The sequence below is a fragment of the Quercus lobata genome, chromosome 6 (assembly GCF_001633185.2).
Source record: "Quercus lobata isolate SW786 chromosome 6, ValleyOak3.0 Primary Assembly, whole genome shotgun sequence".
Lineage (NCBI taxonomy): Eukaryota > Viridiplantae > Streptophyta > Magnoliopsida > Fagales > Fagaceae > Quercus > Quercus lobata.
The window spans coordinates 51,044,370-51,113,249 of record NC_044909.1 but is presented as its reverse complement, the minus strand read 5'-3'; the positions used below and the strand labels follow the sequence as shown (position 1 = coordinate 51,113,249).

The 68,880-nt window shown below is 37.3% G+C and overlaps 8 protein-coding genes across 14 annotated transcripts in view; 3 read left to right on the top strand and 5 right to left on the bottom strand.

Annotated features, from left to right (window-relative positions):
* LOC115994444 (vacuolar protein sorting-associated protein 35A-like) overlaps positions 1–7,940 on the top strand; it is a 12,925-nt gene extending 4,985 nt beyond the window's left edge. For both annotated transcript variants that reach the window (XM_031118604.1, XM_031118605.1), the window contains 13 exons: positions 1,335–1,469; positions 2,213–2,329; positions 3,546–3,785; positions 3,863–3,928; positions 4,185–4,274; positions 4,786–4,875; positions 5,239–5,328; positions 5,538–5,606; positions 6,141–6,221; positions 6,309–6,416; positions 6,518–6,621; positions 7,084–7,197; positions 7,289–7,940. In XM_031118604.1, the coding sequence (XP_030974464.1) occupies positions 1,335–1,469; positions 2,213–2,329; positions 3,546–3,785; positions 3,863–3,928; positions 4,185–4,274; positions 4,786–4,875; positions 5,239–5,328; positions 5,538–5,606; positions 6,141–6,221; positions 6,309–6,416; positions 6,518–6,621; positions 7,084–7,197; positions 7,289–7,499 (1,515 nt within the window). In that variant the 3' untranslated portion in view covers positions 7,500–7,940. The remainder of the gene's footprint in view (positions 1–1,334; positions 1,470–2,212; positions 2,330–3,545; positions 3,786–3,862; positions 3,929–4,184; positions 4,275–4,785; positions 4,876–5,238; positions 5,329–5,537; positions 5,607–6,140; positions 6,222–6,308; positions 6,417–6,517; positions 6,622–7,083; positions 7,198–7,288) is intronic.
* Positions 7,941–9,130: 1,190 nt separating this feature from the next.
* LOC115994291 (rac-like GTP-binding protein ARAC1) lies at positions 9,131–12,389 on the bottom strand. 2 transcript variants are annotated; one of them, XM_031118370.1, is made up of 8 exons: positions 12,257–12,389; positions 11,696–11,961; positions 10,908–10,995; positions 10,692–10,801; positions 10,506–10,569; positions 9,926–9,990; positions 9,742–9,807; positions 9,131–9,654 (listed from the first exon to the last, which is right to left on the bottom strand). In XM_031118370.1, exons 2-8 carry the CDS (start codon positions 11,792–11,794, stop codon positions 9,553–9,555), a joined length of 594 nt encoding a protein of 197 aa, XP_030974230.1. In that variant the 5' UTR covers positions 11,795–11,961; positions 12,257–12,389; the 3' UTR covers positions 9,131–9,552. The 2 variants fall into 2 exon arrangements, with proteins under 2 accessions (XP_030974230.1, XP_030974231.1); XM_031118371.1 differs by lacking the exon at positions 12,257–12,389 and having other exon boundaries at positions 11,696–12,227.
* A 16,636-nt stretch (positions 12,390–29,025) lies between these two features.
* On the bottom strand, positions 29,026–33,721 carry LOC115994289 (3-dehydroquinate synthase, chloroplastic). The gene is made up of 8 exons (XM_031118366.1): positions 33,203–33,721; positions 32,317–32,467; positions 32,057–32,224; positions 31,678–31,904; positions 31,207–31,330; positions 29,758–29,820; positions 29,525–29,668; positions 29,026–29,433 (listed from the first exon to the last, which is right to left on the bottom strand). Exons 1-8 carry the CDS (start codon positions 33,556–33,558, stop codon positions 29,302–29,304), a joined length of 1,365 nt encoding a protein of 454 aa, XP_030974226.1. The 5' UTR covers positions 33,559–33,721; the 3' UTR covers positions 29,026–29,301.
* Positions 33,722–38,185: 4,464 nt separating this feature from the next.
* LOC115994287 (cell cycle checkpoint protein RAD17) lies at positions 38,186–44,673 on the top strand. 3 transcript variants are annotated; one of them, XM_031118365.1, is made up of 12 exons: positions 38,186–38,725; positions 39,048–39,105; positions 39,438–39,544; positions 39,643–39,690; positions 40,484–40,540; positions 41,339–41,441; positions 41,544–41,854; positions 41,940–42,297; positions 42,643–42,768; positions 42,951–43,149; positions 43,236–43,296; positions 44,191–44,293. In XM_031118365.1, the coding sequence occupies exons 1-12, from the start codon at positions 38,525–38,527 to the stop codon at positions 44,206–44,208; spliced, it is 1,647 nt and encodes a 548-aa protein (XP_030974225.1). In that variant the 5' UTR covers positions 38,186–38,524; the 3' UTR covers positions 44,209–44,293. The 3 variants fall into 3 exon arrangements, with proteins under 3 accessions (XP_030974225.1, XP_030974224.1, XP_030974223.1); XM_031118363.1 differs by having other exon boundaries at positions 38,188–38,725; positions 44,156–44,673; XM_031118364.1 differs by lacking the exon at positions 42,643–42,768 and having other exon boundaries at positions 38,187–38,725; positions 44,156–44,673.
* Positions 44,674–47,533: 2,860 nt separating this feature from the next.
* On the top strand, positions 47,534–50,789 carry LOC115994290 (L10-interacting MYB domain-containing protein-like). Of its 3 annotated transcripts, none has more exons than XR_004093179.1 (3): positions 47,534–47,820; positions 49,333–49,688; positions 49,942–50,789. XR_004093179.1 is itself a non-coding variant. In XM_031118368.1 (3 exons), exons 2-3 carry the CDS (start codon positions 49,335–49,337, stop codon positions 50,563–50,565), a joined length of 882 nt encoding a protein of 293 aa, XP_030974228.1. In that variant the 5' UTR covers positions 47,535–47,820; positions 49,333–49,334; the 3' UTR covers positions 50,566–50,789. The 3 variants fall into 3 exon arrangements, 2 of the variants coding, with proteins under 2 accessions (XP_030974228.1, XP_030974227.1); XM_031118368.1 differs by having other exon boundaries at positions 47,535–47,820; positions 50,038–50,789; XM_031118367.1 differs by lacking the exon at positions 47,534–47,820 and having other exon boundaries at positions 47,837–49,688; positions 50,038–50,789.
* Positions 50,790–51,618: 829 nt separating this feature from the next.
* On the bottom strand, positions 51,619–56,327 carry LOC115994286 (nitrate regulatory gene2 protein). The gene is made up of 4 exons (XM_031118362.1): positions 55,075–56,327; positions 54,700–54,899; positions 54,060–54,283; positions 51,619–52,802 (listed from the first exon to the last, which is right to left on the bottom strand). The coding sequence occupies exons 1-4, from the start codon at positions 55,784–55,786 to the stop codon at positions 52,019–52,021; spliced, it is 1,920 nt and encodes a 639-aa protein (XP_030974222.1). The 5' UTR covers positions 55,787–56,327; the 3' UTR covers positions 51,619–52,018.
* Positions 56,328–63,337: 7,010 nt separating this feature from the next.
* On the bottom strand, positions 63,338–65,629 carry LOC115950455. The gene is made up of 3 exons (XM_031067648.1): positions 65,282–65,629; positions 64,872–64,975; positions 63,338–64,790 (listed from the first exon to the last, which is right to left on the bottom strand). The coding sequence occupies exons 1-3, from the start codon at positions 65,627–65,629 to the stop codon at positions 63,338–63,340; spliced, it is 1,905 nt and encodes a 634-aa protein (XP_030923508.1).
* A 45-nt stretch (positions 65,630–65,674) lies between these two features.
* Positions 65,675–66,529, bottom strand: LOC115950454. Its single transcript, XM_031067647.1, has one exon. It carries the CDS (start codon positions 66,527–66,529, stop codon positions 65,675–65,677), a length of 855 nt encoding a protein of 284 aa, XP_030923507.1.
* Between the last annotated feature and the right edge of the window lie 2,351 nt (positions 66,530–68,880).

Below are 68,880 nucleotides of genomic sequence, written 5' to 3'. Positions count from 1 at the left end.
CAAAGAGAAACTGCTAGAAAATTCAAAGAAAAATTGAAAGTGAAAAGGATTGATTATTGATAAATCTAAGCATCACACAAACCCTTAAATGAAGCTTCATAGCTTCTGAAATTTCTAGAAACCATATTCTGTATCAAATAAAAAGCGTTACATCCATATAAATAGACAAGTAATATGTGAATATGTGAGCCTTATAGGATATAGACTCCATAAACTTTGATGACTAAGTGTCTATTTGGCTAGAGTTTATAAGCTCAGCTTTTAGCTTTTATGTATAACTTTTTAAAACTTCACTTTTTATTATTTTTCTCACTTTTTCAAAGTACAAGTATATTTTAGCACACTTTCAGCAAAATGTTTAAAAAAAAAAAAGCTAAATAAGTTGTTTCTAAACGAACACTAAGTCCAAACTTGATAAGTATTAAAAACCCTTATTAAAAATCTAACAACACTAGAGACCTAAAATACATCCCAATAGACCAAAACTATTCCCATGTCCAGAAATCTAAGATTACAATAATACACATGCATATTACAATAATACACCTTATTCTAAAATAAAAATAAAGTTCAAACAAAGCCAGCTTTTTGCTGCCTGCATCATAAGCTCTTTCCCTTTTTTCGACCCATCTTATAGGTAAGGTACTTTGTTGAATTCAGAGATTTGAAATGATGGTGGCATTGGGATATCTAGATTTTAATTTGTTAGAATTATGGTTAAGTGATTAAATTTACTATATCCTAATAACTTAAACTTTTGAGACAGTTGGTAATTAAACATAGTATCAGAGTAGGAGATTCTAAGTTCAATCCTTGTCTTCTCTCTACCTCTCATTTAAAATGTTAAATTCCCACTGTTGGGCCCCTATTTATTAAGGGGAAGTTTAGGTCCACAAGTGAGGGGGAGTGTTAAAATTATGATTAAGTGATTAAATTTACCCTATCCTAATAGCTTAAACTTTTGGGACAATTGGTAATTTAACAAAATTGATATGAATTCAGAGATTTGAAATCTGCTGGGCATCAGTCAGGACCTTTGTGAACTCTTATCATCTATCAATAGAAGTGCATATTGCACTGCAATGGGTTAGATTTACTGTAATTTAATGAATGCACATAATATTGGTCTCCATTTATGATAAAGAATAAACATAACTTAATGATAATGCTGAAATTTGATGCCCTTGATCAATGAGATATAAAGTAGATTGGAAATTTCCTTGTTTGGAACCATCCCATCAACATATTTAGTCATTTTTATGATATAACCACAGTAGTATGCATCCCACTAAGTTCTCATGTTTCTCCCCTTTGTGTCATTCTGTGTTTCTCAGCCATCTGTTGACATCAAGACAGTGCTATCCCAGTTAATGGAAAGGCTTTCCAATTATGCTGCTTCAAGTACAGAAGTGTTGCCTGAGTTCTTGCAAGTAGAAGCTTTTTCCAAATTGAGCAATGCCATAGGGAAGGTAATTGTTGCATATTCCCATTTAACATTTCTAAAGAGTAAAGAATATGGCAATTAAATAATGGAACTATTCTTTTTTTATTAGGAAAAATACATTTGGTTTCTAAATTTTAGCCCATGAGTGATTTTAGTCTTTGAAGTTTAAAGTAACCACTTTTAAGTCCTTGAAGTTTGAAGTGATCGCTTTTAGTCCCTTAGATGATGTTCTAAAATCCGACATGTCATCATTCTACTGAAAGCGATCACTTTAAGTGCAGGGACTAAAGCAATCATGGGCTAAAGTTTAGGGACTAACAATGTATTTTATCTTTTTTATTTGGACAAAGTTTTGCTAGGAATCTCCTCCGTCCCATTATTTTGCGATTCATGAAACCATCATGTGTATTATATCACATGACTTATTAAATTATTTAAACAAGTCACATGACTCATTAAATAGGTCATGTGACTAGAAATACACATGGATGGTCATTCAAATTGCCATATGGGTGGATGGAATTTTTCTCCAAACTGGTTTGGAGGTAAAATCTGTCCTTTTCATTTTTAGTATGAGTAATTACTTCTACTTAGATGGACCAAGGTTGTAACATTTTTATTTCCGTCACCCCAACCCCCCCAAAAAAAGGTCTCTCTCCCATCCTCACTCTCTCTCTCTCTCTCTCTCTCTCTCTCCATATATATATTTACAATGTCATTTAATGTTTATGTGTTGTACTTATCAAAAAAAAGTTTGTGTTGATGCAGGTGATAGAAGCACAAGTTGACATGCCTACTGTTGGAGTTGTAACTCTATATTCTTCTCTTCTTACGTTCACTCTTCATGTCCACCCTGATCGACTTGATTATGCGGATCAAGTGTTGGTATGCTTCCTTTTCAAGCTGATTTAACATAAGCATGTTTCACTTTCCTTGTCCTATCTTTTCTTCCCAGAAAACAGTTAGGATAGCACCCAAGTAAATTGGTTCATTTTTGGATTTTCAAACTTCAGGGACAATCTAAGTGAGAGGTTAAAATCAACTTGTGGCTTTATATAATAGCATAGATGGCAAGGCTAATCTTCACTTGCTATTCGAGTTGTTAAAAGGTTTATCCTTGATGACAAATATAAGGCTCTTCCCTTGTAGCTTGTGCCATTGATGTATCACAACAATTGCTTATTACAAAATTTTGAATAATCCATATGAATTGCCCCAAAAGACTAAATCCTAGATTTTTTTTTAATAAAGCACAGTATTCCCTATGGAAGAAATACAATGAACTAACTTGTCAGAGCGTAGCTTAGTGGTTGGAGGCTTGGGATGAGCTGTAGTGTAGACCTAGACATCGTGAGTTCAATCCCCAATAGGAGTTCCCCTAGATTACCTGATACACGGTTTTGGCGGGTTCATGCATTTGTGGTTTACTCCCTAGGGGTGGGTCCAAAGGGCCGTTGCCTTGGTGAGGTTCCATGTCATCAAAAAAAAAAAAAATTACAATGAGCTCACACTTAGGATTTTTTTCAAGTTATTACTCCTCAGGCTGCTATTTAGCTTTCATTAATACTCTTAAATTTTGGGATTTGATTGTAATTTTTCTTCTTGTGTTCTGATCGTGAACTTGGATTGCATCCCCCATGATGCCTCGTTATATATTTTTACTTAAGAAAGAAAAAGGCATACGGCATCCACATGGGGTGTCCTACCCCATCCATTGGTGCCACTACCACCACACACGCATGCAACAGATTCACACACAATCACCTACTCATACACAAAACCATAGGAGATTGAACCTTTGCCTTTGTGAGAGGTAGCACATGGTGACAAACGGATAAATGTAGTGTAATATGCCATAATGAGTGCATTGAGATTATTAAGGTTGATAAGGTTTGAAAAAAAAATATTGTAATCTGTGTCCATGTACTGATGTCTCATTTAGTTGTTACAAACTGATTTGCTAACTCTGCTTTATGTTATTGTGGAAGTTGTTGAATGGATTGTTTCTAATTGGGACATACTAAGATATTGTACCAAGTGAAGTTATGCCTGGAAGACATCCCTTATCTCCTCTCTCTCTCTCTCCTTTTTGTTTTTCCAGGGTTCATGTGTCAAGAAGCTCTCTGGCAAAGGAAAGATTACTGATAGCAAAGCAACAAAACAGATTGTTGCACTTTTAAGTGCTCCACTTGAGAAATATAATGACATTGTCACTGCCTTGAAGCTTTCAAATTATCCCCATGTCATGGAATACCTGGACAACGAAACAAACAAAGTCATGTCAACCGTTATAATTCAAAGCATAATGAAAAATAAAACTTGTATTTCTACTTCTGATAAGGTATGTCTTTAATTTATTGTTTATGCTGTCTTTTTTAATTGTACTTTGTAATAATGTGGCTTGTTTGGTGTTTATAGGTTGAGGCATTGTTTGAATTAGTGAAGGGGCTTGTTAAGGATTTAGATGGGACTCTTCATGACGAGGTCATTTGTAATTCACTTACTAAGTCATATATATCTTAACGATATTCATTTTTTAATGCTTCTTGTGAAATATTCCACCAGTAAATGCTTTATGTTCTTATTACCTATAAAAAATTATATATGTTCTTAGTTTTAGCTATTTTTCATTTGTTCTCTTATTGATTTTAATATTTTTTTTGGAAAATGAGCATTACTGTAATGCTCCTGAAAGTTTGTGTTTATTTAAGTATTTTAAAAAAATGTATTTATTCCTTAGATTGATGAGGATGATTTCAAGGAGGAGCAGAATTCTGTTTCACGTCTTATTCAGATGCTTTACAATGAAGATCCTGTAGAAATGTTCAAGGTATTTTTCTTGTAAAATGTTCCTGCAAGCTTCTCATATTTTTATAAACAATGTACCAGATTTTTAATCTATCATCTCAAGTGCAACAGCTGGGGTTTTCCAAATGAAAGAGGCTTTAATCCATGCGAGTGTTGGAGAAATGAAAAAGTTGCTAAGTATATAGGATTTTCTCTCCCTTCAGATTATTCATTCCTGTGCTTGATTTTCTTGTAAATATCAACTTGTCATATCTCAGAAGCTGGGCTTGAAGTCTGGTGGCTATTTTCATTTCTTACTTTAAAAAGTTCACTTTTGTTTGGAATGACTGATGAGTCCCTCGAATGGAATAGTGTTTCTTCTATTGAGCTTGATTCTACTTCCACCCCTTGGAGCTCTATATACAAGTTTCTATTGCCATCATGATATAGTTGTCTTGCTCTTGTTCATTTCAATGTTTTACTTCCTTCTTTTTGAAGGGCTCCTGCATGAATTTGAGTACTTTTTTTACTGTAATTCATGTGCTGAATTGCAGGTCATTTGTACTGTGAAGAAGCATATTTTGACTGGAGGACCAAAGCGTCTACCATTTACTGTACCTCCTCTTGTTTTCTCTTGTCTTAAGGTCTGCATCTGCCTATCTAACTCATTCAACAAATGTAAAATGTTTTTCTGTTACATTTGATACTAAAATGTTGTAAGTTGTCAAAACTGCTGCTTCTCCAAAAAAAAAAAAAAAAAAAAATTGTCGAAACTGCTGTTATGATTCCTGGGATAACCATCATGTAATTATCCAAGGTCCATGGTGGTATGTGGAATGGCTTATCCTATTTTGTGGCTTGCATCACTAATAGTCGAAACATTGTAGAAATATTAGTGTATGTTGGAACAAGTAGTAAGCACCAGGAGGTGTGCATTACACTTGATTTTGTGAAAAGAAAAACCAGATTTTTGCACTTATGTGCTTTGTGTTTTCTGTAATGTGCAGTTGGTTAGGCAGTTACAAGGCCAAGAAGAAAATCCTTTTGGAGATGAGACATCAACTACACCAAAGAAAATTTTTCAACTTTTGAATCAGGTGAATTTTCACTGAAATAAGTTGAATTTTTTTTTTTTTTTTATATAAATTTTCAACTGTCGAATGTGTATCTATTTCTGTTTTCATTTTTTCTATGTTGTATGTATACAATTTTTTGGATGCACTGATCTCATGTCTCTCTGTGCAGTTTGAGTTATTTTATTAATCTATTTTTGTGTTTTTAGTAAGTTTCCACTTTTTTGTTTCAGACTATTGAGGCTCTTTCAATTGTTCCAGCACCTGAACTGTCGTTACAGTTATATCTGCAATGTGCTGAGGTACATGGAACTGTTCGGTTTATAAACATATAAAACTAGTCAGTGACTCACTTGTCTTATCAAAAAAAAAAAAAAAAAAAAAAACTAATCAGTAACTCATGCGATGCACTAAAAAGTTCAACAAAGTATGATCTCTCCCTTTTTTTCCTGAAATATAAAATTTGACAATTATGGTAGTTATTAATAGGCCTTTATTATAATTGTGTTTCTATATAGAACTAGTTATTCTACTTATTAAGAATATATATATATAGAACTATTTATTCTACAATCTAAAGAAAATATGATATTGCAATATTCTAATGGAGGGTACAAATATAGGTGGTTTTATAGGGAATCCTTATAGAATTTAAGCTTAATTTTTTTTTTTTTAAAAAGTTCAAATTTGATGTGGAAAAACGTGGGCTTTCAAAAGTTTGTGTTAGTATCATAAGAAGTCAACAAAAAATTGAAGGGTTTAGTTTTATATATTATTATAGATACCATTGGATTAAGACATTTGCTAACTTGCACTTCTCTTTTGTTTTCTGTTAGGCTGCAAATGACTGTGATTTAGAACCTGTTGCTTATGAGTTTTTCACCCAAGCATATATTCTGTATGAAGAAGAAATTTCAGTAAGTTGACTGACAACTTGGGAACTAGTCCTATTACACTTTTAATTCCTCTCAATATTTTTTCCTTGCATGTGTTTGCCATTATAGGATTCCAAAGCACAGGTGACTGCAATACATTTAATAATAGGGACTCTTCAGAGGATGCATGTTTTCGGCGTTGAGAACAGGGATACTTTAACACACAAGGCCACGGGGGTAGATTCTAGAGTTTCAATATTTTTACATAACTCATATTAGTCTCTCTTTAAAAAAAAAAAAAATCTTAAATCCTGCATTTGATGCCTTTCCTTTTGCAGTATTCTGCGAAGCTTTTAAAGAAACCTGATCAGTGTAGAGCTGTTTACGCATGCTCGCATCTCTTCTGGGTTGATGATCAGGAGAATATGAAAGATGGAGAGAGGTGTGTTACTGCCTGCCCCCCACCCCCCAAAAATACACACGCACATACTTATGGCTGTGCAGCCTTATATACACTTGTCAGTGATATTCCACTTCAAGTGTGATCATGCTGACAGATCTGCTGTATATATGCTTTTTCTTTGGGCACTATGAGTTCTGTTAGCTAAATTTAAATAATTTGTTGGATTTTAAACCTTGTATCGATGTCATGAAATTGACTGTAGATTTTTTTTATTCCTAAATTAATTTTGGCATTCTCATGGTAAATATTGTCATTTAGAAGAATTTCATAGTTTTGTACTAAAAAAGAAGGGAGGCAGTGGTGGGTGGGAGGAGGGTTGATTTCCCAAATTTTTATAAGGAAGATGTGAATTTTCTTGTTCTGAACTTACTAAATTTATTATTAATATTCTTCTTCTTATTATTAATTTGTTTTAAATGTTACAATTTTTTCTTCCCCTAGAGTTTTGCTTTGCCTAAAGCGTGCATTAAGAATTGCAAATGCTGCTCAACAAATGACCAATGCAACACGAGGTAGCACTGGATCAGTGACACTATTTGTTGAGATACTAAACAAGTAAAAGCTTTGCCCTGACTTCAAAAGACCTCAGTTCTTCAGTTTCTTCAATTATTTGTCTAAAGGTGGGACAGTGTTACCCTTATTGCAGGTACCTTTATTTCTTTGAGAAAGGGAATCCCCAGATCACTATTTCTACAATCCAGGGCCTGATTGAATTAATTACAACTGAAATGCAAAGTGACTCCACCACACCAGATCCAGCTGCAGATGCTTTCTTTGCCAGCACACTACGGTACATTCAGTTCCAGAAACAGAAAGGTGGTGCAGTGGGAGAGAAATATGAGCCCATCAAGGTGTGACTAGCTGGAGGACTAGATGCCATGTCTATCTTGTTGGAGCAGCAGACAAGTTTTAATTGGTGCGTGGTTCAGAACTGCCATTAACTTCCATATTTAACCAACAAATCAGGTGTATGTTACATGCCTGATGTTCAAGTTGCTTTGTGTTTCCTAGTCAGATGCAATGTTGAATTTAGGTTAGCATTCATTTGTACTAGGCATTCTGTATGCTAATTGTGCCACATTGAGCACTTGGACCTTATTAGTTCTATTTAAAAAATTTATGTTGGTCATGGAATTCATTCCCGAACACAAATCCTGCATATCTTTTTGTTTTCCATTTCTTTTTCTTTCTTTTTTTGTTGTTGTTTGGGGGTGGGGGGGAAGGAGAGCTTCTGTTGATGTAAAAAATAAACGCGACATATCTTTACATTAAATTTTGAGATTTTCTACAATTCTGTATGCTAAGGTGGGATGCCCTGTTCTTTTTGAAGGGAGGTACAGATGGTTGATTTTGGCATCTGATAGCTTATATATTTGTTAAAGGCTAGACAAAAAGATATAAATTACTTCATTTCTTAAGAAATAAAAAAAGAAACTAGTTTTTTTATTATTTGGTAAACAAGAAGTTGAAAGTTATACAGGGGAAAAATATCCATAACAAGGAATTTATTACTCTTTTTTCCTCCCCATATGCCAGAGTTTATTGTACTACCAAGCTCTCCCAGCACCATCCTATTCATCATATTGACTGCTCACTGGACATGAGTATTAGTAAGTATAATGCTCTCGAGCTGGTGATGTCCTGTTCAAGCTCCCAATATTTCATTTCAATTTCAATCAGATTTTTCTGTCTTCTTTGCGGCTAACTCTACTTAACTGCTCCCCCTCAATTCAAACTGGCCCTACGGAAGCCTTCTATTTTGACAGAGACAAACTCAGCTTATTTTATCAGCGAACTAACCCACCATTGGTAATGCTAGACTAGCAAAGTTATAAATTAAAGTTTGTTTTTGAACTTCATGGCTCACGTAATGAGGTAGTAGTTCATCTCATCTCATTTATCAAAAAGAAGTGTAATTATTAAACAGGGTCTGAATTAAATCAAACTTTTTGTTGGTCAGTAAAGTAAAACCAAACTTGCTTTAGTCGGTTTGCCTCGGTACTAGGGACTTCGACTAAACTTCTTTTATTAGTGGGAGCGTCTAAGCAGTCCTTTTATCATGTAGAATCAAGGCAAATAATTCACTGGATGAGACAAGATAACAAGGTAAGAAGAAAATAACGTTACGCATTCAGTAGTTCATTCTCTTAGAATCCATTTGCGGATGCTATGCTAAGTTCTCATACAGAGAAAGTTCATCTAGCACGCTGACCCTCTCTTACAGGTTCACATTGCATTGAAGAATCTAAGAACTCACTGCTAGAGGCTGCAGAGAGTCCAAGCAAAGCTTACATTTTCAATAACCATTTAGCTGATTGGCAAAGGCCTTCCTGAAGTAAAAGGAAAATCCTGTGGTGATTAACCTAACTTAACAGAAAGCCTGATTCTTAAGCCTTTTATTATAAGCTTTAATCCCATTTGGGGAGCAGTTTTATTCCAGAGCCAGGCATTTGATAAGGCTTGACAAAAATGATCACATCACAGATAATTGAATAATTTTAGGAAATCCATAATTTGCACCAGAAACTAGAATGTTGTTAAAAAAGATACACGGGCTGCATGAATCACACAAACAGAAAGCATTTAAGCAAAATACTAAGTAATAAGTATAACTGTGCTCATGCAAAGCAAGGTTGTTTTCCTAACTGGGGCAATCCAGTCTATTAATACATAAAACAAATCAAAACCGGTAATTAAGTAAAGGTGGGCAACCATGTAATGCGATTCAACAATTAGAGATCAAAACAATTCCAAGGGAGCAACACCAAGCCACCTGATAATTCTAGAGATCCAAGTATTGTTTGTTAAATATCTCAGGACCTGAAGCTTCTTCAAGAGCAAAGGGAAGAGAAACAGAGAGGGAGAAGAAAGGTAAAACAGATAGCTGTTTATCTCTTTACAACTATGCAATCACAAGATAGCGCAAGCCTTCTGTGCTTTGCTTTTCTTTTTCTTCTGCTTGGGTGGCTGAAGAACAACTCTAATGGCGGCATCAAAGACTCCCTTCACATTCTGCAGTACAAGTCCACAAATGAATAAAGGCCTTTGACATCATACAAAAGAAAATCAAATTGTTATAAAAAAAAAAAAAAAATATGCCTGCTGTGTTTTTGAACTGCACTCGATATAAGCAGGTGCACCAATCAGCTTCCTCAGCTCCTCTCCCTTGAAATAGAAAAATGATTTTAACAATTTAGAAACAAAAAAGAACAGAATTTTGTGGGAATGAACTGAAGACAACAATTGAGCAATCTGTCAGAAGATATGAAGTAATAGTCTTTACCTGAGCAGTAGTAATTGGCACAGCACCAGGATGGTCAATAAAAAACTGCTTATCATCCCGAAGATCTGGCTCATAAGAAGTTACAAAACAGTAAGGAAATATTCTCAATTGTAAAAAGCATTATTAAAAAATCAAGGCATTGTTAAATGATCAAACAAGTACAATAAGATTAGCAATTTTATACCATAGCTAAATCCCATCATAGAATAACCCATTAATCATTTATTAAAAAAATTGCATACCTAATCACTAAAACTACTAACAGTCCTACTTAGGTTTATGATAGATCAAAATAACACCAGCGATATTTAACGACAGCGGTGAGTTAAACTAAAAACTGACAAATAGGTAAACAAATATCTTAGAAGAGATTGCATGAGCAGGGTACAGCAGTTGATACAGTTATATCAATTATTTATTTATTTATTGGTAAGTTACACACACACAGTGGGTCTTGAACCCATGAACCTCACCCACCAATACCATCCTGTTATTATGGAAAAAGCAAGTGCCATTGGAGCTAGAGCTCATTGGCTTAATATGGTTATATCAATCACATTAGATGAAAGAAAAATCTTACCAAGCTTTGTTCCAACAAGAACTATAGGAACACCAGGTGCATAATGCTTCAACTCTGGAATCCACTGCAAGAAAGGGAAATATATGCACAGTTCCTCAACAAATTATAAATTATACATTGGAAGTGGCATTTCTTTCCTTGAAAAAAGAAGAGCCAGCATATCATGTAGTCCAACAAAATCCTCACCTTCTTGGAAACATTTTCATAACTGGCCTTGCTAATGAGAGAGAAGGCCAGTATGAAAACATCTGCTCCACGATAACTTAAAGGTCGTAATCTGTTATAGTCCTCTTGTCCTGAAATAATAAATTCAGACCCAGTAAAAATAAGGACAAAAGAAAACAAAAAAGATCTATGATAGAGCTACTTATAGAAAGAAAACAGGTGACTTTGATAACCTACCGGCAGTATCCCACAAACCCAGGTTAACAGTGCTCCCATTGACAACCACATTAGCGCTAAAATTGTCGAAAACAGTTGGCACATAATCCTGTTCCGCACAAAATGCAAGAAGAAACTGATTATGGGTACCACATTCTATACAATCATCTTAGAGAACTTTTAAAATGCGCAAGAAACAACATCAGCATTCATCAAAATGGGATCGCAGATGTCCTTCAGTTTGTTTGGCAGGAGAACACTAAACCAGGAAAAAATATATCAAAATTTTAAAATCTTCTTCCTTGTATCATTTGAAATGGATACATAGATTCCAAATATTCTTAATCATAAAAACCAGACAGATCATCTTGCTTCCCATTATTAATCCTCCACGATAAATTAACCATGACATCAACATAAACTCTAAACCCAGATCAAAACCATGTAAGCCGAATTTTGAAAAAAATTCATTAACCCTTCAAACTCACAAGCCATACAAAACAAAAAACAACCATCTTTGAGTAAGTTAACCTCGAAAAAAATCACACATGATTCTTGCATTTATCATCACAAAAGTCAGACAACAAGCATGCCAATCTTTTCAATGCCATCACCTAATTCAGCTGAAGATTCATAATACAAAAACCCCAAGCTCTCATTTTGAACCAAATTTTCAAAAATATAAACCAATCAAAACTTTTCTGTGATCACATTTTCCAGAATGGTAAACAAAACCCAGAAAAGAAAACAATATCAATCACAAAATGAAACACAAAAAAGGCAGAAATTTTTGAAAGAAAAGGACTAACCGTAGGGAAAGTGTTGCTGGTATAGGAAATCAACAAGCAAGTTTTACCCACAGCTCCATCACCCACCGTCACGCATTTAATAAACCTCGAAGCGCTCATATTTTTTTTTGTTCTCTAATAATTCTTTATTGTTGTTACAAATTATTGCTGCAATTGTAAATAAATTCGAGCCCCAGATCTTTCACCTGAGGTCCTAATCACACAAACCCACCTTCAAACTTCAACCTCTAGCTCCTCCTCCTCCTCCTCCTTGTTCAGTTACATATCTGTGTGGAAAAATAAAGAAAACCCAGAAATTTTTTTTTTCAAAAAAAAAGAAAATTCTATTTTAGAAATGTAAAAAAGAAATAGAATTTGTGAAAAAAACTACAATAAAGGTTGTGCAATCTAAGACCTAACCCTAGAGAAAGGTAATGTAGGAATTTTTTTTTTTTTTTTTTTTTTTTCTGTTCTCTTTTTGGGTTGAAGAAGCTAGAGAGAGATCAAAGACACAGACACAGAGGACAGAAACAGAAACAGAGAGAGAGAGAGAGGAAAACAAAACCAAAAAAACAAACACACCCTTAATGGCCGGAATTAATGCCGTTGAAGCGTTCGTTGAGCGAACCAATCTTTTCGCCAACAACGCCTTCTCCGTTTTTGTTTTCACTTTTCTCTCTTTTTTTTTTTTTCTTTTTTTCTTCTTTTTTATTTTCCCGTTTTAATTTAACGCGTTTGGCTTGTTTGGGGGGAGCTGTGAGTTTGGTACCAAATTACAAAAAGCAAACTTTTTCTTTTAATTATCTTTGTATTTTTTAAAAATAATTTAATGGTAATTTATTTTATTAAAAAAAAAAGTTCATTTTTATCTTTTTATTTTGCATTATCCATATAAGTTACGGAAAAATAAGCAACTTTTAAACCGAAAACAGACGCGCATGTATCCATCCAATACATTTAAATTTTACCATCTTTTCTATCTCAAAAAAAAAAAAAAAAAATACCATCTTTTTCTCTACTTGGGGTTTCTAATTTCAAGTTTGTATCCAACCCAAATAGAGATTGGGTTCAATCCAGGACATAGACCCCATGAATTTATTTGAACATTACAATGTTACATCAACTTATCAAGTACTGCTCCTTTTTTATTCTTAAAAAAAAAAAAAGATTACTTCTTTTAAGTTTTTTATAACCTAAACTTACATGTGATCCTATAAAAACTTAGAAATATATATATATATATATATATACTATTTTTGTGATAATTATAATTAAGGAATATGATTCTTTAGTTTAGTTCTTTTGTGTTTTTTTAGCACGACATTTGTACTACTTTTAGTATATGTGTATCTTGAACATTGGTTGTTATAACGATTAGAGTTTTTTTTTTTTTTTTTGTGTTGATTTCGTTATGATGATTAAAATTGTGATAAGAGATTTTTAAAATTTTAAGATGATTACGATTGTGATAAGAGATTTTTTTTAATTTTAAAATAAAATTAGGAAAAGATAACATGATTATAAAAGTGATAGTCTCTTACATAAAAGATTAAATATAATAAAATAAAAGTGATGGTCTGCAAGAGATAAATAGTTGGGAGTTTTTTTTTTTGATCAAAGTTGGGAGTTAATCTATTTCTAGATAGACTATAGATTTCGAGTGAAAATAACTTATGAAATGATATTCTAACAACTTTGATAATATTTATCTTTTCTTGGTATCATTACTCATTATTATTAGTATTATTTTGGCCATATCCAAGAGAAATGTGGATTTCCTGTTCCTGATTCTGTTATTTCATTTTAAAAAATGGAATTGTTGAATTTAAGGACTGATTGGTAATATTTAAATATAAATTTTTGTTTTGCAATCCATAAATGGTGGATTCCACACTTGAATTTATTATTTGGCTAATTTTTTCTAAATATAGTTTTTAAAAAACTGTATCCTATTTTCCTTATTCAAAATAGGATTTTGAAAACGGCTTGGGAGACATTTTCAAAATACAGAAAATGTTTTTAATGGCATAATTGTAAATAAATTTAAAACACTCAAAATGGTGAACCCCACAAATTTGTTCAAACTCTTCTATCTCTTAAATTAAGGAGTTTATCTTTATCACAAAAAAATTTTCATCCTTCAAATTTGAAACTTATCATTATAATAATAATTAAAAAAAAAAGATACATGAGCTTTATTACCTTATCATTATCAAAAAAAAAAAAAAAAAAAAGAAGTAATCTACAGATTACTTTTTTAAAAAAGTTTTTAAAGAAATCTCAAAAATAGAAATGGTTTTCCAATTTTTTTTTCTAGTATTTTGACAATTGTTCTTAAAAATGAGAGCCAAACACAGATATTGTAAAAATTATTATATGAAAACTAATTTCAATTTCAATTTTTTGAAAATTATTTTCACACTGTTTTGAAAACAAAAACAAAAATCTTCCTACCAAATAGGCCCTAGAATTTCATTTTGTAGTAAGAAAGAGAAAGAGCATGAATTTTAACACTTGGAGAGAAAATTCACCCACCATTTTCGAGTTCTAGTTCGTGACTGGGTCAGTATTTAATTCCAACCAGTATTCTTTTGCCCCTAAAGTGTATGTGAGTTTGCTCATACGTGTGAATGTTTGTGAGACAGATTGAAAATGATTAACAAATACTCTCAGATTAACGGTGATGTGGTGTTCTTTCATCTCACAACACAATAAATTTAATTTGTGAGATTTACGTTGAATATGAGAGTAAGGAGCACCACATCATTGTACTTCAAAAATATCAAATAATTTCTCGAGACAGATTACAGATAGTAAGAATAACCATTATAAGGAGAACATTTTTTTTTTTTTTTTTATTTTTAAGTAGCAAGGGAACAACATCAAGGATTCAAGGCAACAAATAAGTGGACTTACTCTGAGCAAGAACTCTTTTACAAATGCTTTTACAATATTAACCAATCGTAAATCATGCAATGTACAAATAAATTTGTTTGAGAATATATTAATATATATATATATATATATATATATATAGGGTTTGACTTTTCTTTGATGCTTTAGAGCATATAAGGGGACATGATAGTAATATGTGTCTTAAAATTAACATATGTCAATCTTGTGTTTTGTCTTGTGCTTTTGTTTACAGGAGTAATGTAATATATTAAATAATTTTAAGGCATGTCAATAATTTCATATCTTAAAATGGACACATGGTAATAATTTTCTATTAAATTAATGTGTTTTTTCGGCAAATTTATTATTAAATTATATTATTTCTTTCAGACAATGGCCTTTAATTTGACAGCAAATCTTTCAGAAGATACTGCTGTGATCTTGGAATCACAAATAAGTATTCCACTCCAGCTTATTCTCAAGGAAATGGACAGGTTGAGACTGTTAACAACGTCATAGTGAACGGACTCAAGAAAAAGCTGGATGACACAAAGGGAAGATGGGTAGAAGAGATGTCCCATGTCCTCTGGATGTATAGAACTACACCTTGTAGGTCAACAGGAGAGACCACCTTTTCAATGACTTATGGAGCCGAGGCTATCATTCCTTTAAAAACTGGCTTCCCAACATTAAGGACCACCTCGTTCAATCCAAGTAGTAACAATGAGTTATTGGAAAAGAGCCTAGACTTTATTGAAGAAAGAAGAGAAAGTGCAAATGTTCAATTGGTATAGTACCAACACAAACTCAAGCAAGGTTATGATACCAACATAAAGCTGAGACCATTAAGGCCAGGTGACCTGGTGTTGAGAAAAGTTCTAGGTACGGTAAAGAATCCAGCATGGGGAAAGCTTAGGCCTAATTGGGAAGGACCATATTGTATCACCTTTGTGGCTAGTTGTAAAAATGTGCTCTCCCCTAGATCGAGGGTTTTACATGGAGTCGCCACTTATTTAATTTAGAAGGAAAAACAAGAAAACCTTTAATGAAAAATACTTATGTTGTATTAATGTATTTGTATTAATGTATATGACAATTTACAGCAAATTTTGTAACAAAAAATTTACAATGCTTTTTATCCTAGATACAATCTAAGAAAAGTAAATTACATTGCTTTATTTCCTAGTTACATTCTAAAAAAAGTAAAATTGTAAATACAAGAGCATTGTCTAGAACCCTTGATCTTGGTTCGGAGGCTAATTTACGAGATGGGAAGGGATTAAGCACCCATCTCGCCCGGTAAAACCGGTCTCCTAGGTTAAGGTGGCCAATGTCATGTCATGTCAAACAAATACAAAGAATATGTCATATAAACATGTGATTTGCAGGAAGTGTAAATAAACATATGTTAGGGGAATTTGACATAAAGAGAAAAAATAAAAAATAAAATAAAACTTGTTAGATAACAAAAATGAAGGTAATGGCATGTTCATCCAAGAGATCAATATAAATAAAGAATTCCTAGCCTAGACATGTTCATCTAAGCATGTGAGGGAAAACAAAATTGTCATGTGATTTGACATCAACATAATTGCAAAGAGAAGCAAATAAAAATAAAACCTTTAAGCATATTTGATCATCCAAGCAATTATGAAGAGAAGTAAAAGAAAAACCCTAGACATGTTTATCTAGGCAAAATCAGAATACTTTGATATGTTTGTTCAAGCATTTAAAAATGTAAAACAATTACCTAGACATGTTCATCTAAGTATTAAAGAGAAAGTTGTGTTTTAGCCTAGAAGTGCTCATCTAAGCATTCAAAAGAAAATTGTGTATTGGCCTAGAAATGTTCATCTAAGCATGTAAGAGAAAACCAGTAAGACATAGGTATGTTCATCCAAACATAGTATAAAAGAAGTGAATAATGATTTGTAAGCATTTATTCTAGCATGTATAAAGAATTAAAAAAAAGTTAACTACTTACCAGCATAAATTAAAAGGGGAAATGATCACCTAAAGGGCTAGGGAGAAAGCAAGGAAGTACTCAACTACAACCAAAGTAAGAACAATGGTTGCTCAATAGCTTTTTTTCTGCTTTCTCACTAGCTCTCTAGTGGGAATTTGGGGTCCAGAGAATGGAAGAGATCTTCTCTATTTATAGGGGAAGGGATGGCTTAGCTTTAAAGCTAAGTTCTTAGCTTTCTTCTGAAGCTAAGGGAAGAGATAACCTGTTTAAATGAGCTGGGGACGGATTTGGAGCTGATCCTCATTCAAATTTTGAAATGATGCTGCACCTGCTTCGTATTTTGGCTCCAATTTTCCGCTCAAAATTCCAATTGATTCAAGATGGGTGTTTTTTGAAAGAAAATTCAATTATCTACAACTTTTTCAGAAATAGAGAAAGCCAAATTTCAACGTTATCCATGCCAAAAATGTGTTTCAAATTGCTGCTGAAAATAGTAACGTATTTTGAGCGTTTTTGAATTTTTTCATTGGCTGTATCTGTTTCTTTACCCAATTTATTTTTTAAAAATATTTCTTCTGAAGTAAAGGGAAAGGATAAGTCTATCAGATAGGCTTGAACAGATTTGACGTTGAACTCATTTGGAATTTTGAGAGAAAATTGAAGATAATGCTGAATTTATGTTGTCTTCTGCACCTGTTTCGTATTTTGGTCATAACTTGCTGATCAAAATTCCAATTGATTCGGGATTGCTGTTTTTTGAAAGGAAATTTAATTCTCTACAACTTTTATAGAAATAGAGAAATCCAAATTTCAACGTTTTTCTGACCAAAAATGTGATTCAAGTTACAGCTGAAGATAATGACATTTTTTTTTGAGAATTTTTTCTTTTCTTTTTTTTTTTTTTGAATTTTTCATAGATCATATCTCTGGAATTTTTTTCAAAAGAGCAGATAAGATGCCATAAAGAAAAACATTTTTTTATTATTTCCTTTAAAAAAAATGAAATAAAAATGAAATCCAATCAAAAATCACACTTGATTAATTTTAAATTAATTCTTGTGAGAACCAATCAAAATTAAGTGTTTAGAATAGGACGCGATCAGGCCCATCGGCCCATCGTGTAGGCAGGCCATGATCATTGAAAATTGCTTGTATGATAACTTTTGATCAGGTGGTCCGATCAAAACCCATGACATACCATTATGATCGTTAGAACATCAAGATTTGTTTTGTATCACAAATCTAAAGATCTACCGGTTGGTTAAATGCAAGTTATAAAATTGAGTGTCTACACTAGTATAGGAGCATATTTTCTAGAAAACTTAGATAAGCATGTAATACCACGCCCTTGGAATGTAAAGAACCTGAAAATGTATTATTATTAATGAAAGTTTCATTTGTCAATATGTTCATTTATTGTATAAAAGCATTGTACTTCCCTCTATTCATTCTTTTCTAAGTGTTAAACAGAACCTAAGTTATGTCAGGCTCCTCGGACCATATGTTTTGGTAAAATTAACACTCAATGATATCTATTCATCCTTTTTTAAGTGTTAAACAGAACCTAAATTATGTCAGGCTCCTTGGACCACATACTTTGGAGAAATTAACATTCTGTAACATCCATTTGTTTTTCACCAAGTGTCAAAACAGATCCAGGGTTATGTTCAAATCCTCGAATTGAAAACTTTAAGTAAGCTGAAGTTTCTATTTATTTACATAAGTGATGAGCAAGATGCAGGTTGTCTACCTCTTTTATTTTCCCTTACAAAGTATAAGTTTATCAATTTCAACCCTCATTACAAAAGGTTCAATTCACAATACAAAAGTGTGATACACGACTTTGCTTCTGGCACTTAATCAAATTACTTAGATTATTAGCAGCATATTATTATTGGCTTTTATTGAAGGCACAATAACAACAGTTCAATGCTATGTATGATAATGATAAGCTTCAAAGTACATAAAGCAAAAGAACGGGAGATAAAGAGAAAAACGTTTTCATTAAACAAGAAAGGGAATACATTATATTCCGTGGCAAATACAAAAAAAAAAAAAAAAAAAAAAAAAAAAAACTACTACTACTACAAGAAAATCTTAAGTGCTAAGCCTTGGATTTGGGAGCAGGAGGATCTTCCTTCTGGCTTGGCTGAAAAGTAGGAGCGTCCTTGGCCTTAGGATCACCTTCTTTGGTCTTGGCCTCCATTTCCTTTGCCTTTGTTGTAGCTTCCTTACCCTTACCTTTGTCTTTATCTCCTTCGGCCCCCTGGCTTTGATCACCAGCCTAGCTGGATCCCTTTGAAGCCTTAGGGGGAGGGAGAGCAACTTGGATAGCAAAGGGTTGCTTAGAAGTGTTTGGGCGATGGCAGTGGAAGAGGGGATAGCACCGGGGGCTACACAGATGTCTGGATGGTAGTACATGCTACCTGGCTGCCTCAGAGTAGAGTCTGCAGAGACTCCTGCAGCGCTAAGGGCCTTATCCCATGTCATGTCACAGTAATCCCTGCATACCTCAGAGAGCTCCTCGGCAAGCCTAATCTCCGTCTCTTCCACACTAAGTTGAGAGGAGGCCTTTTTCTCAGCCTCAACTGCCTTCTTGGCCAGTTAAGCCGCTTCCCTGGTCTTCTGCAACTTGGCCTTGAGATCCATAACCAGCTGTTTTTCGATAGCTAGATCAATTTTGGTCAGATGCAGCTTTTGGCATTGATCCTCAGCCTACCTTTCAATGGTCTTTAGACCCGCCTCAGCACTCTGGCTGGTCTGATCCGCCTTTTTGAGCTTCTCGAACAGCTCTGCCTGTTCTTGTTTGAAAGCCCTCAAGGACTTCTCAACATTAGCACAAGTTAGATTCACAGCGTTAGCCTTGTTACGTGTGTCGTGCACCCACTCCTTGGCAACAAAAATTTGTTGAGCAACCTGCACAAAAACAACAAAAGAATCATCTGAGTAAAAAAAGTAGGGAAAGAACAAAAGCGAAGCTTACCATTGAAATTCAAAGATGTCATAAACAGCTTACCATAGCGAGGTTCCTCTTCAGAGATAAGAAGAGGTCATTTTGCTTGAAGCGCCTGTACGCCTCCATGTCTCTCGGGAGGAGAAAAGGCTGCTTCAGGGCTCCAGCAAGGTAACCCACACGCCCCCGTTGGAAGTCCCTGACTGAGGCATTCTAAGGGATGGTAGCTCCATCCACCTCTAGCCGAGGAGACCAAGTGCACTGCGGGAGGCGCTCGTCGGCCCTATTTTGCTCGTCCTAGCTATCATCAGAAGAAGACCTTTTGTCTCAGGCATTTTTGGCCACCTTCTGTTGTTTCGTTCCCTTCTTAGGACCCACCTCACCTTCCTCAAGCACCTTGATTGGCCTTTTCTTCTTCAAATCAGGAATTGGCTTCAATCCGAGGTAGGTGAGGATCTGAGGAGGAGAAGGGGGAAGATTAGTGGGAACTTAGGACTTGGTGGCTTCTTTCAAAGTTGACACATTGCCCCTCGAAGCCATGAGCTCTCTTAAACTCTTGTTGCCATTGTTCAATGCCATCTCGTTTTCCTCTTCTTCGGAAGAGCTGTTTAGGTGGGCAATCACCAAAATGAGGGTGTGTATACCAGAGTGCCTATCAGTTTCGCCCTTGGCGTCCGAGATGGTGACTAAAGGAACCCTTGGATTCTCTTCTTCTTCAAAGTGGAATTTGTCTATCTCCTCCTCTAGTGATAGACGTGATGAGGCAATCTCCTCCTCGAGTGCTATTGTTACTTCAGGTAGAATTTGTTGAAGTTGCAATGCAACTGGTAGAAGATCGTCTTAGGCTAAGAAATTTGGCCGCGAAACGTCAATCTGAGCCAACCTTGGGTCACCCACTCTTATAGCGTTGTCGATATCTTGATATATCTATGAGATTGGCTGGAAGTCCAAAATTAGGTGGACGGCTCGTAGCTACCTGTCTTCACTTACGAAAATTTCGAATCTCAACAAGTAATTGAGAGCGACAACGTTGGTAAAGCTGAGTCTAGGCACCACGTGCCTTTTATTTGCAAAGGTAGCTGAGAAACAAAACTTGGTTAGAAAGCTAAAATTCATCATCAAGAGAAAGCAGGATGAAAGAGAAATAATGACATGGTTGGGGTCAAAGAATCTAGATCTCTTGCTATAGAACTTAACTCTAAAGTATCCCACCTGGCTCTCCCTCTCGGACGTGGTAGGGAAGGCCATCATGCCACGCTCTCGAAACTATCAGATAGTCGTCTTTCATACCCTTGTTAGATTTAGGTAAACATGATACTAATCTCACAATGTCCAATCGGGGACTTTAGACAATATCCCGCGTTTTTTAGAGTGACATTCGTACATGTGGACCACATCATGCCAAGTAAGCCCCAAGCGCAGATGCTTGTTGAGAGCATCAACACTACCTAGAACCCTAAAAAGGTTAGGCGCACATTGATAGGGGCATATCCTATGGTTGAGGAGGTAATCCCGTGTTATCCTACCCATGGGGAGAGTCATCCTCCCTTCTATGAAAGCTATCATAGGGATGATGACTTCCCCCCTTTCTCTCTGTGTCACTATTTGTTCTGAGTAACAATATCGCAGAACGACTCCTTGGGGTATGTGATATTTATCCTTAAAGGCCTCTATTTTGGTAGGGGAATTTACTAAATGCTTGAATCTACCCATCTGGACAAGTTAAAGGGGAATGACTAAAAATGATAAAGGGCGAACTAAGAATTGGAAGGCCAAGAAGACAGGCCGAGGAGAATAAGAAAAATTCAAAGAAATAGAAACTTACAAGATCTAAGATGTGTGTAAATCCTTGAAACTTTTAGAAAATTTTCAAGGATTTCTCGAAGAAAAGGTATGGGAAGTCTAGTCACTTAGGAAGCTTTGTGAGTTTGAATGCTTGGGATCTCTAGAGAGTTTGAAGACTTGTGAAATAAGGGAAATGATTTCCCTGGATGCTCTATTTAAAGGACGAAATTGGGTGGGAGTTATCTCGCTTAAAATCCAATAAGAAATACCAGCTATTGGATTAGCGCCTCACCTTTAGATGGGGGGAAAAAACATGTCGCCTGGTGCAATTAATGACACCTTACGGGCTTCGAGGCATCAGTAGCAATCATGGGACGTGTAAATGGCACTCTTACGTGTGCAAATCGAGGAACAGAATAATATTAATGCCAAAAAAAATCAAAACCCCATTTTTCTCCTTAGACGAGAGGAAAAAAGCCGGAGTTTTGAGGAGTTATTGTAAGGTTAAGGGCCCAAATCATGTATTGGGCCTTGGGCCTTGACCGAGGACGTGAGCAATCTGAGAACGAGTGAATGGTAATGAATGGTTCAAACCCAGGATTCAATGAGCGAAATACAGATAGAAGGATAATCCGAGAAGGAATATCTCCTTGGATATGATAAATTCATCTCAAATACGTATTCCAACAATCACGATGACCTTCCAGGAAGCTCCAATGATAAAGACGTATCTCATGAACATACGAGAAAGAAGAAAATCTAAAAATATCTAAAAGAAAGCTGCTATCACCACATTAAATGCACTACAGCTACTTTTCTGGCTGCATTTATGTGGAGAAAACCTCTGAACAGTACTACCTTAGCCATCACAACTCACAGAAAGTCAAAGAGATGGGACAGGTACTCAAATAAGGGCTCAGATGATCAACAAGTGTAGGATCAAGATGATTCAAAGGAAGTTATATAATGTGAGAGACCCTCCATGAGAAAAGGATTGAAAAATTCATTAGAGAAAGTACTGTAGCAATCTAAATTGTATTTGTACCCAATTGTGATAAACTTATAAAAGGGAGACCTCCTTGGACTATAAGCCCATTGATATCAAGGTCTCTTATTGGTGTTTGATTGTTATTTAATTCAATATTAGCCGTTGTCCAAGCTCACTAAGGCCTAGTTCTTTGATCCACTCTCTACAAATTCATTGTATTGGGTTCACTGGGTCAAGACCCTATAACTTGGCTTGGGCCGCGAACCGTGTCCCTACAACTACTTACAATATCAGTAGTTTATAAATTTTTTTGTAACTTTAGTATTTTTCTTTGATGTTTGTTTCACTAAGCTTTATCTTTAAGGAGTCGTATTTAACATGACAATTTTTATAGAGAAGTACTATTATATTTACAATATTTAGGTAATTAGTTTTTATTAAATCTAATTTGAATCAATTACTGAAATTAATTACTTTTTTTGCCAACTAGTACTAGCTAAAACAATATAATACTTAGAATTTATGGTAAAAGTATTCTGGAAGGACAATTTGAAAAAGTTAGTGGCCTAAAATATAGAAAGAATGTCTTAAGGGTGGAAAAAGAAAAAAGCATATATAACACAACACCCACAAGTCCGTAAGGACCGTAACCGGCCGCTTAGATTTGCATGATTATAGAGATGAAGCTTTTTTTTTTTTTTTTTTTTTGAGAAATTAGAGATGAAGCTGGTGGTAGTGTTTGATTGATGATTTTATCAATGATGAATGGCAGGATTTTTTTGATAAGGAATTTGAATGGTGTTAGTACGTATTTTTTGTTATTAATATTTTTTTTATTTATACAAGATATAAATTCAACTCTAATATAATTTAAGTGTATATGTATGTGAAACTCTTTCTTAGAGACTTAAACCTCAACTCTTACCCTCACACCCTATAAGCACCTACATTTGTGGAGTGACCAACGCATCAAAGGTATGCGGTAATGTTATTAGCACGTACTTAGTAGTCTAAAGAGTGTTGTTTTCTTTTTAAATGACTTATTTAGGTTTATATTAGTGGATTGATATTATTTATGGGAAATGTTAATCAATGCCTTAAGGGCATTAGTTTAGAAGCTATTTTTAGAAACATTTTATTAAGAGAATGATAAAACAATAAATATTATTGTCAATTTTTTTGTATTTCTTATCAAAGTGGTGTTAAAAATTTCTTATTATTGTTTATTAACAATTGCCTTCAGGGCATTTGTTAACATGACCTATTATTTATTTATGAACAAAGTTTACCATTGCGTTGGTTTGGAGGAAATTAACACTATCTAACCTACTACGTAACACCTCAAACAAGCATTCACAAGTTATTTTAGTCGATTTATTTAAATCATGAAATTAGTGTGTTCTAATAAGTATTATTATTTACTTAAAAAAAAAAAAAGTAATGAATTCTTGTGATTTAATATAGATTAATAGTTTTATGAAACACACTTTCAACCGGTTTGAAGGAAATCTGCATATCCTTCATTTCCAGGCTAATTTTGATGCTTCTAAGGGGAATGAACTATTTGCCATTGAGCTTAGAATAACGTCCAGAGGCATAATTTGGGCAATGGTACGTAGAAGTATTATTTGTGTAAAGTTTTGCGCTCTGTATAGTATTTGCATGTGTAATTAATTTTCATTAAGACACTGTTGAGTAATGCATAGAGCTGAAACTACATGTAGAAGGAGACACTATATCCCAAAACCCTCTCAAAGAATCTTATGAATATTGCAGTATTCCTAACTGTCAACTGTCAACTGTCAACAGTTTTATAATGAGTAGATTCATATCCAAAAACCATGCATATCCACCACAAGTGAAGTATTGGAAAAGAGAAGACAGTGTGATACGCATGTAGGGTCGTGGATGATGCAAGCCCAGAAAAACACAGATTGTTTGTTCGTTCGAGTTTGCATTAAGCTAAGATGATATTACTTCGGCGCTTGTGGAAAGTTCAAACGTTACCAGTTGAAAATTTTTAACTTCACCAAAACTCAACCCCAGATTTCGCATATAGGATCGCATTGCAATTTGCACAGTGGGATCGTAAATCTAACAACGATCATGCTCTCAAGGGCTTTTTAGACTTTTACCCGTTTGTGTTTGTTTCGTGCTATAAATATTACACAAGGTTCAAAAGAGAGCGGAGAATAGAGAGCAGAGAAAAGAGCCAGAGAGCCTCAAAGAGTAGAAAATGCCGATCTGAATCTCCCTTTCCTCTTTCTCTTTATGCTTCAAAAGTGCTGGGTATGTTTTCTTTTTCTTCCTTCACTTCCATTTCTTTCTTTACAACTTTACTGTGAACCCCTGAATAACTGTTCTTGTGCAGTTTTTTATTTTTTTATTTTTACGTAGTTCTCTTTATTTCCATGACGGAAAATTTATGCGGGTGCTTTGCATTTTTTCTTTTCAGTAGTTACTTTGATAGGGAACATTTAATTGAAATCTGAAATATTACTTTAAGGAGGATTCAGTGTAGGAGTTGTGGCCTGTGGGGAAGTTCATTCTAAGTGTATGCATAGGCTTCATCTTTCAACTGGAATGTGTGCTAAAGTTGAATCGTCTTCTAAAGAGTCAGAGAAGAAAAAGAAGAGAGTGGTGGATTTGGATGAAGCTGATGTAATTCAAGAAATAAAAAAATCAAAAGGGAAGGGCACTATGGCTAGTTTTGAAAGAAAATCAAAACAAACAACCAAGAATCAAATATTTAGAACAGAAGAAAATGAAAAACTTAGTCAGCAAATAGCAAAGTTCTATCATATGCTAGTGGTATTCCCTTGAATTGTGTAAATAATCCTGAATTTGGGCGGATGCTTGAAATGATTGCAAATTATGGTGTTATAATTGGTGATGAATTTGAGCCACCATCTTATCATGAAATCAGAGGAAAATTGTAGAGAAAGGAAGCGGATAAGACATTGGATATGCTTCAAAAACATAGGGAAAACCTGAAGAAAACTGGTTGCTCAATTATGTGTGTTGATTGGACAAATATAAAAGGGCAATCTATATGCAAAATTTTAGTGAATAGCCCTGAAGGAACTATTTTCTTATATTCCCTAGATATCTCAGAAATTTCTAAAACAGCTGAGAAGATTTTTGAGGTGTTAGATGAGGTTGTAGAGAAGGTTGGGGAGGAAAATGTTGTACAAGTAGTCACTGATCATACAACCAACTATGAATTGGCCGGAAAAATGCTAATGGAAAAGAGGAAAAGATAAAAGATTGTTTTGGACTCCTTCTACCGCCCATTGCTTGGAATTGATTCTTCAAGATTTTCAAAACAAGCTTAGAGATCATCAAGTGACAATTGCAAAGTGTAAGAAAATTACTACATACATATATTCTAGGACATCTCTTCTAACTTGTTTGAAGCATTTCACTAATGGGAAGGAGTTGATTAGATCAGCTGCAACTCGATTTGCTACTACATATTTGACATTGGCATGCCTTCATGAACTAAAAGGGGCATTGATAACAATGTTCTCATCTGACAAATGGAAGTTGAGTAGGTCTGCTGCCTCCCAAGAAGGAAAAAGAATTGAAGCAATAGTTTTGGATAGTCGAGATTTTTGGCTGCATGTTGCTTATTGTCTAAGGGCTGCAATGCCCATTTTAAAGGTGTTTCGAATGGTAGACTCCTATACATCACCTTCAATGGGATTCATCCGTAAAGCTATGGATCAAGCTAAAGAAAAAATAGGAAGTAATTTCAATAATGTTCAGAAAAGGTAAAATTTTATATCTATCTTTGATTTACTTTTTGAATTGATTAGTGTAAGAATGTTATAGTTTTTTATTTGCAGTATAAGAATAGTGACATATATGACTTTTTATGTATTATAGATACCAATCTGTAAGGGATATTCTTGATCAAAGATATCAACTCCAGTTTCATAGTCACTTGCGTGCTGCAGCATACTATTTGAATCCTCACTACCACCATAGTGATGATTTTAATCCGGATGTCAACATTAAATTGGGGCTATTCTCGTCTCTTTAGAATGATAACTGATGCTAAAGAGAGAGCCGAAATAGATTTGTAATTTGAATCATTCAAGGATGCAAAAGGCCTCTTTGGTATAGAGTTTGCAATCTCAGCTAGACAGAGCAAAACTCCAGGTTTCTAAATTTGCCATCTCATTTGAAATTTCATTTGTTTTTTAAAGAATTCCTAAATTTGTAACCCTTTCACTAAGCCTTAGGTTAATAAGTGCAGCTGGCTGGTGGAGTGCATATGGAGATGAGTGTCCGGAGTTGATGAGGTTTGCTATTAGAATATTAAGCTTAACATGTAGCTTTTCAGACTGTGAAAAGAATAAGAGTGCATTCGAGATGGTAATTTATTTTTTTATATTAAAATAAATTGATAAGTTTTTTCTCATACAAATTTTGTTAGCTATTTCAAGAGTTTTTCATTATAAAAACTTTTTTATGTCTTTAGGTACACTAAAAAAGAAGGAATTATTTTCGCCAGAAAAGGTTGAATGACATAGTGTTTGTCGTGCAAAACTTAAAATTGAAAGAAAGAAGAGAAAATACAAGTCAACCTATGAAAATTTGTTATGATGATATGCCTTCAGATGATGAGTGGATAACAGAAAATGAGAGACAATTTCCTCTACAAAAAGAAAGTTTCCTTGATGTTCTTGACAGGGCTGCTCGAAGGGAGGCATATAACAGTGATGAAAATGAGTTGGAGGAAGAAGCCAATACGAGGAATGCAAGAGAAGGATTTAATTTACAACTTTTATGCTTCCTTTTAAGTATTATTAATATAAAATAAATAATAAAGAAATTAAAAAGAGTAACATTTTTTCTTATTTGCAATCTTCTTCTTCTTCCTTTCATCTTTTTTTTTTTTTTGCTAAGCTAGGTGGTGAATACTTAGGAACTTTCAATGAAAAAATTACAGAAGTTGATGATGGTAGTGCAAGCAGGGGCGGAGCCAGAGGGGGGCGAGGGGGGCACCTGCCCCCCCTGACTCCTAAAATATCCTTGCATATGTAGTCTACTCTAGTTACTCCCTGACATAGAGAAAAAAAGAACTCCCACTTGAAAGTGACACAGGAAAAAGAAGTTACTCTTAAAGACCAAACCATGTACCTTTTCGCCAATTTCACCATTCTTATAAGCAGCTTTTGTTTGTCCAGTGTTGCACCTATTTTACTATTTTTTTTCTTTTTTATTTAATATCATTATTTTCACAATTTTCATTGTGATATCTTTCAGAGCATTTTATTATTAAGTGATACTAGAGATATTACAAATTTTACTACTTATGTTTTACAAATTGCCATCTCACCAACCACAAAAAATAATTTCAAACATATATTCATTATATTGTTTAAGTAACACTAATCACATTTTTACCACATCAATTTGTAAAATTTGTAGTAGCTATGACTATGAATTGGTTATTTTTGTTTATTTATTTTAATACTATGAAATATATTCATATTTTCTTGCAATTGTTTATTTATTTTGTTATTATTATTGATTAATATTTTTTAGATTAATTTTACTTTTGATATTGTTTTTTAATTTTGCCCCCTCTAGACTAAAATTCTAACTCCGCCACTGAGTGCAAGCAATGACATTGCCACTGAGTGCAAGCAATGACATTGATGTTGGTGCAAGCAATGGCATTGATGAAGATGTTGATGACCACAATGAAAGCATTGAATAAAATGAAGAATGTGGCATGGATGATTGAATGTCCATTTTTTATTTCCATTTTGTGTTTTTTGCTTCCCTAGTTAAAGATGGAAACATAGACTATCTACTTTATTTGAATTGTTTTGTTTTTGTGGTGCTAGCTAGCTAGAATTTGGAAAGCATTCTCCTTTGTTCATGTATGGATACTTAATTGCTAATTAAGTGCTTATTATTTAACTTTTTAGGTAACTTGTTTTGAAAAAAAAAAAAAAAAAAAATTCCTTTAATTAGTTAGTAGAGAGTTTGGAAAAAAAAAAAAAATTACTCCTGTAGTTAGTCAAGATTATTCCTGTAGATTATAGACGTTGAACTATATTGCCATTTTCATTAATGATTTTAATAATTCTTAAAAATGTAACAATTACTACTATCTTTTATATATATTTTGTCCTTTTAAAAAAAAATAATAATAATAATAACAAAAGTAGGATCTTTTGATCTCAATCTGAATTTCAAGATAGGTGCATGGTAAAGGATGTCTTGATGTTGGGAAGTAGGAAGTGCAGAACCAACCCAAATGATTTGATCAAAAATACCATATCCACAACCATAACCATAATCAGAAATGAGAAATTTCTTTTTTCTTTCTTGTCTCTTAACCTTCAAATTTACCTCTTTTGCTTATCCAATAACTGGTTGCTACAAACTCATACCTCTGTAGTAACCCAAAATCCCACATTGCCTAAGAAAACACATGATGATGTGCTTATAAGGAATGATCTTTCTTTAATGTGTAGAGGTCTTTTCTCCCATTATTGTGTGCTTTGGGGGAAAACAAAAACTGTGAGGAGTATGGGCTCCAAAACGGATAATATCTACATAGTTAGAGTGGGGTTGTTACAAACTCCTAATGTACGGACAGATCCCATTGATATACTAAAGGCAAGTTACCCTGAAAATAACTTGAACCCTTGAAAATTGCATTCAAGTCCATCAAATGTACTAAGGAAAGCAATCTAATTCACAGCCATGAATTTTTCATATCAATTTCATGCACACCATCAAAAACAAATGCTAGACAAGATAACTAGAATTGAAACTGTGACATGAAAGGAGTAAATCAGAAAACTACATAAAAAAATTATATAAATACCTAGGCATGAATTATTGAGCATGCCACAATTTTTAAAATTACAGCTTGGTCAGAGCACTTGCCAATAGAATTTGGCAGACCAAGGGCCAAGTCATCCAGAGTACAAGGAAAACAATAGGCATAATAAACAGAGAGATGTGACACAAAATTTGCACGCTGCGGAGGAAAGTCAGCTTCAGATCTCAAATCAGGACTTAACAAATGCACGGAGTGTTTCATCCAGGGCCTTTCTATCATAATCACCTGTAAAAACACAATTGCCTAGAGGACCTTTTAGAAGGATGAGCCTTAGTAGTCCATCAGCTACCTTCTTATCAACCTGCCAACCAGAAGAATACAGAGACATTAAGGATGAGTGAAAAAAAAAAATGTTTGAACTTCAATGTATAATGGCAGCCTCATTATCTTACAGCCATAACAGACTTGAACATCTCCACAGTCATCATTTCAGGAGGGGTAGTAGGCAACTTAGCACGTTGCAGAATGTTGTGAACTCGCTTCACAATAGAATCATCAATCCAACCAAGACGATGTGACATGTCAACAGCCATGACCTGAAAATTGCCACACAACCTCCTTTAACATAACTGTGACACATACGAAAGAGGAATTCCTGGTAAGAAAAGAGGCTAAATAGCAATACCATGCCAACTGCAACAGCTTCTCCATGGAGCCATTGCCCATAGCCAAATGAAGTTTCTATTGCCTGAAAAGACATGCCACAATATAAGGAGGAGTTAATCAAAAGGGGCTATTTCTAGCAGGGAAATTGAAGAATCCAATAATGAGTCTCTTTATAACAGTACGATTAAATATAAATTTCAAACAATTTAAAAAAGAAAATAATTTTTTGTGTTCAAACTTCAAACTTTTTAAAGTAAAATGATAAACTTTACATGCTGGAATTCACATCTTAACAATAGTTGTACATTTGCACAAATTACACAAAGGAGAGACAGTCTACCATGAGGGCAACCCTGGCATGTCAGTTGGATGACTCCAAGCAAAGCTTAATACAAACTACTAAAGAAATGATAACAAAAATAACTCTTAGATAAGATTTCACCTAAGCAAGTATTCAACATAAATTGGGGTCAATAATTAGCACAAGAAACAACAGCCTAACCACATATATCTATAATAACTGAGAACCATTCACTCTACTTCCCCAGGATAAATAATTGAGCCAGCATCATCCAGAAAAACTGACATGGACAAAAGTAGTAAATAAATAGTAATTAACTTATGAAACTTCAATAACAGGACAGAGGTAAATGTTAAAAAGATTATCTTCATTAATTCGATATTGAGAAAGATTTAAAATCATACTCTAGAAAGTTTATATAAATGTTGGTGGAATGAACATTAATGTCCATCTATATTTTCACTAACAAATCCCTTTTTTGGGGGGGTGGGGTGTTGGGGGTGTGCCAGGGCGCGGGTGAGGAGGGGTTAACTAAGATGGAGGCTCAGTCATGGAAGACATTTGTTCAGTCCAAGCCAAAACCCATCATATTTAAACATATTATATCATGGGCATTTCCACCTCTAAGGTCTTTTATTTATTTTTTCTTTGGCAGCAATGCCATTAAGATCAGATTGATTACAGGTAAAGTTGTTGGACAAATTTGCTACCTACAATGGTTAGGATGGATCATGGTGAGAGCATGAGGCAAAGGCAAACTGAACCAACTAATAACCAACATCTACAGACACATACATGCTTTGCACTAGTGCATCAAGTTCTACCGATTCAGGAAACTGCACCAACAGAGTACAGAAGTATTGACCTAAAACAAGTACTAACTTTAGAGCCATGGATCCTAATAAGGCATGGAATACTCATGAGAACTTCTAAGAGGTCAGACTTGATAAAAATCCACTACAAAACATATACAACTTTATGTTTCATACTTCTTCATGTTCACTCCAGTGAATTGCAGTTGCATAACTCATATTTAGTAGGATTTAAATGTTGCCATAAACTATCAATTAGAAAAATCACTTCACCAACACAAGATTTGCAAAGCATAAAATTTGCAGTTATCCAAGCTATAATGAATGAAATTAACTGCATAAACTCAAAACTCACGTGGCCAAATGTATGACCCAAGTTCAGTGTTGCCCTCAGTCCACCTTCCTTCTCATCCAAGGACACAACCTCAGCCTTGTTTTCACATGATCGCTTTATAGCATAAGTGAGTGCACTTGGATCCCTGCAATGGACCAACCAATTATACTCATGTTCCATCCAAATTGAGTAAAAAAAAACATAATAATTGCATGACTGAGTTAGCATGGCCAAGTATATAAAAATAGCCAGTAATACACAGAGAAAAGACATAATAAGCCAAAAAGTGCTATAAAGCTACATTTAGATGTGGAAGTTTTTGATAAATATTCCAAAAGGCCCAAAAACAACCAATATTTATAACAAGTTATATAAATGTTCCGTGTCCCAAGATATGTTTCATCTTCATTTTATTGAAAATAATCAACAAGTCAATGCAGTACACTAGGTTGGAAATTTACTCAAAAAAATTTTCTTCTATGGTTTATATACCTAGCCATTAATGCCTCCATATTCTTCTCCTGCCACTCAAAAAATTCAGCATCCCTGATAAGCCCATACTTTATAACCTCTGCAAGCCCTGATCCCAATTCCCTATCCGGCAATGTGTTTAACGTGTCTGTGTCTATAAGTACACATTGAGGTTGGTAAAAAGCACCAATCAAGTTCTTCCCAAGGCGGTGGTTTATCCCAGTTTTGCCACCAACAGAGGAATCCACCTGGGAAAAAAAATCAAAACATCAAAGGAATGTGTGTGGGGGGAAGGGGTTAAGTCCAAATAAGTGGACTGTACAGAGAAACAATCAGATAAAAGTTAGGAATGAGAAACATTGTCATACGTGTGTAATGAATTTTAAATAAATTAGCAGACCTGTGCCATCACCGTCGTAGGAATCTGAATGAAATTAACGCCACGGAGGAAAGAGGCAGCAGCATAGCCACACATGTCACCAATCACACCACCTCCTAGGGCAACAAATGTACAACGCCTATCCAACCGCGACTCAATGGCCTTGTCAAAGACTTTCACAAGTGTATCCTATCAGATCAAACACGCACTTACTTTTAATGCAAAGTCAATTATACCTCAATCACAAAAAAAGTTAATTTTAAACCTTAAAATATACCCACCATGTCCTTGTACTTCTCACCATCCGGTAAAATCACACTCTCCACAGAAACATTAGGGTTCCCCTTAGTTAAAGCTTCAACAACTTTATCTAGGTAGAGTGGGGCAACTGTGCTATTAGTGACCACAAGTACTCTCTTCCCATGAACATGCCTACCACATAACAATCAACTTATTATTGACCAATCCGATAAAGAAAACCACACGCATGTCTATAAATACCTAAGAAGCACAGAAACTTGGAAAACTCTGAATGCATATTCTCATTATGTAGGGAGAAGAAAAATACTTTATTTTGAAAATAATTCCTTCAATCTTAGACATGTTTTTAAATATTTTGATAGTTGTTATCAAGGATGCACAAACACTTCATTAGGGGTGCAATACCCGTGTCATAACGGTGACGGTGTCGTATCTGTCGTATCATGTTACAAATTTTCAAGAATTAATAGTGTCGTCATATTGTACCATGTCTGTGCATCCTAGGTTGTTGTTTATTTTGAAAACTTATAAATAAACATGAAATATGCCTATAAATAAATAAAATTGCCTATATTATCCTAATTTTTCAAGAATTGTCATGTAGTCAGTGTCTATGTTCGTGCTTCATATATAAATAATAATAATAATTCATGTGCCAAAAGTTTTAAATTTTAACCTCTGCTACATTATTTACTCTTAGTGTCTAAGAAATCTAATAATAATTCAATCCATGATATGAAACATTTTGGTCACTCATTTACAGAAACCGAATCAAATTTTGAACAAAGCTAGCAAATAAAAGATTATTCAAAATTAGAGGGCTAAGGGTTAAAAAAAATTCACATGCAAAATCAAAACGAAACGAATAAAAGTGAAAAAGAGTAAAATTTGATTGGAAGTGTGTACTTCTGGAGAAGGTGCGGTTGATCGAGGAGTCCGGATCCGATGTAAATCGGGTAGCTCCGGTTGCCCAAATCCACGTCCACGATAGTCGGGGCATTAGAATCCGTTTTAGCCGCCGATTCCATTACCTGAGCCGAACTCGCGCAAATCCTCGACCTGACTCGACTCGCGCTCGACACCGTGCTCACTCCCCGATTCAAATTCAACTCGATCGAACTCGGGGAAACGAAGGAAGAGCGGAGCGAGACCGAGTTAGGACTCTGAACGCGGAGAAAGGAATCGGAGGAGTTGTTGGTTTTACGAAGAGATGTTGGGTTGGAGGAGAGAGAAATAGCGAACGGGTTAGCGGTGGTAGCCATGGAGTATTCGGGTTCGGGTTGGAGTTCGGGTACGGGTTAGAGTTTGGTGGGAAAAGAGAGACAGAGACGGAGAGAGAAGTGTTGATTATGGTTGAGTGTAGGTGTGACATTGTGAGTGCGTTTGGATTTTGTTGAAGAAGAAAGAGAGAAACAGAGAAAGGGAGATGTGGGGGTAGGTGAGGCGGGCGAGTGGTTAAGGACGCTGCGAGACGGGCCAGTAGGTCCGATTTCATTTCATTATTTCTGCGATTTTCTCGTGATAAATTGAGGTAAAAGTGGAATCGTATCATGAAAATTAGGGCTCCTTCTATAAGTAAGTTTAAACATATATTTTTAGTTTTTAAACAACATTACACGTATTTTCACATATTTTTTCATTTACACATAATTTAAAAAAAATTGAAAACTATTGTTTAAACACACGTATCAATTGAACCCTAAATTCTAAGATGTAGACTCGTCAATCTCTCACTAAGTAATGATAAGGTTAATATCGCCATGTATACTATCGAGCTTCGATATTATGGGCAAATCACTTTTGTTGAAGTGTCATTGCTTTTCACGTAAATATCATGTGAAGTGATGCAAGTACCACCAAGGATGTGCCAATACCGGTTTCTCTCCAAGTTCCAACCATCCCATGATCTCATTTTATATTGCTTTTACCGTCCCATGATCTCATGACTACGAGCATGCATGAGTTACCAAAGGTTGGCTTAAGATGTAGGATTTACGGCGGCCTAGGACTTGCAAATACCATACAAATAGGACATGATATATATATATATATATATATTTTTTTTTTTTTTTGGGTTTTGACACAATTAATAATTACGATAAAATTTGTGTTAGTTGCTTATCCCAATATCCCGTGATCAATATATAATGACTCATTTGATTATTTGCCACAATACATGTTGATCGGTCTATACATGAACTCATTTAATCTATATAAATAAATATAATTTTCTATCAATTATATATATAAATTTTACATTTAGAATTAATGCCTAGAAGCATTTTAATAGTTACATTAGAAAATTATTTGTTGATCCCTAAAATTCCTAACTATTTTACCCCCCAAAAATAAAATAAAACTCTCATTTTATTTCTAATTACTTAAATTGCGTATTTTATATTTGGATAAAATTTGCATTTTATTTACAATCATTATAATTAGAAAGAGAGAGACAGGGAGGGAAAGGATCGGGGTTCAAGTATCTAGGAGGAAGTTTCACATACATATACACTTATATTAGGTTAGAGTAAAATTTTTATCTTGTATAAAAAAAAAAAAAAAAAATGAAAGGGAGAGACAATTATTATATTGTATGTGCTTGAAATATATAAAAATATGTAACTAAGAGTTTTGTAACTCAACTAACATCTCTTACTTTAACAAAGATATCTCTTCAACTATTGAATTATTTTATAATAAAAAAAAATGTTAAGCATTTTAGATCCTTTTTTTTTTGTTGTTGCTTGGTAAGTGCAGGGATAGAACCCCGAGCAACAGGTCATATAGGAACCCGAGTGCCACTTAGCTACAAGGCCATTGGCTTTAGATCATATTTTTTTATACAGGTTGAAATGGTCTTGTACATCAACCCAACAAAACTTGTTTATTGACTGTGTTATATAGGTAGTGTTGTGTCAACCTGCTTAATAAACAAGTTTTATTATAACCATGACCTTTTTGGGATGCTTTGACACAATAATTAAATAAATTGTGTTCGAATAAAAGTAAAACCCATTTAGTCGAATACATTCACCTTAACATGATATGATATGAATATGACCTGACAATACAAATTACCAGCCTTAAAAAGAGATAAGTGGAACAATCATACAAATAATTAAATATATATATATATATATATATATTTGGACTAGGAAAATAGGTATATGTTCTTGAACCGGAAATTCCTTAATCGATTAGTCAAAAAAATGAGGGTGCAGTAAAATCGATTTTATACGATGCCGATTGTGAGATTTTGGCTCTGGACTTTGAAAGTTTGATAGCAACTGAATTTCTGTAGCGTATTGTCATGGCCCCGAATCAAGATTTTTATAGTTACCAAAATGTCAGCCCTTAGCAGTGCTGTTTGCTAAGGTTAGCAATGGCAAACACTCTTGTCTAATTAATTATATAATTATTTATCTGCATGTGCTTGGTGTTCTATTGTTCGTGACTTTAAAATTGAGAATATTTTTGTTCGTAGGAGAACCTTCAAGCAGCCATTGACTCTCTCTTGTGGTTTAATGAGTCTCTTGATAACACAATAGTTACTTCAATGCTAAATGAACCTCCTAAAGCTAAATCTGTCCCTTCCCATTAGGTAATTGCACAAAAATGGATTGAATGGACCAAAGTTGACTGGATTGCACAAAAATAGATTAAATGGACCAAAGTTGACTGAATTGGATCGAAGTAAAAAGGGACCGAATCGGACTAAATGGATCGAAGGAGAGAAAATAGGACCAAAGTAGATATAATGGACAGAATGGACCGAATATGACCAAAGTGGACCGAATAACACTGTAGTGGAAATAATGGACCGAATAGGACCATAGTAGACCGAATAAAACCGAATGTACCTAATAGGACCGATGTAGACTGAATAGGACCAAAGTTGTAGAAAAGACCGAATTGGACTGAAATGGACCGAATAAAATCAAAGTGGACTGAATAGAATCGAATGGACCGAATAGAAGTATAGGACCATAATGGACTGAATAAGAGCAATGTGGACTGAATAGAACCGAATGGACCGAATAGGACCAATGTAGACCGACTAGGATCAAAGTTGACAAAATAAACCAAATAGGACCTAAGTGGACCGAATAAGAGCAATGTAGACTAAATAAAACCGAATGGACCGAATAGGACCAAAATTGATAGAATAGATCGAATAGGACCGAATAAGAGCAATGTGGACTGAATAGAACAGAATGGACCGAAAAGGACCAATATAGACCGAATAGGACCAAAGTAGACTGAATAGACCGAAGTGGACCGAATAAGAGCAATGTGGACTGAATAGAACCTAATGGACCAATTATAACCAATGTAGACCGAATAGGACCAAAGTGGTCAGAATTGGCCGGATAGGACTGAATTAAACAAAAATAGACCGAATATGATTGAAGAACACAACATAAATAATAATAATAATAACAACACATTTGTATTGGTAAAATTTGGTTTAAAAATCAGATAAATAAAATAATGATTTTGTGGAGCCTTCAAAGTGAGGTAGCAAATATAGATATAGAATATTTATGATATTAAGTTTTATTTATTCATTCTTATTTAACCATGCAATTCATGCATAATAAAAAAAAGTATAGGACATTCAATGTTTGACACCTTGTTGTTAAACTAGGCTTCGAACAAGGTAAATTTGCATCAACTCCACAAAAATTTATGCCAATTTTAGTATAAAAACCTATTTTTTCTATTTTATGTGGTCATTTTTCAAAACACTCAACATGAGCATCACCATCAATTGTGCCAAATGTCAAATATTTTGCATTTGGCACACTAAACACCAAAAACCCTCTCACGTGAGGTGTTCTAGATGCAAAAATTTTTGGCATGAATGAATAGTATAGTTCTAAATATACAACTGTATGGATAAGAATGCTAAAACATTTTAATATTTATTTATTCTACTTTTCTCTCTCTTCTCTCACTGTGACCCTTTGATTACTCTCTCATCCTCTCTTCCTCTCCACCAATCCTCCCAATCGGACAAGATCAAGAACCTAATCCACGCTAGTGTCCAATCAAGCTTTGCCACTGTCCGATCTCTCCTTTGAACTCGTCGCCGATTACTCCTTTGGTCTCACCAGCGCCACTGCTGATCTCAATCTCAACATCACCCCTAGTCTCACCAAAGGACTCTCACCAAGCCGCCATCCTCACCTAGTTACTGTTAATCACCGAACCTCCTTTCCCTAAGCCGCCACCGATTCGCCCAACCTCCTCTTTTTTTTTTTGTGCAGGGGCTGATATTGGTTGTGGTGTTGCAGTGGGCTAATATTGGTTGTGGTGTTTGTTTGAGGTTTTTTTTTTTTTTTTTTTGGGGTAGCAATGGCTGATATTAGTGGTCGGTGGTTGATTTTGTGGGGTGCTTGTTGGTTGTGGGCTATGGTGGGGTTATATGTTGGTGGTGGGGTTTTAATGTGTATGAGTTCTTTTTAGATTATTTTATGTGTTGTATATATTACTTTAATGTGTTGAAGGGAAGACTAGAATATCAAATGAATGATGTATTGTAAAGTGGTATGTTAAAAAAAAAAAAAAAAAGTAAGTTTTTACGTGTGAAAGTGACATTTGGGATACAACACCTTATGAGAATGCTCGGATTTATACATTTCTTTAAAATATCATTTTTTTCTTGTTTTTTTTTTAAATATTTCTCTTAACACTAAAATTTATTTTTTACCCCAACAGTTACAAATTGTTACTTAGGATTTATTATAAAAATATTGTGGACATATCATTTTATCTTTATTGGCAACAACTACTACCCTACACTATTTTCCTTTGTTATAAATTGACACATCTTAATCTGAAAAGAAATCCAATGGTTGAGATTATATCACTATGTCAGTACACACTGCGATTACACACAATAACATCGCTCCTCATTAGCTTCTCAGCTACACCTTCTCCTTTCTCAAAAACCTCACTACAAAACCCCGCGTTTTTTCAGTGCCCGCGAAATCTCTCTACATTTCACAGTACGAATCCTCTCATTTTTCGTTTTCTCTCTCTCTCACATCTCACACCGAAAGCTTCCTGATTACGCTTTCTTCATTTCAAAGAGTTCAAAAAATATTTTGCTTCTTTGATTTCGCTGAAGTAACAATGCTTCTCCACCATTAGCGGTTGTTGAAGCTATGGAGGAATTGCGATTTTTCTATTTCCTCACAAAGTCCTAGAAATTAAGCGGTGGTGATGGGGAAGAGGAACAACTTAGTTGTGTTGTCCTCCGATGACGAGGAAAATGAACGTTCGTTGAGTTCCAATCGGAGCTATTCGAAGCCAAAATCTAGGTCACTGGTTACTCGCTCAAACCCTAACCCTAGAGGAGCCAAGAAGGCTCGCATTTCGAATTCTAGGTCTCGCTTGAGTAAAGAATCCAGTAATGTAAATGAGGTATAGTTTACCTTTCTATGTTTTTTTTTTTTTGGGTAAATTTGAATTTTTTTTTTTGAAATATGTATACTGAATGTGTGTGTATCACAAAATCTTAGTTTTTTAGCTGAAAATTTTGAGATGCAATGTCTGTGAATTTGATTTTTATGTTTTACTTTCTCAACTTTCTCGACCATTTATTGTGATAAATGTGTTCGTTTTCCTCTCGATTCGCCTGTATTTCTTTCATAAACTATTTGTGATCAATCTTTGTATTTCTTCTAATGTCTGACGTTGTTGCTCAAGTACTGAAAATCTGACGATTTGACTTCATTCAATGCAGATTGGATTCTTGTATGACGATTTTGATGAAGTGTTTAATGGGTTCAAGGTATCTGCTGGTACGCCATTGTTGTTGATTCTTTGTATTTTGGCTGGCATTGACATACTAGCTTTATTATTATTGAGGGCTCTTTCCGAAAACGTGGTTTCATGGCATGTTTTGCATTATGTTGTTATGTGCTCAGGCTTCATGTAAATAACTTTTTAAGTATTAAAAAGACTGTGGATTATGGGCAAAATAGTTTAAATAACTCGTGTTCTAAGTCTACCTGGTTGAGTTATAAAAGTTAAATAATTATCAACTTAAATGCAAATGTTACCATTCTTTTATTTATTTATTTTGGCAATTGATAATTCTTATAATTGCTTGTTTATCACTGGCCTTTTATAGGGAAACGAGAACACATATCAGGTTTTGGTGGGAGCAATGCGAATGGGTTATGGGTTGATAAATACAAACCTCGTTCCTTGGAAGAGCTAGCCGTTCACAAGAAAAAGGTCAAGTTAATTTACTTATCAAAAAAAAGGTCAAGTTAATTTGCTCAATTTTGATAATAGGAGTGTTATGTTGATCTCTTTTGTTCTTTCTACTGCAGGTTGAAGAAGTTAAAGTATGGTTTGAAGAAAGATTGAGATCTTCTAAGGTAATAATGTTATAATCATGGCTATTGTCTTGATATATAGGTTCCTTTCCTGCAAAATGAAAGGGAAAACAAACAAAAAAAGACAAAATGAGGAAAAAGGAAGAAACAAATCAGTACTACAGTGAACTAGCAGTAAATTATGATAAAATATTTAGGATAGAGCAATTCACATGCAATGAAGCAAGGATGTTTGATTTTGGTGGATTTTAGTATAACCAAGAGGTCTTGGTTTCTTCATCACTGCACAAATGACTGTAGAAGCCTTCCATTAAAGATTTTGCTTTTGTTACTTGTTTAAAATGAAGTTGGAACCCGTAACAGTTTTTGCAAATTTCTTCCAACACCTTTGCTTTCATTCAAAGGTGGCTTTAGCTTGTTTGAAAATGTGGTCAGGACAAGTTGCAATTCCCTAGAGTTTTAGGGATGATGACAATGATGATGGAACTGATGAGCAGTTTCCTGTAATGATTATAAACTAGAACACCTCAGCAACATTAAAGCTGTGGCTGCATCACGCTCATATCATCTTAAAATGTCAAAAACTTTGACCGCCTATTATTCAAAAGGTGCTTGACTGTAGGTTACTGATATTTTGTTTCATCTCTACTGCCTGTAATTTATTCTCTCTTTCTACCAATGGGTTGGAGATTTTGAATTGCCATTTTAACATTGGGGTCTATTATGTGACTTGATTTTATTAATCTATGTGAGCATAGTTATCCATCTGTTCCCTTTTTTCCTTTTGTATAATCACTTTTTTGGAGCCTCATGATCTCTTCTTTTTAATTTATAGGATGAATTTGGCCATTATGTTCTTGTCATCACTGGGCAAGCTGGAGTTGGAAAATCTGTATGTTCTTAACCTCTTCATTGTATTGTTGAAGGGTGATTTAGGCCTTGTTTGGTTTAAAAAAATGGTCACTCATTACTCAGTTTTCATCACCCATCACTCATCACTCAGTTTTCATCGCCCATCACTCATCACTCAGTTTTCATCACTCATCACTTAAAACACCCCACCCCGTTTGGCACCATCACTCACTTGTCATCACTCAATATTTTTCAATTATTTGTGGGCCCCATACTGTACCTTGTGCAGCTTTTACTCTCTTTTTTTTTCCTTCAACCCCCAGTACCCAAACTCACCGAACCCAGTGAGAGAGAGAAAAAAAAAAAACCAAACCAAACCAAACCAAACACCGAACCCAGTGAAAAAAAAAAGAAAAAAAGAAAGAGGAAGAACTGAAGACCGAACCAGTGAAAAAAAAAAAAAAAAAAGGAAGAAGAATTGAAGACCGAACCCAGGAGAAGAAAGGAATAAAAAAAAAAAAGTCAAAGGTCAAAAAGTGCGGCTGTGGGTCCCTCCATGTGTGTTTAATTACAAAAATGCCATTGAGTTATGAGTTATGAAAACTGAAAACAGCTAAAATGTGTTTTCAGTTTCCATAACTCATAACTCAAAAATCAGAGAATTGAGTGATGGAAACTGAGTCACGGATCATGAGTCATGGAGTCCAAACAAGTGCACTTTCGTGGACCCCACTAGTTTTGGATCATGAGTTATGAAAACAGGATGATATCACTCAAAACTCTCTTCATCCAAACATCACCTTATGCATTTTGAAAATTTTGCTTCTCATTTTTTCAGGCAACTATTCATGTAATTGCATCTCACCTTGGAGCCAGAGTACGTGAATGGAACACACCTACTCCAGTTATTTGGCAAGAGCATCTGCATAACTCTAGTGCAGGTATTTGAACTACATTTTGTTCATGAATTGTTGTGTGCAGAATGCTCAAACAAAGTACTATGGTTTTTTACTTTCTGATAGTGATTTTGCTTCCACTACCAGGGATAACCTATACATCTAAGTTGGATGAGTTTGAAATTTTTGTTGAGAGAATAAGGAAGTATGGATTCATACCATCATCCTCTGTTAAAGAGCCAAAATCGTCTAACATACTCCTCATTGATGACCTTCCAATGATGAATGGAAAAGTTGCTTTTGGAAGACTTAAAAAATGTTTGCATCTTCTTGTGCGATCAACTCGGATACCAACAGCTATATTGCTCACAGACTATGGTGAAGCTGATTCAGCGGACCAGACTGCAAGATGCTCAGAAGAACTTAAGTTGTATCTTGAGAGTGCTGGGGCTTGTAAGGTTACTTTCTTGGACAAATCAGTATCCATTATTATGTACTGTTGTTAATGAATGCTCATTTTAAACTGGACCTGTAAGTTTTCAGGTTGCTTTCAATCCTATTACAAATAATTCTATTAAGAAGACACTTTCAAGAATATGCAGACTAGAGCGGTTTAATGTGACTGCTGAACAGATTGATCTAATAGCAAAAGCAAGTGGAGGTGACATCCGAAATGCAATCACATCTTTACAGTTCTGTTGCCTCAAGCCAGATCCCTTGCATTCTTTATCTTTGTGTGATACCACTACCACTTATTTGAGAGAAAAATCAGATGAGATCAGTGCTTTGAACGGTGAATCTTCCCTGAAATTTGGCAGAGATGAGACACTTTCTCTTTTTCATGCTCTTGGGAAGTTTCTTCATAACAAAAGAGAGACTGAAAATGCCATGGCATTAATGGGTACGTTCTGGGAAAAGTAACTTACAATTTTAAGTTATGTCCTGCAATGTGTGTAATTGGTATTAAGGCTTAATTGAGTTGAATTTGTTTGTCAGTGTGCCCCCTGAAATGGATTATATTATTATTATTATTTTTTTTTTGGGGGGGGGGGGGGGGGGTTGTTAAAATATTATAATGTTCAAGAATATATAACTGCAAAGCTGGGGTTTGGATATTATAATTAAAATATTATAATGTTCAAGAATATATAACTGCAAAGCTGGGGTTTGATTCATCTCTTATTGACCAACAAAGCTATTCCTTTTGCTACTTAAGATTATTTACGTGTGTGCTAATGGGTTGTAGACCAAGATGAATTTCTTGTGCGGGATAAATTCTCAAGATTGCCACTGAAAATGGATGCTCCAGAGAAGGTTCTCTGTCAAGCACATGGGCAAGCAAGGCCTATTGCTGATTTTCTACATGAAAATGGTGATCTTATTATCTGAAAGTTGCGATTTCTTTTATGATTACTACCATTGCTTTCTGTTCTGCACACACGTGAACATGTGTGGTGACTTGCGTTTTTGACTTACCAGAAACTTGTAGTATTGTTGAATTCTGTCACACAAGATGCCACTGGTTTCTAACTGTTGCATATAATTTTCTTTTAGTTCTAGATTTCCTGTGTGAGGAGGCAATAGATGATGCATGGACTGTGGCTTCATATTTAAGTGATGCTGACATGCTTCTTGCTACTTTCCGTGGAATGCTAACTAGATATAATGAGGCAGAAAATGTTCTACAAACAGCTGCTGCTTCAGTTGCTGTCCGGGGGGTCCTATTTGGAAATTCTCATCCTTCCCCTTCCAGGTTACATTTATATCCTTGAATTAATTCTACATTTAAGTGATGGCTTGAAAAAAATGAGTAATATAAATATTCTTGTGAGTATGCAGGTGGCATGCCATTCGCCGACCAAAGCTCTGGCAGGTTGAGCAATCATCACTTTGCAATAAAGTAGGTTTCAAACTGGCTCTTTCTCTTTTGTACTATGTTTTCTTTTAGTTTTTTTTTTTTGATAAGTAACGTAATAACTTTTACTAAAAAAATAGCCAACCCAAGTACATTGGAAATGTACTATAGTGGCAAAATATCAAGAGCCCAGATTACAATGATCAATTAAAACAGGGAGGGAAAAGCAAGAACATGATGGCAAAACTAGACTCTATTCAAGGAGAGTTAGGAAGAAAAATTACTTTATCTCGAGAATAGACCGTTCACAATCTTAAAAGCATCTAGCATTCTGCTCCCGCCACATACACCAAAACAAACAATGCTGTGCAAACCTCTAGATAGCTATATTTCTACTGAACTTGCCTGGCCAAAAAGACTTCTTCTTCTCTTTATTTATCTTTTTTAATTTTTTATAGATTTCCATTTTTTAAGGAAATGAGAAAACACATGAAAAATCCTGAAAGCAAGGTAATAGTAATAATTGTTAGATTTGATTGATGATAATTCTCTTTAGGAAACTAATGCTTGAGAGTCGGGATTTGGGCTTGCTGTTTTTAAATTGGTAGCTACTTGTCACTTGCATATATCAACACGCATTGTTTAATTTCTCCAGGACTCTTCAAACTCTTCCTATTGGAATACAAATGTAGTTTTGTTTATAATCCATACACTATATTGCTTTGTGACTGCAGTAATTGCCAGTAAAAGTAGTTGTACATATCCCTAATTTCGTGGAATTAAATGTAATGAACTATTGTTGGACTTTAACAATATGGTTTACTGTGGTATGAGTATTAAAAATCATTCACCTCCCAAAAGTAAGGATGTTTAAACAATTTGTTAATTGGTGTGATGTCTGCAGACTGAGATAGTAAAACGTAGATTCATTGGTTACAGCGGGCTAACTTTATCTGATCTTTCGGTTGTGACGACGGAGTACACACCTATGCTCAAGTGGCTTGGATATGGAACCTCTGGGGGTCTTGAAACTCATCAGGATTTGATGCAAGACAACAAGACAGAAGACAACTTTGATAAGATGAGTTTGGATGACCAACAAGAAATTGAGACAACTGATGATGAAATCGAAGATTGGTAAGAGTCTGTGTGCTTGAGAAGCAAGCTGCATCAAGATTGGCTCCTGTAAAAAGTTGATGTAAAGTAATTGTTCATTTTTTCCCTTGATTTTTCTGTGCTAAAAAATGTGGTGTAGATGTTTTCTGGTATAGAAGGTGTCATCAGTTCAGTTCTCAGTTTTGAAAATGCAAGTCCGATACTAGTTTAGTTATAAGGAAATTTTAAAGGGGAGCTAATATCCGATTTGAGTCTTGTTTATGCTGATGCTTCTCTTGAAATTTATGAATTGATGCTGGTATAAAATCCTTTTTGCAATTCAAGCGACGAAAAGATGACAACCAGGAAGAACTGTGGGGAATTTTGTTTTTGAGAGTGGTCCCAGAGGGTTTTAAAATTTGGTGTTGTTGCTTCTATAACTTTTTTTAAATGAGGTTTAAGACTTTTTATTTATTTAAATTTTTATCTACCGATTTCAATTTTGTTTTGTTGAGAGAGTGATTTTCTAGCTTCTGTACGTGGAAGACAAGTTCTATACTCTAAACTTCACTTTTTTTTTTCTTTTTTTAATAATATCTAAAACTCAGAGTCGGTTATACTTATACATTAATTGAAGAGATTATTTTTTAACCTATGGTTTTTTTTTTTTTTTTCTTCTGTTTTAAGAGCAATGTGTCACCAATTAAAAAGAAAAACATTTATGAGGGGTACTAGTCGCATTCATTGTCACATCATTTATTACATGGTTGATAAAAGTCATGGACCTTGTGGTAGCTTTAGCATTTATTTTTTTTTAAAAAAAACATTATTATTTTTAATCTATTGACTAATATTACAAGTAAAAATACATCCTTATTGATTAATACTTGAGGCTTTTTTACATTTGGTGGTCTAAGGCAATTGCCCCACTTGCGTCTATAGTAGAGTCGGCCCTGTCTATGCCAAACAGTGTTCAATGTATATAAATGGATATGAGTATCATTTATTGAGTATTTGGTAGAAGATTAGGGGTTACTTTAGCAAATAAATCCAATAATAATAACCTTATGATCCATTGAACTTCTGTAAATCCATCAGTTCACCTTTTGTGCCAGGCTGCCAGCACAATTCCATCCTAAATCCCTGTATTGCTTTGCCTAGAAAGTATAAATTTTTAGATATTGAGCTGCCAAGAGACACATCACTACCTTCAGAACTCAACAAAAAAATCTCTAATTTCCTTGGGTTTGATTTCCAAAATTATTTTCATTGAAAAAAAGTGTAAAACATTCATTACCACAATGTATAAGATTGCTAAAATTCTTTTATCGTTCTCTCACCAAGTACTAGTAAGATCATTGGAAATACAATTGTTAAAGAAACAAACAAGAATCTAACTAGCATTCACCCAATTAAAAAAAAAAAAAAAAAAACTAGGATTCCAAAATTTCACAAGCAAAGTAACAAGCCCAAAATCCCAGTTGTGATTGTGAAAAATCATCATCAAAATCATGCCTTTTCATCATCTCACCCTTTCGCCTCTTCCCATATCTTTAGGATTATGTTGCGCTTCATCCTTTGTTAAGAATGTTGGAAAAGTTTACAAAATCATGTTCAATCCATCAATCCTCTCCTATTCACCTTGCAACGAGTTATCTGAGGAAAATCTACCTTGTACTTTATATATGAATTAAACATTTTTGAGTTTAAACGCACACATTGCACTAATTTCTGAAATCCAAATGCAATGCTCTAATTACAACAGTGCTCTTGTTGGTGATATTTGGGGTTGGTTGGGCAAAATCATTTTTTTGCATGAACTAATGCGAATGCTCTATAGACTTGAAAGTTGCAAAGATGAATGATGTCAAAAAGTAAAAGAAGACAAAAGAACTTATTTGAGAATTTATATAGAGTGAGGCACAGCTGCACACTTGCAAAGAGTTCGGAAAAATTTTACCGTTTTTGCTGGTCCAATTAGTAGAGTAGTATTGAATTGAGGTTATGCGCGCCTAAAATGAGGCTATTGGGCCTGACCTCACTTGGTCTCACAACTTATTTGTAAAGTGGGTTTAGGATTTCCTACTTTGGGTTGTTCTCGACACAGAGACTCAATGAAGCTATCTCTCTCTCTCTCTCTCTGAATCACTCTTTCCTCCTTATTCTCTATTTTCTTGAGAACCTTTCAACAACCCTTTTCCTCCTCCAACTTCTCATATTTATAACTCTAAATTAGTGGAGAGACTATGATTACTTCCATGGTTAGTGCAATGGGAGGTCCAATATCATTAGTCGTAAGTGGGTAGTAAGTGGGAGTGGAACGTGGTGAGAGTGGCCTTGGAACTTGGTTCCCACTCCAGCAGATATGCTCGGCAGCGATGTTCCCTAAGGCACTGCCGGGTATGCAAGGGATGGTGTGTTTGAACGTCATTCTTTCTTTATTACTTGGGAATGGTTTGTCGAGCAAGGACCAGATGGCAAAACTTGGGCTTGCAGTTCGTGTGGATTCAGGTTGGGGTTTTAGGTAGAAAGAGATTGAGGCTATAGGCCACACTGCTAGGTCAAAATTTAGGGCCCAAATAGATTTGGGTACAGCGGTGCCATACAGAGGTCATGTGCAATACTTAGATTATTGCATCAGATGCAATAATTATCAACGGTTAAGATTAAGAGTTAAAAAAACTACTTTAAATCTCAATCATTAAAAAAAAATGAAAAATGTAAAAAAATAAAAAGAAAAAAGAAAAAAGAAAAAAAAGAAGGGTAAAAAAAAAGGTAAAAAATGTTTAGGAGTGGGGAGGATCCTAATCTAAGCAGTATCCATTGAGTAATTCTAAGGTATTCTTGGAAGTATAGAGAATAATGCTCCATTTTTTTATGTCTATAATAAGGTCTATTAATTAAATTCATAATAGGGTCTACTTTAAGTGTGAGTTTGGGAAGCGCATTTTTTAGCGGCTGTGTTTTTTTTAGTAGGTCTATGAGCGCTGTTCATGAGACCCGCAACTTGGAAAAAATACAAATTTAACTTTAAAATTGTGTTCCACAATATTATTTACATATTTAAAAATTATTTTATTACAATATTTTTAATTTTTAAATTTTATTAATAAGCAGTTATTTTTATTAATAAACAGTATCCAAACATAAGAAAAGAAAGTGCAATTTCTCCGTTATACCTATCAATTTTCGGTACCCATTACACAAAAACAAAAACAGGTCTGGGTGGAGGGTGCTTGCAATGACATTTTGTCCCGAATCATCCAAAGACAAAGCGAGCATTGTTTGAAAGAATAAAAGAATTTTCTTCAACAAAAACTCTCAGTTCCCAAAATCAGAGAAATGTTAATGGGCTATTTCAAAAAGTAGTTTTCGTTATTTTATTAGTAATTTTTTTTTCTTCTTCTAGTACAATCCCCTTTTGCCAAATTATCTTCAGCGCCACTGCGAGTCACTCAGGGCTTTTCTCAAAAGGTGCATTGCTTTCCTCTCTCTCTCTCTGCTTCTTCAGGGTTTTAGTTTACCTGGCTGTTAATATAATCTCATTTTTTCCAAATTTTAGGGCTTTCCAATTATTCTTTATTTTCCTAATAAATTTAATTGTCCATTATATAATCACCATGAGCTCAACTTTGCGTTAAATTATGGTTTTTGCTCAGCACCTATCGTTTGTACATTAGGGCTTTTATTATTATTTTTTATTTTAATTTTGGGTGCATGAACGCAAGTGTTCTCTGTGTTATTGTTGGATTCTTATTTCATTATATGTAGACATTTTGTTTGGTGATGCATATTGGTGGCACAAAGTTTTAATTTTTGTTTAAAAATGATGAATTGTTGGGTTTGTTTGGTACAAAGTAATGGAACCCAATTCTGGGTTTCTAAAGTATTCTTTAGAAAAGGAATAATGTTTCTTTTACCAATAATTCAAAGCTGGAATTTGGGTGGATCATAGGCATTTTTTTTTTTTTTTAATATTTTTTGAGAATTGGATTGTAGTTTAATACTGTTGCCCATGAATATGAGAAAATGCAGCTATGTATGTGAATTGTAAGAAAATGATTTTACTTTAAAATAACCCCAAGGTTCAAATGCTCTTTCAGTTTGATGCGAGCATACCAGTGTTTATTCTTGAACTAGTTCCCTAATAAGTAATAACAGATTTTGAAATAAAGCAATGCAAAATTCAGCTGCTTGTTTGTTTAGAATAATTTTAAATTAGTTACAGAGACAAGAGTAAGAGTCTCTCATGTCTTTTGGTATTTGTCTGTGTTGAGTACTGTTGAGCTAGTCTTCGTTTAAGTTATCCATAGTCCTTTCTTGGTCTAATTTCCTATGCAATTTAGCTACTGTTAGTTAAAAATAAGTTATTATGAACCTCCAAAAGTTACTTCTTAAATCTAAGTGGTTTTATAGATTTGTGAGGGGCACGATATTGACTTTAAATAGCAAGTTCTTTGAAGAAGAATCTTTGTCAGTGAGTGTGAGAATTACTACTTTGTGCCGACAAGTTCAGAATGTTTTGTAGCATATAATACTTTGTTTCTTCTGAATAATTGGAAACCCCAATCTGTTAGTTGAGCTCTTTATGCTTAGGGTTTTATCTTTGGAAGGGAAATAAATTCTTTTGTATGTTTTGTCTATTCTGAGAAGAAGCCTTAATAATATTCAGTTGATCGACTTTGAGATCACCTTTGATGTGATCGTACACAGAAATTATGTAGGACTCTTCCAAGGAGAACTTAATAGAGGTGATTATATCTTGTAGGCTAACATGCCAATCTCTATTTTCACCTTTGCATTTTCCCTACCCTTTTGGGGTGGTGGCCATTTGAACTCATCCTAGACTTCAAGCAGTTATTTGTACCTCATTTACATGTGTTCTTTGAGCAGCCTTTATGTTTGCTGCTTTTGTGATGGTTGTTACATTTGATGCTTTTTTCCCTCCCTTCTTTATAAAACCTGGGGTTTTGTCTATGGAATTAGTGATGTCAAGCCGAGTAACTCGCTCAAGAAGAGAACCACCTCAGCAGGACGACCAAGCAAGAGCTAGATGGACAACATCTCTCACTAAGATACTTGCAGACTTGATGATTAACCAAGTTCAAAAAGGGAACAGACAAAAAAATTCTTTTAGCAAGAAAGCATGGAGGTATATCTCTGCTGAATTTTATAAGAAAACAGGGCTGAAATGGGACAAGGAGCAATTGAAGAACCGATATGCAGTCTTGAGGAGGCAGTATATTACTGTGAAGTCACTTCTTGATCAAAGTGATTTCAGTTGGGATGAATTCACGGGGACTATTATAGCCAAGGATGAAGCATGGACTGAATACATCAGGGTATGTTGCTTTCATATCTGTTGCCTTTTAAACAAAAATTCAAACCTGCCTGAGCTGGAGGAATTTTTCTAACCTCATGACATTGGCTGCTGATCCTTGATATTTATTAAAAATTTTGTATTGTTTTTGTATTCAAAAGGGGTAAAGCATGCTGGACTCGATAGTAACAAATTTTTTGTTGAAAATTCCATAGAATGATGTTTTAGGCCAATTTTTGGTCTTACTACCAGCCAATAATATATATCTGCTCTAGGTTGGAGTTCCTCCAAGTCGAGGCAGGAGCTGATTGCCTGATTTATGTTCTTTATTAATCATCCATCATCTACTCCCTATGGAACATGCCTAGCAGGGACATCCTGATGCCGAGACTTTGAAACACTCTGGCTGCCCAATCTACAAGGAGCTATGCTTGATATTCTCAGAATCAGCTGCCAATGGGAAACACGATTCGTTTGCTGAAGATGAGGGAGGGAGTCCTTCCATTCAATGTGCAGATCCCTTGAGCATGCACCCTGAGTCCATGTCAGATTCTGATGAAGTGGATGACATTATAGATGACCACAAAACTACTCAACCGACCACTCCTTGTTCAACAGCAAATCGTAAGAGAGGTCGTAAAGGAATGGATGACGTAATTGCAGGAGCTATAATGGAGATGGCCGCTGCTTCAAAGCTAAGGACAGCCGCCATGCTGCAATGTAATGCCCGACATACCATAGCCGATTGTATAAGAGAACTGGATGAGATGCAAGGTGTTGATGAAAAGGTCTATTTGGCTGCTCTAGATCTATTCAACAAGCCTAATGCAAGGGAGATTTTCTTGTCTCTCAAAGGTGACAAGCGCTTGATTTGGTTGCATAGCAAGTGTGCTGCTTAATCCAGCACCTTTAGGCTGACAGAGGAAACAGCTTGTATTTGGTCGGGTCATCTGCTATATATCTAGTAAATAATAGTAGCATTTTTCTCCTTGTGTACAGCGACCAAGTACCAGTTGACTTGTATATGTTTAGTTCAGGTTTCAGTGTTAGGCATTCTAAACCAAAATTTAAGGATAATGCTATATTAATTTTAGTGCAAAATACGCTCATGGTCTTTATTATATTTATATGGCTTTGTTTGGTTGAAAAAATGGAAAACGGAGAATAGAAAATGTGTTTTTCATCGTGTAATGTGTGTTTGGAAAAGGGGATGAAAAAGTAAAAAGATAAAGAGTAAGTTGCTACTATACCCTTATTATTAAAAGTAAAAGAAAGAAAAAATGGGGGACTTTTTTTCGTTCTCAAGGTCATTTTCTCCCCTCTTTTCTTTTCAATTTGAAAAGAGAGAAAAAATGGCAAAACCGGCTCACATTTTTCTTCCTTTTCCTTCTCTCATCTTCCATTCTATCTTTTCTTCTCATACCAACCAAACATGGTGTATAAAGTTATTTAAAATTTAGAATAATTTTATACAAATATATGTGGTTCCTTGGATAAAACCTAAGTATACTATTTAGGTATTGTTTTTTAAATAGAAGTCATTTAGGTATTGTTTTTTAAATAGAAGTCTATTTTTTAGTTAAGTAACCATATTATTGAATTTTAAGTTAAAAATCTAAGTAACAGTACATAAATTTTGTCCATTGGCTGATATTACTGGTCCAACCCATCAAGCATGCGCGAGTGTGAAGCCAATTGGGTTAGATATAAAAAAGGCTAAAAAAGAAAAAGAAAAAAAGAAATGTCCATCAATACCATTGCAATTTGCAACCACGAAGCTTCAAAGAAAGATATTGTTATGTAGGCTTGGCTCCACAATTCTATTCTCGCTTATTTTACCACAACGAAACCACGCTTGGCGACCTTTCCAAGAGGCATTTTTTTTTTTAATCTCTAGACGACCCGTAAAGTTGGGCTTCTACATTCAGATAAAAAGTGCATTATACAAAATATAGTGGATCAAAACGATGTTAAACCACATTCATAAGCAAAACCCTTCATCAGAAATAGAAAACAAACAATGAAGTAAAACCAAAAGCATCCAAACGCTTTCCTATGACAAAGACAAAACGAAGGTATAAAATCTAATTGAAAACTCCTAGCTAAATTACATTCAAACTTTCAAATATTGTGTATCAAACTTAACTGAACCACTGGACAAACACCAAAGTCTTCAAGCCTAGGAAAATTACTAAAAGTCTCAGCTCTGAATTAAATCTGGGCCGAATGGATTTGCAAAGGAGGAGAATCCTGAAAATCTTATGGAGTTCACTTTTGTCTAGCCAAAACCAAAAGGATGCACTTCTATATACAAAAACCACTGCTGTCATTTTTCCTAAATCTGGTCTTATCTCAACCTAGTATCCTCTTCACATCAAGCTCCTCACCGGCGCTTTTGGCTTTGTTGTATACTGATTCATATGCTTGCGTACACACGCTAGAAAATCCAACTATGGCTTGAAACACATGCGGAAAGCTCATCTGAAGATTATTCAGTGTCATTGCCCTTGTTACACCGACTGATTTTTCATGCTTAGTTTTCTCCTCCTCTGCCTTTGCTCTCAATATTTCCACCTTTGCTCGCTTATCTGCAACTGGGTCCTTGCCACTTGAAGTGCTATAGGATTCTGCCATGGAATATGGACCATACTTGCACTCGAGTGATCTAAGCTCAGTGACCTTCTTCTCAAGCTCTTTAAATACAGATTCTGACTTCTTTTTTTGCTTATGCTCGTCCGCTTGTTGAACTACAATGGCGTGGATTACTGTTAAGAGGCTCTTAATCCCTTCAGATGCCACCCTGTCTGGAATATGCTCAACTGCAATGTGCCATTCTTCACAAAGTGAGTAAATTTTGGATTCCTCAGAAGTTCTGGATAGTGGATTTTTGCTGATTTGAAAGAGGCTAAGTCGGAGCCAGCCTGCAAGGGACTGGATGTAATCCCTTTGGGCCTTGACCAGGTTGCTAAAGGACTGGTGCCATTGCTGGACTTCAAGCTCGAGCTGGAGAGTTGATTGTTTGTGAATCTCGGATGTGGCTTCAGTTGATGGGATGGTTTTGAGGTATTTCAGCTGCTGAACTATGTGGGTTTGGACTTGGTGGCACTCATACATGCTCCTCCACATGCACATTAACCTGCAAAGCCAAACAATGAGTTAAAAATGTTGAGACTCGTTTCATCTTTATAAAAAGTTCAGTGTATAATTCAAATAATGACTGCAAATTTAAACAAAATGACTTGCCCAGTTTCTCCTAAGGCAAGTCACGCCAATATTTTGAAATAGATAAATGAAAAACAAAAAAGAAAAAGAAAAGAATTATGGAAAATTACAAAGACTAAGGATATCATAGCGTTGGCTCACCAATGCCACATCATGCATGTATAAAACTCTGCATGCCTATGGGCAATGGCACATTATTCACGGGTTACATTAACTTAACTTTGGCTCATTGTGAATGCCTAATCCTAAGTGCAAGAATTGTTGTTCTTCATTTCCTAGTTAGGCATGTCCAATGGATGTGTGCTTATTATTGTTTATATTAAAATAAAGACAGTTTATTTCCAAAAGGAAAAAAAAGAGGAATCAATATTTGAGGATTACAAAAAGGGAATACAAGGCTGAGTTGCATACATGGCATGCTAGTATAGCCAAGATTGCATCCCATCTACTAGTACTTAGTACCTGTGCAAGTAGTGAAACCTCAGAATAATAGTACACTCACAGCCACAATATTGTCTCCCTTGGGAAGACATTCAAAAGAAAAAGGGGTAGCAAAAGATAAGGCCTGAATAGTGAATTATAAGGAGAGAGAGACCCACCTGACAAAGGTTGTTGTACATGACACAATTGTAGTCCGTATATTTATGCAACAAAAGCAAACCAAGGGGCATGATGAAACAACCCAGTAAAAGCAGTCAAAAGATTTTTTTTACTGTAGTACTAGCAATAGCATACATATCTTCTGAGTTCTGACCCAAAAATATCAATACAGTTGACTTCTCATGCTGCTAAAACCAGATATGTTCAGTAGTCAATTGCTTATCTTTTAGCTATTAATTTGAACACCCAAACCATATGTCAGAAAAAAAGAACTGTATTCTTTGCATCCTGGATCATATTAATACAGAAAAAGACATTGTTTGAATGCCTTTCTAAAAGCCCTTAAAAAATAACTACACTCAGTCACTCACAAAGAAAACTCAGAAGAAAAGCCATAGGAATTGAGCAAAAGATTCCTGCCAATGGGTCATCTTACTTCAATGGATTTTGAGTTTTAAAAACTCACTTGAGTAGAGATGGGGGTACTGAGATAATTCAAGGGCTCTTGTCCTATGCTATTATTATTATTTAATTTAAAGGGCATGGCATGAGTGATAGGAAAAAGACTAACCCTTTGACAAGCTCAATAAGTTGTGGATACAGTTCGGTTTCTCTTAATTTGATGATCTCAGAAGAGGTGGACTCTATGGCTTGGGAAGCAACCATCATTTGTGATTCTAACTTTTCAACCTCTTTCTTGGTCTTCTCAGTCTTCACATAGTCAGCCCTCTTCAACTCTAGCTTCCTTAGATGTGCCACCCTTTTCTCATGCTCTATCTTTAAGGTCTCAGCAGTCTAACAACATCACACAATAAAATTGCAAGTAGAAGGGGGGCCAAAATAAAACTTAAACACAATACAAAACTTATTAAGAATTTGAATAATCTGACCTAATAGTAATGGATACACATGGGGGCCAGTGGCTACTTTTTGACTAATCAATTGTAGTTAAAAGGCCCCAAGATTAACATGTCATTCTTTGAGCTCTAAAAGCAAAAAGAAACACAGGAAAAAACTCATGGAAGCATAAAAGGACAAAAATAGATTTGCTAATTTTGTTTTCTGTGCTTGTGACTTTATGTAAAGGAAAATTCGATCACAAGCCCACAAGGGAAGCAGAGAAACTTTTTTATTTTATTTTCTTGGGCAATTAAGGAGCAATGGATCATACAGAAACTCCGAAAATTTGAAGCTTTGAACTAAAATTTTACCTTGACTTCCTGATACAATTTCTTCTCCCAAGCGTATAGTCTCTCCACAGTTGAACAATGGCTGTTACTCACAATAGCCCCGCTTGCAACACTACTTCCAAGCATTTCCTCACCCAACTTCCCAAAACCATTTGATTTTGGACTCAAACTCCATGTCCACGTCGATGGACTCAAATTACACCCATAGTTATAAACTTTTCCTGCCAAAACCAAATTAAAGACACAGACAATAATCCCTCTAATTACTGCAAAATTTAACCAAATATAGAAAAAAAAAATGCCCATAATCTTATAATTCATTTTGAGTAAAATTTAAGTCCATAGCAAAACAAATCTATAGCACAAATCCAAGAAAAAAGCTCTTTAAGGCCTTACCTCCTTTACTCTGAGATGAATAGCTAATAGAACTTGAAACTTCCAAGAGGATTGAGACTTGGGCACCAGCATCAGCAGCTTTGAGAAAATACTCATCAAGCTCTTTCACAATCTCAACAAGATCTTTAGTATTCCTTGACACCACCATAGCAAGCTCACTCGCGGTAGTGTCCTTAGAAAAACCACTGACCACCGAAGGTGGCGGCGTGGTACTCGCGGCCCCAATGCCCGTCGTGGTAGCCACCGCCTCCGAAGCCATCGTGGTGGCCTCATCCCACTCCTCCTCCTCCGTCACGGACCGCACAAATGGGTCCCAGAAATCCCACGTGGAAGTCGACGCCATAGGCGGAGGAGGCGGCGGCGGCGGTGGAGGTAGAGCTGGCGAGGCAGTCATTGATGTCCAGGTGTCGGAGCCGGGACTCATTGGAGGTGGAGGAGGCGGAGGTGGCGCCGGAGTCTGCGGCGGCGGAGAAGGAAGAAGTGGTTGCATGTGGTAGTTGTTGTGGTGGTGGTGGTGGTGGTGGTGGAGGTTGGTTTCGGCATTGGCGAACTGGAGAAGAGCTGAACCAGTACTACGAAGTGAACGGAGGTACATGCTGTGTGTTGCTGAGAATGCTTGCCTTGCCTTTACCAATTGTTTCATGTACCTTTTTCTTGCTTTGCACCTTGACACGATCTCTTCTCTCTCTATTCTTGAATAACAACAACCCATTTTCTTCTTCTTCTGATAGATCAAGCTTCTTCACTCTCTTTGAGTTTGGAGATTTTGGAACCAAAAGTAAAAGAAATGCCTTTAAAAAATAAAAGGCAGATCTTTTTTATTTTTTAAGGTTTAGTGTTTTTACCTTACTTTGACGAGGAGAGAACTGTTACTTTGCCCTTTGAAGCTTTGATAAACGGCGGGTCCTTCATGTTGATGTGTTTGATTGTGACTCAAGTTTTTCAATTTGAGCCAAAAAATCAGCTTCAGAGTTACCAAACAAACCTTTGTTTTTTCAACTTTCTGGGTTCTTCAAATCACTCTTCCAAGTTGGTACTATGAAGTATGACTCAAGAAAACTCTCTCTCTCTCTAGAGATGTAAAGTACAGACAATGCTAGTTTGGTTTGGTTGATATGAGTACTTGGGTGGGGGTGGTGGTGGTGAAGGAACAGTGAGAGAAACAGAACAGTTTTGAGAGGTGTCAGGAGCAACGAGTGTTGGGCAGAGGGCCAGTGGTTTATTTTTATTTTTATTTGAGCTTGTTTCCAAAGTGCTTTACCCTTATGCTTATCAGCTTATGCACTAAATAAATTATTACCAAGAAACTTGTGGGAGTAACATGCAGATGCAAGCAAAGCAAAGAGACACAGACATCCCCATGTCCCAAATGTTGTTTCTTTATAGGTACATACAAATACAATATTGCTAATTTGCTATACTGATTGTTACTTTGGGAGTTAAAAAGAGGGCATTTTGGTAAACTCCATTTTCCAACGGCCATTTCAATTCTCAAACCTATATATGGAAATATTTCAAAATACTTTTGGGAGGATCACTGAAAAGTATAAGGATTGTTCATATAAACTCATCGAGAAATGGTTGGAATTTTGAAATGGTTACAGAGTTAATTAGTGTTGGCTTGTTGCTAATGACGTTTGGGAAATGATGTTTAATAACGTATTAATTGGTGTTATGCAAATTATCCCCATCTATTACTAAGTACCATAAATTTGCTTAAAAATTAACAGAAAACTTGGTGTTTTATTATTATTTTTTTGGGGGGGGGGGGGGGGGGGGGGGGGTGTTGAATTGTGCATTGCTCATACTGAAAATGCCTAAACATCAAAGTACCGATTTTGCGATTAAAATCAAATAGGGCCAACATCTTTAAAAAAAAAAATTATTATAACATTATAATAAGTGACAGAATTCAGAATTCCAAATTGTTTTATTTATTTATTTTAAATCTCAAGCTCAGTTTTATCCCAATTGTTTTTCTTTGAAAAAAAAGGTCAAGCCTACTTTTTGATTTGAAGGTCTCAAATTCAGGTTTTTTTTTTTTTTTTTTGAAGAGAGAAGGAATATATATATATATATTGGAGTGAATGTATTGAAAATCAATAGATTATGGATATTGGTGTTGTTTGGAGTCAATCTCAGCAAGTTTAAAGTGGATGAATGGCTTGATGGGAGAGAAGTGTGATTTGGAACAAATCATAAAATGACAGTTGAGTTGGCTTAGAGAGTCATGGAGGTGAGGAGAATTATTTCTAATGAAGGAGATGATATTTGTTTCCTAACATTCTAGATGAGTAAAATTTTAATTTATGCCTGATTTATCCATTTGTAATTCCTTGATCCATTTGACTTAAATGATACTCTGTGATAGTAGCTTTGTTAATGTAATTTGAGAATTAGGATTTTCTATTAAAAAAAATTGTTGATTGTAGGGGCAGATTTTGGGGCCCAGGCCCAGTGAGCAGATGATTCTGGCCCAAAAGACCCTCAACAATGAATTTGTAGAGAGTGGGTCGAAGAACTAGGTCAAGACAGAGTGCACGTAATTGTTAGTAAGCCATGCAACCATTTAAACGTGGGAACGTTTTATTAAGCCTCCTAGGATAACAGTTCACGGAACAACAACTTAGGCTTTTCTTACAAAACTTCTCTCATTTTCTCTCTCTTTTCCTTACTTTTTGCTCTCCAGCTTCCGATCCCCTGATCATGGGGGTTTTCTTCTCTTATATAGCATCCTTCGAATGATAATGGCCCTACACTTGTTGATCATCTGGGCCTCTACTTGAGTGCCTGTCCCATAGGACATCATCCTGCTTTTCTGTGAGTTGCACTGGCCAAGATAATACTATTCTCCTGTCCTCTCCATATTAATGCGGTTGGAAAAGTAGCTTCCTTGCATTTAATGCGGCAGTTGTGGTTGCCTCCCTGTGCGTCCAGCATTTTCCTTCGATTTGGGACGATTTTCCCCTATGTGAAGGGTGTGTGTTGGACTCCCATTTGATGCGTCCGAGGAGACATTCCTCCTCAGACGCCTCTTAAACAAGCCCGGCCCAGCCTAACAGGGTTGGGCTGGAAGTCCTCTGGCCATGTCCTCACTTCCTGTTATGGTTGGGCCCCGCATGGGTGCCAAGGCCCACTATTGACTGATGAACTTTACCCCCACAATAGCCCCTCAAAATTCCGACTCTTTCTTCGTGATCTGAGGAGGAAAGGCGGGATTTTGATACCCATTGGATAGTTTGCTGGGGATCCCTGCTTTGCACGTGCGGAGGCATGCCCTTACGTGCCTCATTAATGCTGCAGGCATTTATTGACCCTGGGGGAAGTAACCGCAGCTTTTGGAGTTTTACGTTCTTTCAATCCAACGGTTGGAGACCGGATCAACGGTGGACAACATTTCATTTGCTCTAGGCGGGAGTGTGTCTGTCCAACTCCCTCTGAGTATATAAGGTTTTGGAAGGCGTTCCTTCCTCGCTTTTGATGAACACTCCAGTATTCAGAACACCTTAGAGCCTTCTCCTTCAGCGCGTTCTTACCTTCACCACCGTTCTCTTGAAGATTCCGTCGAGCTTCTTACTCGTAAGTGCACGCTTCTTCTTTGTTACTCTTCATTAGACAAACTGCCTTCTCGTTGTCTAGGATTAGAGGGGATGGGTAGGTTTGAAAAAATGGTAAACTCTCCGGCTGGTATGGCAGGCTTCAGGGCGAAGTATCGTATTCCACCGGAGGTAGGTTTAGAGTATTGCCACCAGGAGGAAATTTTGTTCAAGAGAAGAACGGGGGAAGTCGCAATTCCAATGATAGCCTTCGTGGAAGGAGGAATGACAATTCCAATGGGGAGAATAACTAGGGACTACCTACGTGGTCATAGGTTGGCCCCACACCAGTGCACCGCGAACCTGTTCCGGATCCTAGGGTGCGCCGACGCCTTAAACGACCAGATGAACCTCGGTCTTTCATGGCACGACGTGGTTCATCTTTATGAATGCCACAAGCTCGGCGACTCATATTACCTAAAGTCCAGGACTGATGAAGTGAGGTTGATATCCTGTCTTCCCAAGTCTAGCAAAGGCTTGAAGGACGACCATCTGATCGTCTTCGGACCATGGCATGACGGCCTTCACTGTTCGACTAGGGCAGGAGAGCCAGGTGGGGTGTCATAGAATTAGATTCCGTGGGGGGGAACCTTAGTTTCGAGCTCTCCCCCCCCCCCTTTTTTTTTTTTTCTTTCTTTTCCTTTTTAAACTTGTTGGTTTGGTTGCATGCCTCCTCAGACTAACACAAACCCTTTAACGACCTTTGCAGACAAGGAGTGAACATCCCCTCGGCTGAGCTTGATCAACGTCCCAGCTCCAAATTTCCTCCTGAGATCTGAGATTTTCGTGAGCGAGGATGGACAATTACGGTCGGCTCCTTTGATTTTGGACTACGTTCCTCTCACTCGATCCTTGGTGGACCCTGGCCAAGCTATAAGGGCTGGCAGTCCAAGATTGGCACGTATTGACGTATCCATACCGGGGTTCCTTACTTCAACAGACTTACCTCCTATTCAGCTGCCACCCCAATGTGCCTTTCCCCCAGTGGTTATCCCGGAAGAGGAGGCTGGTTCTTCGCATTCATCCTTGGAAGAACAAATAGACCAGTTCCATTTTCCCGAGGAAGGAGAGGTGTCGGCCAGGGTAGTAGAGCTTTCGGACTCCGACGCCGATCTAGACCGTGCTTCAGTGGCTCCTGATACTGGTCTAGTCATCGCACAAGTTGACACCAGCGAAGAAATTGAAGAAGAAGGAATGGACTTGAAGCCGAGGACAGGCCTCAGGGGCCTTCTATCCAACAAGAGCAAGGGGCAGTCCTCTAAGGATGTCTCGAAGGAGCAAGCTGCCACTAAGGCTCTCGCTCCTCCTCTCCCTCCCCCCTCGTCGAATGCAGCGCTGCAGCCTATGCCTAACTTAAGGCGAAAAAGGCAGGTAGAAGAAACAGAGGGGGGAGAGATTGGCCGTGAGAAGGCCAGGCCTCAGAAGAAGGGCAAGGAAACGAAAGAGCCCCGAGATAAGAGGACTAGGTCCACTGATACTCGGGATGAGGCAGCCATTCGTAGGGAACAACGAACATGGTCGCCTCGGATCGAATTGGACGGCGCCCCGATCCCTTGGGATGCGACCCTATGGGAATCCCAACGAGAGCAGGCATCATACTTGGCTGAGGCCTTGCAGCAACCTCTTCTCTTGCCTCGTGATATGGAGGGGCTCAGAAAGACTCGCCAGCCATAACTTTTCATGTCCTTGAAGAGGGACATGGCCATGGTAAGTGGAATCTTCTATCTCGTCCCTATATTGCGCACCCTATTATCGTCATGTTTTAATAGGGTTTCTATTTACTTCTGAGTGCAGGTCATTCAACAGATTTTTGTTGCGGAGGAATGGGCCAAGAAGACTCGCGAGGACTTGCATAGGGAGGCTCAGTCCCGCTATGCCGCCGAGAAGGTTGCTGGTGATCTCAAACAGGATTTTGATCGACAGGATAAAGAAATAAAGGAGGTGAAGAAGGCTCATGCGAGTGCGGAGGCCGGCCTTAAGAATGCCAAAAAGCAAGCTGATGAACTGCGCATAAAGCTCCGGCAATCTGAGGAGAAACTTACGGCGGAGCAGCAAGTGGTCTCCACGCTCAAAGCTGAGCTCGCAAGGACCAAGGAGGAGGCCCGCTTGGCTAGGGAAGTTGCTGAGAAGGTTGTGGCAGCCTTCTATGAGCGTGGAGTTCAAGATACCGAGGCTAGGCTGGCCAAGGAAGTAGCCATTGTCTGCAGGGAATACATCACCACGTCTAAGGGTGTAGCCCTGGATTGGGCAGCTGTCCCCGCGGATTCTGATCTCAGGAAGGCTGAGAACATCTTCTTCCCAGAGGATGTACGCGAAATTCCTGACCAGGGTGCCTCCAAAGAGCCTCTTCCAACAGACTCCTTTATTCTCGAAGCTGGGGGCGATGAGCAGGCCGCGCAGGACAAGCCACCTGAGGACAGCCTTTCCATCAACGAGATCGTCGCACAGGCCAAGGAGGTTGCCTCGGGGGCCTAAGCAGCTGATGGTCAGCCCCCTCCTGCTCAGGGCTCCTAGGAGACTAGTGTAGGATTTATTTGTCTCATTTTTTGTATTTTGTTTTGTTTTGCCTCGCCAGTGTTTGTAAACAGAACTACTTTTAGATTTTAATGACAAAGGTTATTTTCTTTCAAATATTATTGTCTACCCCTTTTTTTTTATCATGAATGGATGTCTATTTCTTCACTGACTGTTGATAACCGAGCGTAAGTGAATGAATACGTGAATAGAACGATTGTTAATAATTAGGCTCACTGGCCGCAAACCTTATTTTTTCAAGTCCCTGGTCCGAAGAGACAGGCAGGATTTGGGCCCTATTTAACACTTAGGGAGAACTGCTCCGCGGTTAATTTCCCCCAAATCTGTGGCCGAGGAGCCATGCAGGACTTGGGTTCTGTTTAACACTCGGCTAGAATAGCTTAATTGTTAATTTCCCCTAAGTCTGTGGTCCAGGAGGCCATGCAGAACTTGGGTTCTGTTTAACACTTAGTTGGAATTGCTTCGTGGTTAATTTCCCCCAAGTCTGTGGTCCGAGGAGTCAGGCAGGACTTGGGTTCTGTTTAACACTTAGGGCGAACCATTTTGCGGTTAATTTCCCCCAAGTCCGTGGTAGAGAAGCCATACAAGACTTGGGTTATGTTTAACACTTCGTGAGAACTGTCTCGTGGTTAATTTCCCCTAAGTTTGTGGTCCGAGGAGTCAGGCAGGACTTGGGTTCTGTTTAACACTTAGTTGGAATTGCTTTGTGGTTAATTTCCCCCAAGTCTGTGGTCCGAGGAGCTAGGCAGGACTTGGGTTCTGTTTAACACTTAGTTGGAATTGCTTCGTGGTTAATTTCCCCCAAGTCTGTGGTCCGAGGAGCCAGGCAGGACTTGGGTTCTGTTTAACACTTAGGGCGAACCATTTTGCGGTTAATTTCCCCTAAGTCTGTGGTCCGAGGAGTCAGGCAGGATTTGGATTCTATTTAACACTTAGGGCGAACCATTTTGCGGTTAATTTCCCCCAAGTCCGTGGCAGAGAAGCCATACAGGACTTGGGTTCTGTTTAACACTTCGTGAGAACTGCCTCATGGTTAATTTCCCCCAAGTCTGTGGTCCGAGGAGCCAGGCAGGACTTGGGTTCTGTTTAACACTTAAATCAAGTAATTGCACAGCAATACGGCACCAAAGATTACATCTTTCATTAATAACAGTACCTTTTCAGGTTGTTTACATTCCAAGGGCGTGGAACTACACGTTCATCCAAGTCTTCTAAAAAGTAGGCTCCTACGCCAGTTACAGAAGTTATACGGTACGGTCCCTCCCAGTTTGGTCCGAGCTTTCCCTATGCGGGGTTCCTCGCAGTGCCCAAGACTTTCCTCAGTACTAGATCTCTAGGCGCCAATGGCCTGGACTTCACCTTGGCGTTGTAACCTTGCTTGAGCTTCTGCTGATAGTTAGCTAGGTGGACCATCGCGCCTTCCCTTCTTTCGTCGATGAGGTCCAAGCTCTTTTCTAGAAATTTGTCATTGGTAGCGGGACAAAAGGTGGTGGTCCTCTGGGTTGGGAAGTTCACCTCCAGTGGAATGACAGCCTCGGCCCCATAGGTCATTGAAAAAGGGGTTTCCCCTGTGGACCTACGAGGCGTGGTGCGGTATGTCCACAAGACATGGGCTAACTCCTCTACCCATCTTCCTTTTGCGTCATCTAGTCTCTTTTTCAGTCCGTTCATTATGGTCTTGTTGACGGCTTCTGCTTGGCCATTACTCTGGGGGTAAGCTGGCATGGAATACCGGTTAACAATTCCCAGCTCGCTGCAGTACCTTCTGAAGGCTTTGCTATCAAACTGGAGCCGGTTGTCCGACACCAGGGTGTGTGGGGTGCCAAACCTGGTGACTATATTCTTCCAGAGAAACTTCTTGACATCGACGTCCCTAATGTTTGCCAGCGCCTCAGCCTCTACCCATTTGGTGAAGTAGTCGGTGCCGACGAGAAGAAATTTTCTATTCCCTATGGCCTTAGGGAATGAACCAAGTATATCTAGGCCCCATTGTGCAAATGGCCAGGGACTGGACATTGGGTTTAGCTCTCCACCAGGCTGGTGTATGCTCGGAGCGAATCTCTGGCATTGGTCGCACTTCTTCACATAATCCAGGGCTTCCTTATGCATGCTCGGTCACCAGTAACTCAACGTCAAGGCTCTGTGAGCAAAGACCTACCCCCCGTGTGACTTCCACAAATTCCTTCATGTAACTCCTCCAGGATGAGTTCTGCAGCCTCTGGGTGCACACATAGCAAATACGGCCCTGAAAATGAGCGTCTGTAAAGCTTGGAGTCCTTCGATAACCAGAATCGAGTAGCCTTTCTCCTGATTTTACCAGCCTCAACCTTATCGTCTGGCAAGGTGTCATGCTTTAAGTACAGAACAATAGGGTCCATCCAGCTCGGTCCTGCCCTGATGTTATGTATTCCAAATCCATTGGCCTTTTCTGTTGATGGACGGAGGACCTCTTCTACCAGAATGACTCGAGGTAGGGGTTGAGCCGAGGAGGTAGCCAACGTCGCGAGAGAATCAGCATGAGTGTTCCCACTTCTGGGTACGTGTGTCAGGCGGAAGTGATGAAATTGGGTCTGCAGGTGCTTAACCCGAACTAGATACTCTTGCATTCTTTCATAATTTGCTTCCATGTCCCCATTTATCTGCCCCACAATAAGTCTTGAATCCGAGAACATGTCTACGGATTTTCCCCCCAACTTCCGGATCATTCCCATTCCTTCCAATAGCGCCTCATATTCGGCTTCGTTATTCGTGGCTGAAAACCCGAGTCTCAATGACTTCTCTATGGTTATCCCTTCAGGTGAGAGCAGGACAAGTCCTAACCTTGAGCCCCTTTGGTTCGCTGCGCCATCGACGTGCGCTTTCCACCAGGTGTTTTCATGCTGGGAGACCGTGCTGATCATCTTCTCATCAGCCCCTAGAGGTCCCGCCACGTTTTGTTCCTCTAGCGTGGGCTCCGCAAACTCTACTATTAGGTCGGCAAGGACCTGGCCCTTTACAGCAGTACAAGGCATGTACCTAATATCGAAAGCGCCCAAGATCGTTCCCCACTTTGCAATTCTGCTTGTGTAATCGGCGCTGCGTAGGACAGACTTTATGGGGAGTTGTGTCAGCACCACCACAGTGTGCGCTTGAAAGTAGTGTGGAAGCTTTCGCGTGGCTTGCACGATAGCCAAGATAGCCTTCTCGAGGGGAAGATAACGTGTTTCTGCCTCCTGCAGTGATTTACTAACGTAATAGACTGGTCGCTGTGTGCCGTTGTCTTCTCGGATTAGCACCAAGCTCACCGTATGCGAGGCTACCACATTGTAGGCAAACAAAATCTCGTCGGCATTTGGACTGGACATAATTGGTGGTCGGGCGAGGTACTCATTTAATTGTTGGAAAGCTACAGCGCAGTCTTCATTCCATTCAAATCCTTTCCACTTGTGTAATAGGAAAAAGAATGACTTGCATCTATCTGCTGAGCGCGAGATGAAACGGTTTAAAGCTGTTATCATACCAGTAAGCTTCTGGACTTCTTTAGGGTCCCGAGGAGGCTGCAAGTTATGGATGGCTTTTATTTGGTCGGGGTTAGCCTCAATGCCTCTGTGAGTCACCATATAGCCCAAGAATTTTCCAGATCCCACTCCAAATGAACATTTGGTTGCGTTCAACCGTAGTTTATACTTTCTTAGCATTTGAAAAACGTTGCCAAGGTCGTCAATATGGTTGGGAGCCAACTTACTTTTAACCACCATGTCGTCTATGTACACTTCAATGTTTTTACCCATCTGTTGTTCAAACATCTTGGTCATCATCCTTTGATAGGTTGACTCAGCATTTTTTAGGCCGAAGGGCATCACTTTATAATGATAATTCCCAACTAGGGTGACAAAAGCAGTCTTCTCCTGGTCTTCGGCGGCCAAGGGTATCTGGTGGTAGCCCTGAAAAGCGTCTAGAAAGCTCATTCTAGGATGTCCGACAGTTGAATCTACCAACCGGTCTATCCGGGGCATAAGGAAGGGATCCTTTGGGCACGCCTTGTTTAGGTCGGTGAAGTTTACGCAGACCCGCCATTTCCCGCTCTTCTTCCTTACCACTACCGTGTTAGCCAACCACTCGGGATAGAAGACCTCTTTGATAGCCCCTGCTTTCTTCAATCTTGTGATCTCTTCTATCACGGCGTCAGTATGTTCTTTCGACTGTCGTCGAGGGGCTTGCCTTTTAGGTGTTATGGCCGGGTTCACGTTAAGGCGGTGGCAGATGAAATCTGGGTCGACCCCGGGGGCCTCATAGGGGTCCCAAGCAAATACGTCTAAATTCTGTCGGAGGAAGGCAGTCAGCGCCGACTTCTCTTGGGGCGGCAATTCTGAGCCAATTTGAAAAAATATCTCAGGGTCAGATCCGACAAGTACTTTCTCCAACTCCTCACAGTTCACCTCCATGGTTGGTCCTCCACTGCCCGCAGTTGGGACCGTAGTCAGTAATTGCTATAAGCCGCTCTCGGTTGGCGTGGAAGTTAAGCGATCCTGCTGCCGCAAGATTGCCGACATCATGCATTGCCTAGCTACTCCCTGGTTCCCTATTATCTCTTTGATCTGACCTCCTGACGGATATTTCACCTTTTGGTGCAAGGTTGACGACACAACCCCTAGTGTATGAAGCCATGGCCGGGCCATGATGGCTGTGTAAGGGGAGTATGCATCTACTACAACGAAGTTCACTTCTACCACCTCTGAGTCTGTTTGCACAGGCAACCTAATCATGCCTCTCGGGATGACGACCTTTCCTTCAAAGCTAACTAGGGGGGAATCGTATGGCAACAGGTCTTCCTGCTTCAAGTTCAATCCCTTATACAAATCAGGGTACATTATCTCCACTGCGCTGCCTTGATCAACCAGCACCCTTTTGACGTCATAACCTCCTATCTTGAGTGTCACGACTAAGGCATCATCGTGGGGTTGGATAGTTCCTTGTTTGTCTTCTTCCGTGAACCCGATTAATGGCGTGGTGCTCATTCTAGCCCTCTTGGATTCCCTGTCATCTGGCTTAGTCGGGAAGTTGCTCACTGACATTACCCTGAAGGGGACAGAGCCTGTCCTTCCAGGAGCGGCGAGAATGACATTAATTGTGCCAATGGGTGGCCTCAACGTACTTTGTCTGGTTTCATTGTTTGATGGTTCTTGCCATCCTTCAGAGCGATGTAGCAGATGTCTCAGCTTCCCTTCTTGGACGAGCCGGTCTAAATAGTTCTTTAGGTTCCTGCAATCATCAGTAGTGTGACCGGGCTCCTGATGGTATGCGCAATACAGGTTCTGATTACGCTTCAAAGGGTCGTTAGCCATCTTGTTCGGCCACTGAAAGAAAGGCTCATACTTCACCTTCTCTAGGATTTTGTGAAGAGGTTCTCGGAACACAGTATGGACTGCCTGAACCCCAATAGATCAGGACTGCTCTACATAGTCCCTTCTCGGCCTGTTACTGTTGTTAAATCGTTCCGACCTGAAGTCCTTCCTCTCCTGAGGGACGACCTTCGCCTTACCCTTCCCCATCTGCTGGTCCTCCTCGACCCTTTTGTACTTGTCAATTCGATTCATGAGTTGGCGCACGCTGGTGACTGGCTTTCCGGTGAGGGACTTTCTTAAGCCATGTTCGGTCGGCAAGCCCTTTTTGAATGTACTGATGATGACATCATCATATTTCCCTTCGATCTCGTTGTACATTTCCAAATATCTATCCGAGTAGGCCTTTAGCGTCTCTCCTTCCCGCATGGACAAGGATAGGAGGGAATCGAGGGGCCGAGGAACTCTAGTGCTGGTGATGAAACGGGAACCGAAAGCCTGCGTCAGTTGTTTAAAGGAATCTATGGAATTTGGCTGGAGGGAATTGAACCATCTCATCGCCATGGGTCCCAAGCTAGATGGGAATATCCTACACATTAATGCCTCATCCCTGGTGTGGACGGCCATCCTCTGATTAAATTGGCTCACATGCTCCACTGGGTCGGTCCGACCATTGTATATAGCAAACGTTGGTTGATGGAACCGCCGAGGAAGCGCTGCCTTCTCTATTCTACGGGTAAACGGCGACTGGGAGATGCGATCCAGGGCCTTACTCATGGCATCGTTGGCCAAGCCTTGGTAAGATGGGCTCTTGTGGCTGCGTTTACGAGGTCTCTCTTCCTCGTAGGAAAAGGTCTTGCTCGGGGGGGTTCTTGATCTTCGCCGATATTCATTATCCTCGTCACTGCTAGAGCCCGAGGAGGGTAAAGGACGTTTCTGCTGTGCTCGGCGCAGCTTTTTCTTCAAGTCATCGATCTCTTTTCGTAAAGCCTTTCGATCGTTTTTCTCATGGGATGCATGATCCTTCCCCTTTGAACGGCTTTTACTCATATAAGAGGTGTTCGCGCTTCCCTCTTGTTGGTTATCTTGGTCATTCCCTCGTTCGACATTTAAAAAATTGTCCTGCCGTTGAGAATCTGCATGTCCGGTTTGGCGCGGGCCTGATCCTTCCATTTCTTACTGTTCACTTGTCGAGACACAAATTCTTCCCACAGACGGCGCCAATTGTAGGGGCGGATTTTGGGGCCCAGGCCCAGTGAGCAGGCGATTCTGGCCCAAAAGACCCTCAACAATGAATTTGTAGAGAGTGGGTCGAAGAACTAGGTCGAGACAGAGTGCATGTAATTGTTAGTAAGCCATGCAACCATTTAAACGTGGGAACGTTTTATTAAGTCTCCTGGGATAACAGTTCACGGAACAACAACTTAGGCTTTTCTTATAAAACTTCTCTCATTTTCTCTCTCTTTTCCTTACTTTTTGCTCTCCAGCTTCCGATCCCCTAATCATGGGGGTTTTCTTCTCTTATATAGCATCCTTCGAATGATAATGGCCCTACACTTATTGATCATCTGGGCCTCTACTTGAGTGCCTGTCCCATAGGATATCATCCTCCTTTTCTGTGAGTTGCACTGGCCAAGATAATACTGTTCTCCTGTCCTCTCCATATTAATACGGCTGGAAGAGTAGCTTCCTTGTATTTAATGCGGCAGTTGTGGTTGCCCCCCTGTGCGTCCAGCATTTTCCTTTGATTTGGGACGATTTTCCCCTATGTGAAGGGTGTGTGTTGGACTCCCATTTGATGCGTCCGAGAAGACATTCCTCCTCGGACGCCTCTTAAACAGGCCCGGCCCGGCCCAACAGGGTTGGGCTGGAAGTCTTCTGACCATGTCCTCACTTCCTGTTATGGTTGGGCCCCGCATGGGTGCCAAGGCCCACTGTTGACTGATGAACTTTACCCCCACATTGATTTTAACAAAATTTTCAAAATTGACAAAGAATATTGGCCTACCACAAATCAATTAGGGAGTTAATTGTTCATTTTTTATAGTTTAGTGGTGGATTGAATTGTTTATTTTTCATTTACTAATAATCACTCACTACATCAACAATTTGAAAATTTTTTATAAAATAATTTGTATCTCTAGTATTATTTTATAACATAATGGGCTTGATTGCAATTAATAATAATGCTTATTATACTATTTAGCTATCATATATTTTTCAACCTTTTGAAAATGAGATTAAATTTAAACCGGATGTGGATGTAAATACTTTTGTTTAGGCCCTCCAATAAATGTGCGCCATCTCACATTTTTCAAATACAAGAATAGATAGCAACACATCATATCACAACC

Excerpts from the sequence above, each read along its gene's own strand:
- LOC115994290 (XM_031118367.1), top strand. The coding sequence starts at position 49,245 with ATGTTTGCTGCTTTTGTGATGGTTGTTACATTTGATGCTTTTTTCCCT. Across the intron at positions 49,689-50,037 it reads CATGGACTGAATACATCAGG|GGACATCCTGATGCCGAGAC; the intron begins GTATGTTGCTTT and ends CATGCCTAGCAG.
- LOC115950454 (XM_031067647.1), bottom strand. The coding sequence starts at position 66,529 with ATGGCTAACGACCCTTTGAAGCGTAATCAGAACCTGTATTGCGCATAC.
- LOC115994291 (XM_031118370.1), bottom strand. The coding sequence starts at position 11,794 with ATGAGCGCTTCGAGGTTTATTAAATGCGTGACGGTGGGTGATGGAGCT. Across the intron at positions 10,996-11,695 it reads CCAGCAACACTTTCCCTACG|GATTATGTGCCAACTGTTTT; the intron begins GTTAGTCCTTTT and ends TGTGCGGAACAG. Across the intron at positions 10,802-10,907 it reads GGGTTTGTGGGATACTGCCG|GACAAGAGGACTATAACAGA; the intron begins GTAGGTTATCAA and ends TTATTATTTCAG.
- LOC115950455 (XM_031067648.1), bottom strand. The coding sequence starts at position 65,629 with ATGGAGGTGAACTGTGAGGAGTTGGAGAAAGTACTTGTCGGATCTGAC. Across the intron at positions 64,976-65,281 it reads GGTTGGCTAACACGGTAGTG|ATGGGTAAAAACATTGAAGT; the intron begins GTAAGGAAGAAG and ends TTTGAACAACAG. Across the intron at positions 64,791-64,871 it reads GTTTTTCAAATGCTAAGAAA|AGGCATTGAGGCTAACCCCG; the intron begins GTATAAACTACG and ends GGTGACTCACAG.
- LOC115994286 (XM_031118362.1), bottom strand. The coding sequence starts at position 55,786 with ATGGGTTGTTGTTATTCAAGAATAGAGAGAGAAGAGATCGTGTCAAGG. Across the intron at positions 54,900-55,074 it reads TTCATCTCAGAGTAAAGGAG|GAAAAGTTTATAACTATGGG; the intron begins GTAAGGCCTTAA and ends TGGTTTTGGCAG. Across the intron at positions 54,284-54,699 it reads AATTGTATCAGGAAGTCAAG|ACTGCTGAGACCTTAAAGAT; the intron begins GTAAAATTTTAG and ends TGATGTTGTTAG.
- LOC115994287 (XM_031118363.1), top strand. The coding sequence starts at position 38,525 with ATGGGGAAGAGGAACAACTTAGTTGTGTTGTCCTCCGATGACGAGGAA. Across the intron at positions 38,726-39,047 it reads AATCCAGTAATGTAAATGAG|ATTGGATTCTTGTATGACGA; the intron begins GTATAGTTTACC and ends CATTCAATGCAG. Across the intron at positions 40,541-41,338 it reads AAGCTGGAGTTGGAAAATCT|GCAACTATTCATGTAATTGC; the intron begins GTATGTTCTTAA and ends TCATTTTTTCAG.
- LOC115994289 (XM_031118366.1), bottom strand. The coding sequence starts at position 33,558 with ATGGCTACCACCGCTAACCCGTTCGCTATTTCTCTCTCCTCCAACCCA. Across the intron at positions 29,821-31,206 it reads TGGGTCATACATTTGGCCAC|GCAATAGAAACTTCATTTGG; the intron begins GTGAGTTTTGAG and ends ATGTCTTTTCAG. Across the intron at positions 29,434-29,524 it reads TGTTCAAGTCTGTTATGGCT|GTTGATAAGAAGGTAGCTGA; the intron begins GTAAGATAATGA and ends TCTGGTTGGCAG.